Source organism: Bubalus kerabau, chromosome 8, assembly GCF_029407905.1.
Source record: "Bubalus kerabau isolate K-KA32 ecotype Philippines breed swamp buffalo chromosome 8, PCC_UOA_SB_1v2, whole genome shotgun sequence".
NCBI classification, from domain to species: Eukaryota; Metazoa; Chordata; class Mammalia; order Artiodactyla; family Bovidae; genus Bubalus; species Bubalus kerabau.
Window position 1 is genome coordinate 109,700,212 of NC_073631.1, and position 72,089 is coordinate 109,772,300.

The 72,089-nt window shown below is 44.8% G+C and overlaps 2 protein-coding genes across 2 annotated transcripts; one reads left to right on the forward strand and one right to left on the reverse strand.

Moving 5' to 3' along the window:
* The first annotated feature begins 4,877 nt into the window (after window positions 1-4,877).
* On the forward strand, window positions 4,878-5,818 carry LLCFC1 (LLLL and CFNLAS motif containing 1). The gene is given in 2 exon segments (XM_055589404.1): window positions 4,878-5,022; window positions 5,571-5,818. Coding segments are annotated over 2 exon segments (393 nt in total).
* Window positions 5,819-6,425: 607 nt separating this feature from the next.
* KEL (Kell metallo-endopeptidase (Kell blood group)) lies at window positions 6,426-31,105 on the reverse strand. Its single transcript, XM_055589405.1, has 17 exons — window positions 31,009-31,105; window positions 30,572-30,748; window positions 28,498-28,622; window positions 28,047-28,193; window positions 22,775-22,834; window positions 22,493-22,681; window positions 22,114-22,262; window positions 19,414-19,543; window positions 10,910-11,020; window positions 9,739-9,837; window positions 9,426-9,503; window positions 8,648-8,748; window positions 8,383-8,493; window positions 8,168-8,235; window positions 7,769-7,938; window positions 7,320-7,415; window positions 6,426-6,587 (listed from the first exon to the last, which is right to left on the reverse strand). The coding sequence occupies exons 1-17, from the start codon at window positions 31,103-31,105 to the stop codon at window positions 6,426-6,428; spliced, it is 2,070 nt and encodes a 689-aa protein (XP_055445380.1).
* Between the last annotated feature and the right edge of the window lie 40,984 nt (window positions 31,106-72,089).

The following is a 72,089-nucleotide window of genomic DNA, read 5'->3' on the forward strand; positions in this document are numbered from 1 at the left end:
GGAGCTCATTCCTATCAGTGAGCTAGGGCGGCTGAGACCGGGCCAGGGGAGGGGTGGGGCCCAGGAATCTGACCTGGGAGCCGGGATAGAGCCCAAAGGTGGGTCCTACAAGCCAGCTGAGCAATTACCTCAGATGCAGGAGAGTTGAGAAGCAAAGCCCTCCAGCTCTGCAGTCAGGCAGGTCTGGGTTTGAATCCTGGGTTTCTGTCCTTGCAGGTCAGTTAGGTGAGCTTTCTGTGCCTCAGTCTTCTCATCTGTAAAATTGGGGTGATACTTACATGCTCTCACAGCTGAGTCTGTAAAGCATAGTCAAAACAGCTCAAGGACAGTTGATTCTTCTTCCACAGAGGGGCTCAAAAGCCCCCAGAACTTCTTGCTCTGCCTAGTACCCCACAGCCCTGCAGCCAGCAGGTCTCTTGGCTGCCCCTCCTCCTGGAGAAGCCCAGGGCCTCCTCTTCCGTTCCAGTTCCTCCCTTCCAGGCAGAGGAGACCCCAGCGAGCCCTGAACGTCCACAGAGGCTGGGCAGCAGGGACTGAGTGGCGATGGAGGAAATCACAGGACTCCCTCCAGGAGTGAGTCAACAGGAGGAGCAGGAGTAAAGATAAGACAGTGTTAAATTATTTTATGATATAACAGTTTCCATTTTTCTTCCTGATTGTTTTCAAAGAGATATATTCAGATATATCTCCTGAACTGTAGTCATTCAAGAGATCCCCAAGTTCCCTGGGTGCAGGCTGAAGCGTCTCTCTCTCCTAAGTGAGAAGATGGAGCAGAGAGAGATGTGTGTGACGCCCCACGGCCGGTGGGAGACAAAACTGGAGCTGACTTGCCAGGTGGAACCTCAGGTCCAAGTCACCCATCAGACCTCACTGCTCCTTGGGAACCTTCTGCTTATAAAGATGAGAGGCGTGGGTGGAGATAGGCTGGGGACCCTCCGCCCTGGGGGTCTTCCGGGGCAGGGACCCCTCACTTCCTTTGCTGTAGGAAAGAGAGAACGCTTCTCTAGAGACTGAAGGATGGACAAAACCACCTTTCGAGAAGGATAAGAACTGAAAGGAAAATAAGTAAGGAAAAAAAGAGGAGGTGCCTGAGACAGCAGGAAGCATGGGCTCCCCCAGGGAGGGGGCAGATGCCGGTTGGGAATGGGGAGGGGTCACCTTGCGGAACATTTTTCTGCTTTGCTGGGGGTGGGGCAGTGTGGGGCTGTAATGATCTCCGAAGCCTTGAGACTTCCAGTCTAAGGAGATGGAGGGAGCGATAGGGGTGAGGTGGGGGTGTAGATATGCTGATAAGCAGGGCTGCAGAGGAAAGGAGCACCTGCCCAGTAATACTCAGCCTATAATGCTAGTGCTGGAGGGAGTGGGGGCGGGAGGGCCCGGTCCGAGCCGCACAGAGCAGGTGCGCAGGCTGGCACCAAGGGCACGGTCCTTGGGTGCCGGAGGAGGGAAGGCGCCCTCCACCTCTGGGTCTTCCCTTCCCACTTGCACACGCCTTTGTCTGTACTATTCTTTTCAGTGGAGGGGTGGAGAACAGGAACAAGCTTCCTGAAGGAGACCAAACTGTCCCCTCATCCCACCTGGCAGGCTGGAGATTTAGAAATGACTTCCTAATCTTTGGGCTTCTTTGGGCTTCCCTGGTGGTTCAGTTGGAGAAGGCAATGGCACCCCACTCCAGTACTCTTGCCTGGAAAATCCCATGGACGGAGGAGCCTGGTGGGCTGCAGTCCATGGGATCACGAAGAGTCGGACACGACTGCGCGACCTCACTTTCACTTTTCACTTTTATGCATTGGAGAAGAAAATGGCAACCCACTCCAGTGTTCTTGCCTGGAGAATCCCAGAGACGGGGGAGCCTGGTGGGCTGCCGTCTATGGGGTCGCACAGAGTCGGACACGACTGAAGCGACTTAGCAGCAGTAGCAGCAGGTTGTTCAACTGGTAAAGAATCTACCTGCAATGCAGGAGACCTAGGTTCGATCCCTGGGTTGGGAAGATGCCCTGGAGAAGGCAAAGGCTACCAACTCCAGTGTTCTGGCCTGGAGAATTCCATGGACTGTATAGTCCTGCTGCTGCTACTGCTGCTAAGTCACTTCAGTCGTGTCTGACTCTGTGCGACCCCATAGACGGCAGCCCACCAGGCTCCCCCGTCCCTGGGATTCTCCAGGCAAGAACACTGGAGTGGGTTGCCATTTCCTTCTCCGATGCATGAAAGCGAAAAGTGAAAGTGAAATCGCGCAGTCGTGTCCGACTCCTAGTGACCCCATGGACTGCAGCCCACCAGGCTCCTCCGTCCATGGGATTTTCCAGGCAAGAGTACTGGAGTGGGGTGCCATTGCCTTCTGCTCTGTATAGTCCATGGGGTCGCAAAGAGTCAGACACAACTGAGTGACTTTCACTTCACTTCCTTATCTTTGGGGAGCCCTCTCCTCTTCTCTCCTCTGGCTTCTCTCCCCAGTCCTCCATCCCCTTTGTCAGGTCCTGCATGGCCACCCTCTCCTCCCTTCTCTCATCAGTCTTCATCCTCTGGGAGCTTTCTGCAAACCAGGAGTGCTACAACCTCCCTCCTGCAGGCAGATGCTTCCTTGCATGATGGTGATGTGCCAGGGTCTCGTGAGAGTAGACAAGAGTTGGTCCAGGGCCCCTGATAAAACCTCACTGTTTTATCTCAGAGCCTGTTGGCATCAAAGGCACCAGACCTCTTATTCTGATATGATAAGGAGCAAAGTGTGAGTCACTCAGTTGTATCCGACTCTTTGCATCCCTATGGACTGTAGCCCGCCAAGCTCCTCTGTCCATGGAATTCTCCAGGCTATACATACTGGAGTGGGTAACCATTCCCTTCTCCAGGGGATCTTCCCAACCCAGGAATCAGACCTAGGTGTCCCGCATTGCAGGCGGATTCTTTACCATCTGAGTCACCAGGAGAGCCCAGAAAGGAGGACAGCATGTAAGCCTGGATTTCAATATTTGGTCATACACTCGCACCCTACCTGCCCACAGCTCTGTAGGGAAAGAATTTGAATACCATCTTTAAAAATATGAAGAAGAATTGTCATTGGATGGTGGAATTATTTGCCTTTTTTCCATAATTTTTAAATATACTTTTGTAATAAGAAAAAAAACATGAAGGGATTCCTGGTTTCCCATGAAGATTTATCTCCTAGGCACAGGGCATCAGGCAGGTGTCTGGTGAGGAAGTTAGAGTTGTGGTAGTCAGTGCCAGCCAGTTGGTCCTTTCGGCTCTAGCTGCTCCCCTAAGGCAGGCCCAACCACAACCACCTGCCCCATCCAAACTCACAGAGTTGGGGATGGCTTCTCAGTTAGCCAGGAACACAGAAGCTCCTCCCCCAAATAGCCAGGAGGAGGTTAGTGATTTCTTTCCAGGCAAGCAGCATTTCCTGGACCTGCAGGTCAAGGAGTGCAAGGGAGGGGTGAACAGGGTCACCCGCTTACTGAAACTTGCCTCTCCCATCGTCAGGTGACCTCCTGTACCGTTCCCCAGTCACCCTGTCACCGGGCTTGGATCACAGAAGTATACAGGAGGCTGTGTCGGCCGTCCAGGAAAGAGTCTCCCAGTAAGCCTATCGGCTGGCACGGGCGGCATCCTTCGGAAGGAGGCTCTGCCGGCCCTGCCGTTCGGCCATCTGCCCCCTTTGAGGAAGAGCGCAGATTTCTGGACGTGTCTCACCCCCGCATTTGATGGTTCATTCAGGTGTGCGTGTGTGGATGCCGGGAGTGATGTGAGCTCACGGTCCTGGCACCCGGCTGTCCCTCATGGCTTGTATCTGACTCTGGTTTTCCAGAGCTGGCCTTCATCCCGTCTCCCCAGCCCTCTGCTCCAGGAAGCAGATGTCAGCTAGCCCCAACCTATTACTGCCAACGGGTCTGTGCCCAGCAGGGTAACGGGCAGGGCGGGGACTGGGACGTGAAGGCAGGTTTCTTGAGATCCATTCCTTGGGATCCTCGCCTCTGCCATGCTGATTTTTCTGTGAAGACTCTCTTCTTCCCACCCTTGAGAGACTGAGTTTAGACACTGAGTCTTTAAGAGCTTTGTCTGAGTACAGAAGGATATGAAATGAGGCAAGACGCATTCGTCTGTCAGTACAAGAGGGCAAAGCTAGAACTAGTCCAGGGGAGGACAAGGAATGAGAGGGCGGTTCCACTTGGGTCCAGAGTACTCTGCTCTCACACCCAAAGCAGGTACCTACCTCCTCCTCCAATTAGGTCCTCCCTTGCCCTCATTTTGGATGGACTGAGTTTCACGCACAGCCCAGGACTTGAAGAGACTCATTTGGACATGGGTCTGGGCCTCAGTTCATGCAAGTTGCTTTCCTTTGAGAAAGGCCACACAGAGGAGGAGGGGGGAAGGTGTGATCTTTAAAACCTAAAGAATCAGCAAGAGCCCTACTCCGCACCTTATTTTCTGTGTGACCTTCGATGGGCAAGTCATTTCTCTTGTGAACCTCGGTTTCCTCATCTATATAATGGGTACGGTGATGCCATGACTTTGAGTCCTGGTTGCCACATGGATCTCATGACATAATGGCCTTGAAAGGACTGCACAGACTCTTCGGTCACTGCCGTGGTCCTCCACTGCTGAGGTCCACGGCGGTCCTCCCCGGAGCCTCTATTGTCCCCTGTGGACTACTCTCCATGCTCCTGCCTGCCAGTGGAACTCTCTAGGGAGCTGGGATGAGAGTTGAGCCCACGGCTGTGATGTCACAGAGCTCATGACATCAGAGGTCCTCTGGAAGGGAAGGGAGAAAACGGTGCTGGGAAGGGGGAAGGGCCGGGACAACGGACAGGGGAGGGAGGAGGCAGGGGAGCCAGCAGGGCACTGGGACGAGTGAAGACCAAGGGCAGCGGCTGGGCAGGCCCATGAGCTCCTTGGGCTCCCAGCTCTGCAGGGCAGCATTCCTGGGCGCCCTCCTGCTGCTGCTGCTGCGAGTCAAGGGGGTGAAGACACAGAGAGAGAGCCCAGGCCTAGATGAGAGGAGTCAGAAGGAGAAGACACCCTCTACAGGTAGGGGAAGAAGGAGGAGGACCCCTGGAGCTGGGGATCAGACCTCTGTGGAGCCAGATCACTTGTCAGGCTGGAGGGGAAGCTGAGCTAGGTTTGGATTATGAGCGATCGCCCCGGGCCCTGTTGTACTGCTGCAGTGGAGTGTCCTATAAAGGGTCTAGAGCCATGGTTCCTGGCCAGAGCCATGTTCTGGGCACTCTGGGGCCAGCTGATGTGCATGGGGCCTTGTGGAAATGGAAAGAGGGTCTTTGAAGTTCATCCTTCTCTAAGATGGCCCCTCACTCCCCAAATGAGGTAACACTTTGGAGGAGGCAGTTTGCATTGGCAGTGGGATATGCATGTCCTTGAGTGGGGACTATGATCGCATACAGACCAGAGAGACTGCACCCCACCCCCCACCAGGAGCATCACCTCTGTAGTCAAGGACAAGGGTGTGGGTCAAGGGGTACCCACGTTCCCCAACTCCTTCTCGTCTCCAGGGCAGTGCAGGGGCAGGGGGAGGGCAGTCAGAACCCCTCCTTTCATGCCGTCCCCTTGCCCCATTCCAGACCAAGATCGAGAACAGTTTGAAGAGCACTTCATGGCCTCATCAGTGGGCGAGATGTGGCAGGTGGTGGACATGGCCCAGCAGGAGGATGACAAGACCTCAGAGGTGGCGGCGATCCGTGACCACCTGTTTGACCTCGCCTTCTGCTTTAACCTGGCCAGCATCATGGTTTTTTTATGAGGGACATTGAGGCGGAGGTGGTGGCCTGGTTCCTGGATGAGGACCTGGACATCTACCTCCGCTTTATGATAGCTTACTGACCCTCTCCCCCAAGGGCTCCAGGGCGCTTCTCCCAAGGGAGAAGAACACGTGGCTTTCTGGCTCCCACCAGCGGCCCTCTCCCAGAGGTCGCAGCATCAGACAGAGCCCTTGCTGTCTGAGCATCATCCACGGCCACTGCCCACTTGCCTCCCCAGGCTTTGAGTGCCATCTTCAAGAGCTAAGACACCAGACCCCTGCCCTTCTCTCCCCTAGCCTCTCCTGGCTCTATTCAACAGACCAGGGGGAGGAGGCAGCAACAATGAAAGTAGTAATCAACACCTGTAAGCAGCTGGGGGCAGCTTCATTCTGTTTCTAAGCAGTCTGCTTAGTCACGAGACCTTTGGCCCACCAACCTTCAGCTCAGTGATTGCTGCTTTAGCTCACGTCCATGGAACTCTGCTTGGCCTGCTTTCGTTTTTTTCTGACTTCTAGGCACAAGGCATAGCAGGAAATTGTTCTTAGGAGACAGGCAGAAGCCAAGGGCCAGCTTTTATTTTTGGAATGGAAGGGCAGAGGAGGTGTTGCCCTGATTCCAGGGATGGGGCGCAGAGATGCCGATACACCTGTACTGAGATCTCATTGGGAACCGGCCAGGTTACCAGAGTTGGCAGCGGCTGGAGGGGTTCAGGAGGGCCCCCTGGGGACAGCGGAAGTGTCTGGTGAAGGCTGGACTGTCACTTAGGGGCCCGTGGACTCGAAGGGTAGGAGGGCTGTGAATGTCCTGAGGATCCTGGGTGCTGGGGTCCCTACACATCACCTGGGGAGAAAAAGAGGTCCACACGGGGTGAGGAGAACAGCAGAGCCTCAGATCAGCAGGACGCAGCAGACCTGGTGACCAGGTGATGACAAGGGAGCAGACAAAGAGAAAAGCGGGGACAGCAGTGCTCCAAGGGCCTCGGGGAGAAAGAAGATATTTGCCATTTGTAGGTCATTTAATCCGGCAGCAGGTATCTGGTGAGGGTGGAACTGTGTCATGATAACATCTAAAAGTGCCCTAGAGGCAGGTCTGTTGTGAGAACTCTGTGGGGGTCTTCAAGTGTCCTGGGGGACTGGGGACAGTGTCTTTTGAGGGAATACATGGCACTGGGCGGGGGGGGGGTATGTCAAGTGGGGACCCCACCTAGGGGCGGGGTCTCCAAGGAGGAATATGATCAGTGGATAGTCTGTTAAGACTCTTTTGGAAGGGGTCAGTATTTCTAGAAGAAATGAGAGAAGACAAAAGTTGGTCTCATCTCAAGGAGGAATTTAGGAATTTTTTTTTTTCCTCTTTTTTTTTGAAGGGAGTGCTAGACTCGGTAGAAGAATTTATAGTAGGATGAAGGATGGTCCCCTGGGCACATGTGTGAAAGGGCGACAGTGTGGATTTGTGCAGCAGAGGGTTGGGGACACTGGGGAGAGATGTTTCAGGCAGGAGAGATTCTCTGAGCAATAACAGGAGGGTATTTATCTGACGTGGATTAAGCCCTGGTGGGAGATGGTGGCGGCTTACCTGGGCATAGCTTCGGAAGAAGAGTTGCCGGGGGCTGAGGTCTAGGTTGGGCAGGATGGTTTCCCCACGGAACAGTACTAGCCTCTTTTTGTATGCCTGGATATGGGGGTGGGATGGAGAGTTGCCCTTAGGCTCCAGACCCGTAGCCAACTGGAAGTCTGATGCCCTATATACAATATCCAAAGCCAGCTCCTGATCCTTCCCAAGTTCAGCCCTGACACACTAATCTGAACCAGGAGAAGACATCTTTGCTGTAAGATCTATGGATAGCCTCGAAAAGAGGGCTTGTGGAGTGGGGGTGGGGAGTCCTCAAGTTGCCAGCTGTTCAGTAGGGATGTGAAGGGCAGAAAGCTTTGCCATGTTTGCATGAGGGATGGTGGAAGGAAACACTAGCGACAGGCTGTCTATTCTACTGGTAAAACTAGATCCCAGCCCTTGGGATGTGTTACCTTCAGTGCGATGGCCAGTGCCCCCGCGTCTGCAGCATCCTCCAGGAGCGTGTGGGAGACATCAAAGGAGGTTCCCTTGGGTGATGGTAAGGCAGCATAGAGGCGTTCCAGGCACAGCAACGCCTTCTGCAGGGCACGGGTGTCACAGGCTGGACAGCCCCCGGGGAGTACTGTTGAAAATGGGGCACGAGGAGGAAACTGTGAGGAGTGATGCCGGGGTGAAGACGTGGGGCTTCTGCAAACCACGCTGGCTCCTGGGAGAGCTGCAAAAGCTCCAGGACACACCCACCTGGAGCCCTGGCACAGCCTCCCTGCCTCCTCTGGGCCAACTTTGGGGACCTCACCTGCCTTCCTTTTGGCCCCACCTGCCAGTCCTCCCAGTGGCCCGCTGCTACTCACAGAGCTGGTCAAAGATGTGCAACAGCTCACGGGCCATAATGCTGCCAGCAGCGCCGAAGTTCACAGCTCTAGGGAGACAAGGGCTCATCTGACTCTCAGAGTCCTTCCAAGGTTTGGCCCCAGTTCTCCAACCACAAGTCCTGTCCATCATTCATCATAACACTGGTCCATGACTCTCAGGAGACTTCCTGCCCACCTCAGAGAATGGCCCATACCTGGGATAGCCAGGGTGGAAAAATGGGGGTTGAAGGAGTCCGGCTGGGAAGACCATCACGTGGTCAGGTATTGAATAGGAAGCCTTGAGGTCCCAGGGGAGCACCTGCCACCTGCGGGAAGAGCACACCCAAACTCCAGCTCCATCATTTACCCAACGTCCTTCCTGAAGGACTGCTGCTGCTCCCTCGAACCTCTGTGTCTTTCCTGGGAATTGTGGACAGCTGTCTCTGGGATGTGGTGTCTGTGTCTCCCTGGCTCTCATACCTGTGACTGGAGAAAGGCTGCAAGAACCCCTGGATGACTCTGGCTTGGCGGGAGCGGACGCAGCTCAGGAAGGTCTGGAGGAAGCTGGGTCCAAGTTGCACCTGGGAGGAGCCAGGACATGACTCAAATACATGGAGACAAATGCAGGCGCACACTGATACACCCTGACGTGGCTGTCTGAACCAGACAGATAAGCCCTGACTCAGAGACATCCCCACAACAGTGGAAAGCTGGCGCCAGGACACCACCGTGTGTTACTGCAAACCAGCTTCACGTATATCAGCACACACACACACACACTCAAGCAAATCACACAAATGCATGGGTGTGAGAGTGCACACAGACTCACCATTACCTGAAAAAGTTCTGTTCTTCTGCTGGCAAAACCTACTGTGTGGCTGTGTATGCTAAGTCGCTTCAGTCGTGTCTGACTCTTTGCGACCCCACAGACTATATAACCCACCAGGCTCCTCTGTCCATGGGATTCTCCAGGCAAGAATACTGGAGTGGGTTGCCACACCCTCCTCCAGGGGATCTTCCACACCCAGAGATCAAACCCGTGTCTCTTATGTCTCCTGCATTGGTAGGAAGGTTCTTTACCACTGAGCCACCAGGGAAGCCCCATTGTGTGGCTGCTCGCCCATCAAGCCCAGTCAGCACCAGGGCAGGGAAGGGGTGGGTTAGGGTCAACCAGGGAAAATGACTGTCTGCTACTCAGATAGCGCAGAGGATGAGGAAGCTGAGGATTAGAAAGGGCCTGGCAAGGGCGAGGACTCACATCGTCGTATTCCTGTCTGGCCGGGTCTGGCTTCAGGGCCCACTCAGAGGGCCCCATCTTCACCTGCAGTTGGGTAAGCTGGGAAGAGACATGAAGGTAGAGGACTCTAGTGACCTCACGTCTATCATAAGGACTTTCTCCTGCTCACTGCCCTGTCCCCTCCTCTGGTAGTGTCACCAGGATGTCCGTGGGGCACGTTGGTGGTTACACTTGCCTCGTGCCCTGAGCACCCTTTCCCAGTCACTGTGCTGTCCTGATCCCACCTCTGCTGACTCCCACTACACATCCCCATGCTGTCTCCTCCTGGCCTTACCCTGTCCTGGGCCTCTGCCCGGGTCTCTCTATCCATCCAGGGAACTGTATGAAGGTGAGAGATGAAGGTATCCTTGATGGTACTGAATAATTCCATGGCCTGCAGGCAGGAGGGCGCAGGGAGAAGAAAACAGGATCAGGATCAGTCTTAGTCCTGGGTCCTGCCCGCCAGCCCTTCAGGAAGGGGCCTTGGCCCTGAGGAGCTGCCCGGGGGAGGAAGACCTCAGAAAGAGGAAGTGGTATCTGCTAGGTGAGCAAAAACTCAGGGCACAGAGAGCTGTGGTGATGGAAAGGCAGTACCAAGCACAGAACAGGAAGGTGGGGATGGGTGACTCCTAACAGCTGACGGGGGAGATAGTTCCTGTCTGAGGGGAGACCTCAGCCTGCAGGGGAGACACCATCCTCTTGGCCAGGCAATCCATTCAGAAAGCTGGGGGAGGAAGAGGACCACCATCCCCTTCTCTGCTCTCTGCCCTCCTCAGCCATCTTCCTGAAGGCCTGCATTTCCTCTCCCCATCTTCCCAGCTTCGTCCGCTTCCCAACAAGCTAAAGCCGTCCCAGCCATGCACCCTGACTGTGGAGTTATCACTTTCTCCACCGTCTACCATCCTGTGTATTTCCTTTCTAGATGGAGGAAAATAGATGACAGCATCGGCAACCTGAGTTCAAACCTTGACTCCACTATTTGGGGTAGCTGTGTGGTCTTGGGCAAATCACTTCACCCCTCTGTGATACCAGGAATTAAAGCAGTGCCTGCAAATTGCTTGCAAGAGGACCACGCACATGGTAGCCTCTGCAAGGCATTCAGGAGTTACCATGGGTACTTCTTACAGTGATAGCATGCCATTCTTACATCGTTTCACAAGTTGTTCAAAAATCATAGACAGATAAGGAGTAGGCTTAGAGGTCACGGAGTTCAGTTTTCTCATTTTATGGTTGAAGAAACACATGAGCAGTAAAGCCGGGTGGCTTGTTCAGGTTGGTATGTGCCGCGCAGACTCTGTGTCTCAGAGCTAAACCATGCAGACTCTAGGGGTTCCGCATGTCCCTCTCTGGATTCTCTAACTGCCTGGTTCTCTGACCACGGAAACCATCAAGAAGGGCAAAGTCGAGAAGATGGGTTGGGTGGGAAGGGGTGGGAGGACGTCGGCTGAAGAGGAGCTCTCACGTACAGCACTATGGGTGCTGGGTCTGAAAGTCTCCTGGATGAACAAGGTGGCCAGTGTGGGCTCGAAGAAAGCTTCTGTCTTCTCCACGCACGTCATCCAGCGAGGGTGGACCGGCTGCAGAGACAAAGCTGGAATGAGCGGCTCCTGTCAAGGGTTCTTCCTCATCCACTTTTCCAGGCCAGTCTTGCCTAGACCCTCTCTCCCAGGGGACGTTCTCTTTTCTGGACTCTCTGGGTCTGTCTCCCTTTGGTCTATAAACCCTTTTGGTGACACACATGGGGAGTTTGCTTCTTAGCACAAAGGGGCTCAGAACTTCTCCAGCATTAGTCATGAGCCTGGGCTGGGCAAACTAACCTTGTTTACTGCCTAATGAATTTGAAAGCAAGGCCTCTGGGAAGCATCCTTCTGGATAACTAAAGGGCTCCTGGGAAGGACAGGACTAGATTCAACCCTAGTAGCTCAGACGGTAAAGCATCGGCCTGCAATGAAGAAGTCCCCTGGCTTGATCCTTGGGTCAGGAAGATCCCCTGGAGAAGGAAATGGCAACTCACTCCAGTATTCTTGCCTGGAGAATTTCATGGACAAAGGAGCCTGGTAGGTTACAGTCCATGGGGTCGCAACGAGTCAGATGCGACTGAGCGGCTAATACACTCACACAGAGCCAACCCTCTGACTTTGGCAGGTCTGCTTGCCACCTCGTCCCTGCCTACCACACACCCCTCCCACCATGTGCATGGCTCAGGGATCCCAGTGAAGACACCCCTCCTCCCAAGCTTCTTTACCTAAACTAGGAATTGAAGAAGGAAATTTTTCCCTGCCTCCTGCCTTCCTCCCCCACTCTGCAAATGGTAAGACCTTCTCTTATAAAGAAGAAAGTTATCAGAGCAAAATTGAGTTTTAGATACCATATTGCTTGGTAGGAGAAGAGGAAAAAAGAAAAGAGGAAATATATGCAATTCGGAGAGCTAAGGAGCTTTCTGCCAAATCAGGGTAAAGAATATAGGATGAGGGGCTTCCCTGGTGGTCCAGTGATTAAGAATCTCTGCCTTGCAATGCAGGGGATGGGCACGTGGGGTTTGATTCCTGGTTGAGGAACTAAAAGTCCACATGTCACAGAGCAATGAAGTCCATACCACAAATACCGAGCCCAATTGCTCTGGAGCCCACACCGTAACTAGAGAGTCCAAATGCCACAACTAGAGATCCCACATCATGCAATGAAGATCCCGTGCGCTGCAACTAAGATCTGACACAGTCAACTAAGTAAAACAAAATACATATTTTTTTAAAAAAAGAATATAGGATGAGATGATGGACACCTTCAAAGGTGGAGAAACAGATAGATAAGAACTCAAAGAGGACTTTGGCAATCAGGGTGGTTTTAAACAGCAGGGTGGAAAGAATAATGAACAAGAGAGAGATGCTGGTGTGGATGGCGTTGCAGAAATGACACAGGGCAGGTGAGAGACAAATTCAAGGAAGCGAGAGTAGGGAAAGCTGAGTGGGAACTTAGGAAAAACATATTAATATGCTAATTAGGGTCGAGTGGGATGAAGTCACTAGACTTCATTCCTGTTACTTCTTTACCCCCCGGGGCCTCCTGGCAGGAAAGTGACATAGGCTGCTACCCTACATTCTGGTCCTAAGGTTGGAGATTGCTTACGGGGCTTCCAATGGAAGAGGAAAGAGAAAGCAAAGCCACTACTGCTGTTGTTGAAGACACTCCTGGGCCTGCCTATTAGAATGGTTACCTTTTTGGAGGTTGCTCCAGACCCAGTTGCCCACGTCTCTGTGTTCCTGTCTGCCCCCTCGCCATGAGGTCTATTAAGGACCTTCTCCTGGTGAGTAGGGACTCAGAAACTTTTGATATTGTATTAGTTGATGCTCTGAAGCTCACAAACATGAAAAACAAATAGAAAGGCCCATGGGTCTGACAGCAATGCCGGGGACAGGGGCAGACTCTGCTTTGGCTTCATCTCCTGCAGCCTCCTGAGGACAAGCTCAGTTCTGAGACTGCTTCTCAGCAGACAGCTGAAGGCGATGGAGGGCTGCACCCAAGACAGCAGCGAGCACATGAGCCTTGAGCTTGATAATGTGGATCTGCCTGCCCTGTCTGCCCCTCCTGCTTCTTAAGTTGTTTCCTGATCCCTTTTGCCGATACTTGCCTTTAGCAGCCTTTGTCAGCTCCATGCCACAGCCCATAGCCTGGGCCATGGTAGACCCTGACTTGGTTCCTGAAGCATATGGAGACCACCTTGGACCACTCACTGCTGTCCTTGTGCCACTCTGCGACTCTTCTGGTCACAACTGTGCTGAGTCGTATGTTCTATATGCAGAAAAGTAACTTCCAGGATCTATAAATGAATGTTAAGTCTCAGGGGTGGAGGTTGACAGGTTATGTATTCATCTGCTGGGGGTTATCAGTATCTGAGTTGTCTCTCGAGACATGAGATGATAGACTATACCATATTAGTCATAGAGAAAGAAAAAAAATCACTGTTAAAATATAAAGGATGAAAGAAATACTTAAAATCCAAGATAATGAGGCTCAATAGATCAAGAAACAGAGAAAAAAATTGTAGGGATGTGAGTAGGGAAATGGATTGGGAGTTCGGGATTAGCAGATGAAAACTACTATATAGAGAGTGTATAAACAAGGTCCTACTGTATAGCATAGGGAACTATATTCAACATCTTGTGATAAGCCATAATGGAAAAGGATATGAAAAACAATATGTGTGTATGTATATGTATATATATATATATATATATGCACACAGAGCTGCTTGGGGGAACAGGGGAAATACTACCCAGAACGTGCTCTATAAATTTTATATATATATATAAAACTAAATCACTTTGCTGTACAGCAGAAATTAACAAACACTCTAAATCAACTCTACTTGAATAAAAAAAATTTAAAAAAAAGAAAGAAAAATATTTGCAGATAGAACCTTTGAACCATGAGTAATGACAAACATGACAGAAATCAAGAAAAACTCCAAGAGTCTGGAGGGAAGTGGATTTCTGTGCAATTTTCAGTAAGGGGAAAGTAGATTTTAGAGATTACAGGTGAGCCAGGAATCCTTAATGCGCATTTTGAAACACAATTCTAGAATGAATCATTAAACCGATTATTTTTGAACACCTGGAAAATAATGTGTAACTTCTGGGGCCCCTGGTGGCTTCACTGGTGACTCAGACAGTAAAGAATCTACTGGCAATGCAGGAGACCCAGGTTCAATCCCTGGATCTGGAAGATTACCTCGAAAAGGAAATGGCAACCCGCTTCAGTATTCAGGACACGACTGAGTGACTAACACTCTAAGGGCCAGTGTAGGATAACTGGGGATGAATAATGTCAAAATTATTTTCAAATGTCATCATTTTTAGGGGTAATCAACAAGGACCTGAGGGCTTCCCAGGTGGCTTAGTAGTAAAGAATCTGCCTGGCAATGCAGGAGTCACAGGAGATATGGATTCAACCCATGGGTTTGATCCATGGGTTGGGAAGATTCCCTGGAAGAGGAAATGGCAACTCACTCTAGTGTCTTTGCCTGGAGAATCCCGTGGACAGAGGAGCCTGGCGGGCCACAGTCCACAGGGTTGCAAAGAATCGGACACGATTGAGCAGCTGAGCAACAAGAACCTACTGTATAGAACAGGAAAGTGTGAACAGTGCTATGTGGCAGCCTGGATGGGAGGAGGGGTTTGGGGAGAATGGATACATGTGTATCTATGGCTGAGTCCCTTCACTGTTCACCCGGAACTATCACAGCATTGTTAATCAGCTATCACAGCATTGTTAATCAGCTATAGTTCAAAATAAAACAGTTTTTAAAAGTAATGTGACTATATGAATAAATATATATTTTAGCACTAAAAATAAATGTCATCATTTTTAAAGGGTCACTAAATTAGAATGAACAGTAGATCAAGAGTCACAAACTCAAATAGGAGCTGTGAGGTACCATAAATAACAGAAGCAGCCCAACATCAGAACCCCAGGACCAGAAGGGGTGATGGCAACCCCATATCCAGGCCTACTGGCTGCATCCCTGAGTTCCAGTCATTTGTTGCCCTGGGAGGAGGCTAACTCAGCACTCACGTTGAAAACAACAACCAAAAGGGCTGGAACTCTCTTTGTGTGTCAGCGCCTAATTTTTGAAAGTCAGCCATTCATGAAAAGTTTGTAAAAATCTTTAGAGTCCAATGAAACACACCCATGAGCCAGATTCATCCTCCAGGATCACAGTGGTTCTCCCTCTGCATAGACAATTCAGCATTTACTAAATGTGAATTACTATAATAACTTACACCCTCGCACTTCAATTACACAAGCTGTATGTAGGAGCCTAATGCCTGTTCCGCCTAGCTCACAGAGCTGCTTGGGATAACAGGGGAAATACCACACAGAACGCGCTCTGAAAACTCTCAAGTTCTACTCCATTCTGTTAGTGCTATCTTGATTTCAAGATACCATCTGGTACAACCATAAGTTATGTCCTTGTGAAATCGATGGAAAAATCCATGTTAAATAACAGTGTTGTTTGAGTGGATTCTGAACTGGCTGACCCAGAAGGGAATGCCAGTGATTACTGTCTCCAATTTAGTACGAGCTTCCCTGACTGCCCCACTGAACATTGTAACATGTCCACCCTGGGTATCTCTCTCCCTCTTTCCTTTTTTTATTTTTTCATAACACTTAATACCATCCCCTGGTGGCTAAAATGGTAAAGAATCTGTGTGCAATGCAGGAGACCTGAGTTTGAACCTTGAGTCGGGATACCTTGGAGAAGGGAATGGCTATCCTCTCCAGTATTCTTGCCTGGAGAATTTCATGTATGGAGGAGCCCAGAGGGCAAGTCTAAAGGGTCACAAAGAATGGGACGTGACCGAGCGACTAACACTTTCACTTTTTTTCCAATACCATCCAATGTATTTTATTTAGTTTATAGTCTTTCTGTCTCCATTAGAATAGAAGCATCTGAGGACAGAGATTTATATCTATTTTGTTCATGAAGAATCTGAAGAGTCTAGAGAAGTGTCTGGCATATAATAGGGACTCAATTAATATTTGTTGCATAAATGGATTACTGCCTACACTGGTCTTCAATAACCTGAATCAATACTCTTTCCTCTGCAGAATCTTACCAGTAATCTAGATGCAGACTCAGTAAATAAAACCACAAATGACTCAAGGCAGAAATCACAGATCACTGAAACAAGGGCTAAAATCCCCTGAGTAAACACACATGTTGGCGTGACTGTAAATAGTTTACCCTTAACAGACACAAATGTGAAGTTCTGCTTTTAATTTCCCAAACTCAGCTTCTCGAGTTTAATAAGAGAAAAACTTGGCTTAACAGCCATTTTCACTGACTACATATACCCAAAATTAATAAACAAAATATGGTCAGATGAGACCTGACAGTCCTTTTGAATAAGAGCATTACAAATTGGAATTCATTCAGAAGAACATGGTGAGACATCTGTAATTCATGACCATCAGATAGAAATACACATTTTGGTCCAATTAAGGCCAAAAGCTCCGTGGTGTCTTTGACTCCACTCCCCCTCTCACACCAAACATCCATCAGGAGACTGCTGCTTACCTACAGAATATGTTCTTTTAAAACATAAAACAGATAAATCCTTCTACAGGCCCCTGTTACATGAAGAGAAAAACCCAAGACCTTACAGTGACTGACCAGGGCCTGGTATAATCCCCTCCTGGGTCGCACAGAGTCGGACATGACTGAAGCGACTTAGCAGCAGCAGCAGCCCTCTCTGATTTCCTCCTCCCTCCATTACCTCCACCCCCCCTCCCCTACAATGCTTAGTCTCTTCAGTCGTGTCTGACTCTTTGCGACCCCATGAACTGTAACCTTCCAGGTTCCTCTGTCCATGGGATTCTCCAGGCAAGAATACTGGAGTGGGTTGCCATGCCCTCCTCCAGGGGATCTTTCTGACCTAGGGATTGAACCCATGTCTTCTGTATTGCAGGCAGATTCTTTACCCAACTGAGCCACCCAGGAAGCACTGATTTCCTCCCTATTCTTACTCTCTTTGCTCTCTCTGCTTCAGTTGCACTGATTTCCAGGCTGATTCTCAAACCCCTAGGCAAGCAGGACAGCCTTCCAGCAAGCCCTGTCACCTCTTCTCAGCCAGAGCCACCAAGAGGGTCCCTCACACTGCACCAAGCCTCAACTAGGCTTCCCTTGTCGCAATGAGATGACATTCTTTCCTTTCCCAGAAAACCCTTTCCTCTCCCTAGACACTGCTTCCTTACGGCCTACCTCCTGCTCAGCTATCTCACTGACCATTTAAACCCTGATCTCTCCATCTTGGAAATTCAGAGAGCATCTAAACAAGGCCTTTCTTAGAACACAGCTACACCCATTCATTTACTGAGCATATGATTGGTCTTATGTTAGAAGGACAGAGATGAATGGTTGCAACACAGCTCACATAGACCACTAAGCCAAAAAAATGTACTATCTTGATCTTTATAGAAAGAATTTGCCAAAGCATTTTTTGTTACCACCCACTATTTCTCAACCCTGCAGTTTGTTGTTAAAAATGTGACCTCACAGGTCAGGTAGACCTGTTTTGGAGTCTGTTTCTTCACTTATGAGGTGTTTGGTCTTGGGAAAGTTACTTGTCCTTTTGAGGACCTCAGAGCATTTCTGAGAGTAGTAAATAAAATAAGCACTGCCTGATATAGAGTAACTACTCAACATATTTCAGCTATTATTATTATGCATCATATTTGGTACCATTCCAGACCAGGGAAGGGGCTTCATCAAGTCACAGAACTATCTGTTGGTAGAGTCTGACTCAGCTTTTAAGTCCAAGGACAATTACACATCCTAAAAGCTTCCCTGGTGGCTCAGTGGTAAAGAGTTCACCTGTTGAATGCAGGTGATATGGGCTCCATCCCTGGGTCAGAAAGATCCCTTGGAGAAGGGAATGGCAACCCACTCCAGCATTCTTACATTGGAAATCCCATAGGCAGAGGAGCCTGGTGGGCTACAGTCCATGCTGTCACAAAAGAGTCGGACATGACTTAGTAACTAACCAACAGCAAATGCGGAGAGATAAGGATTATAAAATATATATATAAAGGATATATGTGTGTATAAAGGGTGATGACTTTAGAAATTTGTAAGCTTTCTAAATTTTTTAAATGTGAATGTCAACGTTGGCATTCTTACACCCTTCCAAAAGTACTACCAGGCCTCTGGAATTTACATGAACTTGTTTGTTGCCAGGGATTTTCTAGCAACCCCAACTACAAGGGCTTGGGGCTCTGTCTCATCTGAGTCAAGAGAAAGACTGGGCAGAAGGCTCTTGGGGACTACCCACCTGAGAGAATATCCTAGGGAATTTTTTTTTTGTTTTGTGTTTTGTGGGGTTTTTTGTTTGTTGCAAAGATTAAGCACACAGGTGCTGAAGCCAGAGTTCAAATCCTAGCTCTAATAACCTAGCAGCTATACCACCTTGAATGAGATCCTTAACTTTTGGGTCTCAGTTTACCTACCAATAAAACAGGGATGGCATGGTCTGCCCTCCTCGTGGAACTGCTGTGAGGATCAAATCAACTCCTACATTTAAAGGGCTTAGAAAAACGCTTAGCACAGTTTAAAGTCTCCATAGGCAATAACTACATTCCAGTCCCTGTGTTTACAATTCCCTTCTTCAAGTTCTATAGATAGTTCAGATTTGCCAAAGCCACAAATTCCTCCAAGGCAGAGAAATGATCCACAAATTACTAAAAAAAGAAACCCAGTGATGAACAAGACTGCCCTGAAGCGTCACAGAGGCTGGAGGGCATCTAATGTTCTAGATGCTTCCGCTTACACTGGGATGTGTCCACCTAGGATTTCAAAGTTCACAGTCCTGAGTACGGTCAGAGTGGACTTTGGTTAGTGGAGCACGTTTGGTACACAGCTCTGTGCTCTGATATATCAGAATCGGCACCACGAAGCCCACAGTGCAGCCAACAGACCCCAGGGATATGAAGGATGAGCTTTTGATGAAGCACATCTGGACACGGAACACTGGAATCACCTGGACAGATCGAAGGCTCCTGCCCACCACACCGCGTCTCACTCTAGGGAACCTCCTGCCCGTCACACTGCGTCTCACTCTAAGGAACCCTTTATGTCCAGCTCCTCAAGTCACAGTGCTCAGGATAACCCAGCAAATAGTTTAGGGGTCATGACAAAGGAAAAGCAGTTCTTGAGCAGCTTGGAGTTTTCTATCTAGATTTTAATACTCAGCAAAAAGGCCCTGGAGGTAGCCAGACATGTGCCCAAGGGTCCGTTCCCTGGCGTCCCAGCTCTCAGTGTAAGCGCTGAGGGCTTCTGCTGGAGGCCCAGATGTTGGGGGACATCTAGTTCCCACGCCCCTTCCTGAGGGAGCTGTGTCCACATGTGTCCCCCCAGATGGCAGATGCTCCGTTAGCGCCCCACTTGGGAGAATTCCTCCCCTGCTCTCCTCACCATGGGTGGGCGTCCTGTCAGTTCCCCCACTTTCTGGTTCAGCGATCTGTGTGCCTCTTGGAACTGACTGTCCAGGGCTGGAGAAAGTGTCTTCACCAGCCCGAAGATCACGTGGCTTTGCAGAAAGTCCCTGTGGAGAGAAAAGAGACCAACGATATACCCCCAGGCTCTGGGAAAGCCACCAGAAAACCCTCCCTCTGTATGTGTGTGTCGCCCAGTTGTGCCCGACTCTTTGTGACCCCCATGGACTGCAGCCCACCAGGCTCCTCTGTCCATGGGATTTTCCAGGCAAGGATACAGGAGTGGGTTGCCATTTCCTTCTCCAGGGGATCTTCCCGATCCAGGGATTGAACTTGGGTCTCCTGCACTGCAAGCAGATTCTTTACCATTTGAGCTATGAGGGAAACCTTATTTATAGAGAATAACTGCTCGACATGTGAACACGTCAAGAAGAGCTTTTCTTTTTTTCTTGTTTGCCCTAATTTAAAAACACTTCATTGCAAAAAAAATTCCAAAATGATTGGGATAGTAACATCAAAGCTCACAGCTCACAGATTACTTTAACCATTAAAATAATACTGAAAAAGGGTGAGATATCATGAGAATCACCCAAATGTAACTCAGAGACATGAAGCGAGAAAATGCTATTGGAAAAATGGTGCCCCCAGACTCGCTTGACACAGGGTTGCCACAAACCTTTAATTTGTTTAAAAAAAAAAAAAAAAAGCAAAAGCAGTATCTACAAAGTGAAATACAGCAAAGCAAAATTAGATGAGCTCTGCCTGTAATACGTTATCAACCATAGTCGCCATATTACATTGGATTGGCCAGAAGGTTTGTTCAGGTTTTTCCATGGGTTGTTGTTCAGTTGCTCAGCCGTGTCAAACTCTTTGTGACGCCATGGACTGCAGCACACCAGGCTTCCCTGTCCATCACTATCTCCCAGAGTTTGCTCAAAGTCATGTCCACTGAATGAATGATGCCATCCAACCATCTCATCCTCTGTCGCCCCCTTCTCCTCCTGCCCTCAATCTTTCCCATAATATCTTATAGGAAAACCAGAACAAACTTTTTGATCTACCCAATACACTTGAACTGTGGTGTTGGAGAAGACTCTTGAGAGTCCCTTGGACTGCAAGGAGATCCAACCAGTCCATTCTGAAGGAGATCAGCACTGGGATTTCTTTGGAAGGAATGATGCTAAAGCTGAAACTCCTGTACTTTGACCACCTCATGCGAAGAGTTGACTCATTGGAAAAGACTCTGATGCTGGGAGGGATTGGGGGCAGGAGGAAAAGGGGACGACAGAGGATGAGATGGCTGGATGGCATCACTGACTCGATGGACGTGAGTTTGAGTAAACTCTGGGAGTTGGTGATGGACAGGGAGGCCTGGTGTGCTGCAATTCATGGGGTCGCAGAGAGTCAGACACGACTGAGCGACTGAAGTGAACTGAATACACTGGATCTTGAGAGTGTTCATCTTATAACTGAAAGTTGGCACCCTTTCACCAACCTTTCTCTATTTCTCCACCTTTCAGCCTCTGGCAACCACTGTTCAAAACTTGTGTCTGTTTTAAAAAGAGTTTTTCTATCCTGGTGGTTCAGATGATTAAGAATTCACCTGTAATGCAGGAGACCTGGGTTTGATCCCTGGGTCAGGAAGATCCTCTGGAGCAGGAAATGGCTACCCACCCCAGTATTCTTGCCTGGAGAATCCCATGGACAGAGGAGCTGGTGGGCTACAGTCCATGGGGTCACAAAGAGTTAGACATGACTGAATGACTAGCACTAACACTTGCTTGCTGTGGTTTGGTTTGGCGGTGGAGAATGACGGAAGAAAGAACCAAATGAAGAGGGAGACCTCTGAAGTCACAGTGGGGAGAAGGCTGGAGTTCAATTTAACAAAGCAGATTCAAATACTTCCACAACCAAGACAACTCAGCTCCTCTTAAGAGGCATCTTCTAAGAACACCAAAGCTGGGACCCAGGGCTTTTCTCTGCCCTGCTGGCAACTTCCTCACTGGGTTTGACTTTTATCCTTACAGACCTGTTCGCACCCACGTGAATGATTGTTTGCTTCCCTCTGAAGGAGCTTCTAGATGTTGTTGCCACTGAGTTACTATGAAGAAGGGCTTTGAGTCCAAGGTCCCAGGAGGAAGCCACTGTATCCAAGGGGTGGCCACACAGTCTCAGGGCCAGGAGTGAGCCCAACACGGAGCCTCACCCTGCCTCTCCTGACCTTCAGGGTCCATCAAGACCTTCCTGATCTTTCCCACAAGGAGCCCAGAATCCTCGAATACAGTTGGGGAGCAGCCTTTCCCCAGATTTCCCAGCCTTCATCTCCTCCACCAACTCCTCCATGTGCCTCCTTCTCCCGCCCACACCCCTCAGGGGCTGACAAGACACAAATGCCACAACTGTCCTCTGCTCCATTCAGCACACCCTGTGTCTCGTTGGTTACCTGGATCCCTTGTTTCATGTGCGTTTTCCCTACCCATGCCCTCCAAGCCCCTCTTCCTATTTCCTCTATGCCCTCCTAGGCTGTCCATCCCACCCTCTCCCTGCCCTCACATGGCCCTGGATCGCTCCCATCTTCCTGCAAGGCCCTTACTAGCCTGCCTTCTCCAGTGTCCTGTGTCTCTGAGACCTCCAGGTCCTCAGACCTTCTTTCTATCAGCACCCCCGACGTGGGGCAAACCTGTGCTTCAACAGGTCCTTCTCAAGCAGTTGTGACATGTTTTTCAAATACTCCAGGTCATGGACTGCGACGCGATAAGAGGGGCTCAGGGACATCGGTGCGAACGTTGCTTGCAAGCAGGACAACCAGTCGATGGCAGGGGCCTCTCTCTTAAAGGAGAGAGACAGAGGTTGAGGGGGGACCAGAAAAGAGATGGGGGTTCCCCTCTCTTGGGATAGAGAGGGATTGGAAAGCGGGGTGGTTGGGGAAAGGATGGAGTCAGGAAAGTTAGGGGGTGGACTAAGAATTAAGGAAGTGAGGAGAAAGAAGACATGAAGATCAAAAAAGTTTGGGAGCAAGACCTTCATGCCCATCTTCCCCAGCCCTTGGCTCGAGGCACCTGCAACTGGTCAATCGTGATCATCTCGAAGACCTTGCCCTGGGCCTGCTGCTGCTCCCCAGGCCTCAGGAACAGGTTCAGCTGTGAGTTAATGAAGAGGGAATAGGAGGCGTCGTTTCCCACTTTGGTTGGGTCTCCTCCCAGCAAGGTTACCAGGCGATTCAGGTAATTCAGGTATTCCCGCAGGATCTGGGGGAAAGGCAACCTCAGTCACAGCCACCATTGACCCCTGCCTTTCTCCAGCGTCAGAGGTCAGGACCTTGGTCTGCGGCACCATCTTACCTGGGCATAGTTCGGCTCCTGTTTTTGCTTGAGGAGAACGTCAAGCTCTGGCTGGTCTATCTGGACACAAGAGAGGCTGAGAGAAGTGGGGAATGTGGAGGAAGGAGAGGCCAGGTGTGGGGCTATGGGGATGGACTCAGGAAACGGACTGTGGGGGGCCAAGAGGAGGAGCGGGAAAGGCAAAAAAGAGAGAGACTGGGGCTAAGGGACAAGGGGAAAAGTACCAACATGCAAATGTGCAAAGAAGGCATTTCAACTAGTTTGGGGGTGCTCAGCAAGAGAGAAGCATAATGACCCTTGTCCTGTAGGGAACTGTTGCCTATGCCAGAGCCAGGTCTAGGATAAATGGTATGAGATGCCCATATCGGGTGCAAATAGCCAGGACATGGAAGGAAGCTAAATGTCCATGGACAGAGGAATGGATAAAGAAGAAGTGGTACATATATGCAATGGAATATTACTCAGCCACGAAAAAGGAATGGAATGGGGTCATCTGTAGTGATGTAGATGGACCTAGAGTCTGTCATACAGAGTGAAGTAAATCAGAAAGAAAAAAATATATATCATCTATGAACACATATATATGGAATCTAGAAAACTGTTACAGATGAATCTGTTTTCAGGGCAGGAACAGAGATGCAGACGTAGAGAATGGACAAGTGGATACTGACGGGGTGGGGGAAGGGGAGGATGGGACATATGGAGAGACTGGCATTGACATAAATACACTACCATGCGGAACACAGATAGCTATTGGGCACCTGCTGCACACCACAGAGAGCTCACCTCATGGGATGGGGGCCGTGGGAGGGAGGCTCAAGGGGGAGGGGACATATGTATACATTCAGCTGATTCACTTTTTTGTAAAGAAATTAATGCAACATTGTGAAGCAATTATGCTCCATAAAAAAAGAGAGGTACTGAAAACTCAGTAATCAAGATCAATCATATTTTTATTGAAATTTTAAAAATCTAAATTAATGCTTTAAAAAAACCCAAAATGTAATAGTAAAATGTTGCTCATCATGCATTTCCCCATAAAATCCACAATGTATTTTTTTATCATTTTTTAAAATCATAGATATCTCCCCAAAAGTCTGCAATTGAGTTTTGATCCATTTTGGGAAGGAAAAAAAAATTTTTTTTTAATTTACAGTGAACAAAAAAGTGATATTTTGTTCATCATGGGTTTTTGCATTGATTTTGACATTTAAAAAATATTTATTGAAATACTATTTGATTAGTGAGTCTTTGGTACCCTCTTAAGTTCTGCACCCCAGGAAAATAGCCCACTCCCCTCGTGTGCTCACCCTAGTTCTGGCACTGGTGTGTCCTTATCTCTGTCCTGAAGGGTTTTTCTCCCATGTTTTTGGCTTGTCTTATCTGACTTCAATCCCCTACTTCTACCTGGAGCTATAAACTTTTCTGCTATCTTGAAAAAAGCTTTCACTTGACTCTTCTGTCACATTTCATGTCCAAACTTTAAAAAACTAAAAGTCATCTATGCGTCTACTTCAACTTCCCTCCTTCCTAACTCCATACAAGCTGAATCCATTTTCATGATTGTTTTGATGTTATGTCTAGAAAATCAAAGCAGCCAATTCTAAAGGAAATCAACCCTGCATATTTCACTGGAAGGACTAGGGCTGAAGCTGAAGCTCTAATACTCTGGCCACCTGATGGGAAGAGCCGACTCATTGGAAAAGTCCCTGATGCTGGGAAAGATTGAGGGCAGGAGAAGAAGGGGGCAACAGAAGATGAGACGGTTGGATGGCGTCATTGACTCGATGGACATGAGTTTAAGCAAACTCTGGAAGATGGGAAAGGACAGGGAAGCCTGGTGTGCTGCAGTTCATGGGGTTGCAGAGAGTCAGATGAGACTTAGGGACTGAACAACAACCAATAGAAGGTTTCCAGTGGTGTCTCCTCATTCCTTACTTTTCTGAGCTCAGAAGTCTCTGGAATCAAAGATAACTCCTTCCTCCTGAACTGGCCTCTCCCCTGTTCTTTGTGACTCAGTGGAACTGGTTTGACTCCCACTTCCTGGCCCTTCTTCCTCCTCTCTGGCCGCACCTCATTGGAGTGTCCCTCTTCAAGTCATTTTCTCCACCTGCATTTCCCCTCAGAGACCATCTAGTTTCAAGGCAACAGGAGCCACCCTCCTTCCATGCACACCAAACCAACTCTGTGGGGTCCTTTTCTAATTTCTCCACTTCTTTTATTGATATTCAGTCTGTCACCAGGTCCTCTTGAATCACCATGGACCATCACCACTAGGATGAAGTTGTCTACGTCCTCCTGGCCCCAATTTCCATTTCTGTCATAATCATCTCCATTTGGAATTAAGGTTGCTCAACTAGGTTCCTCAGCACCTACAGGCTGACCTCAAAAACCACTGACTCTACCTGGGCGTTATGTAAAACCATCACATTTGAAAAGCCTCCATAGCTCTCTCTTTCCGCTGCCCCCCGCCCCCCCTTATCATGTCAAAAGTTATCACCTCAGTCTGATGATGTAGGCTGGGAATAGTCAGGCTCAACCTCATGTCTTCAGTTTCACTTTTGCCTCCCACTGCACCCCAACCCACCCCAAATCCTCTACTCAAGAGACCAGCCTCCTCGCTGACCCACAGAGGGGTCACACTGTTCCTGGCTCCTCCCTAATCTCAGGACTTCCCTACAGCCCTTTTAAGTCCCTTTAGCTTCACTGTCACATAGGTGAATCAACCAGGCTTCAGAGCTCAGTCCAGTTCTCCCCTCCGAGCTTCTCCTTAACCATTTCAGATCTTAACTAATTTCCCAAGGCTGCACCAGTTACACTCCTCAGCACACCCTGAGAGCTGAACTTGAGAATACCTCACAAGGATTATCAGTTCTTGTATATTCATGCTCATGTAGTTTTGCAGAATTTTGGAAAGTAAGGGCCAAATATATAGCATCACACTGCATCCCACAATACCGATGCCTCCAAGGTTTTATTAACCCATTCAACAAGCATCTGGCATGGGCCTCTAGCTGCCTGGCCCTGTGCCAGGTTCTGAGGACCAGCGATGAATAAAGTGTGAGCCTGTCCTTAAGAGGCTTAGTCTTCAAAACAGGGTTCAAGGCTGAGAGCACGTGAAATGAGAGAACAGAGAGGCCCACCTCCATTGCAGCCAGGGGGAGGGGGAGGACATCCTGGAAGGGATAGTTGTCAAAACCAAAATGCAAAAAATAGGAATTTTCCAGGCTAAGTGTGCAAATTGAGGAGTGGTGTTGCATGGCAAAGGAAGCCATGTACACAAAGAACTGAGAACTATCCTTGGAGCTTTAAGTGCACAAGCTTACCTTGGGGCATAAGGAGGAGATAAGGCTGGAGGAGTTTGTAAGAGGGAGGCTTGCAAGGCTTCCTTAAGGATTAAGAACTGGATCCTGAAGACCCAGTGAGCCATTTAAGGCATTTAAACAGAGACAATAGCATAATTAGCTCTTGGTTTAAAAAGCTCCCTCTGGGGAAACTGAAAAGTAAATAAGAGAAGAGCAGTACAGGCCACAGGGGGAACGAGTCCAGTGTTCCAGCGATGATTCAGATAAGCAACAAGGAAGACCAGAAAGACGGTCTTCCCAGAACTCCCCTAATCTCACCTCAAGTCCCTGGTTCTAACATTAATGTCCCTAAAGATAACGGTGCAGTCACTCACCTAGAGCCAGACATCCTGAAATGTGAAGTCAGGTAGGCCTTAGAAAGCATTACTATCAACAAAGCTAGTGGAGATGATGGAAATCCAGCTGAGCTATTTAAAATCCTAAAAGATGAGGCCATTAAAGTGCTGCCCTCAACGTGTCAGCAAATTTGGAAAACTCAGAAGCAGCCACAGGACTGGAAAAGGTCAGTTTTCATTCCAATCCCAAAGAAGGTCAATGTCAAAGAATGTTCAAACTACTGTACAATTGCTCTTATTTCACATGATAGCTAGGTAATTCTCAAAATCCTTCAAGCTAGGCTTGAACAGTATGAGAACTGAGAACTTCCAGGTGTACAAGCTGGATTTAGAAAAGGCAGAGAAATCAGACATGAAATTTCCAACATTCGTTGGATCAATGAGAAAGCAAGAGAATTCCAGAAAAACATCTGCTTCATTGACTATGGTAAACTCTTTGACTGTGTGTATCACAATAAACTGTGGAAAATTCTCAGAGATGGGAAAACCAGATCATCTAACCTATCTCCTGAGAAACCTGTATGCAAGTCAAGAAGCAACAGTTAGAACCTTACATGGAACAACTGATTGGTTCAAAATTTGGAAAGGAATATGTCAAGGCTATATATTGTCACCCTGCTCATTTAACTTATGTGCAAAGTACATCATGCGAAATGCTGGACTGGATGAATCACAGGCTGAAATCAAGATTGCCAGGAGAAATATCAATAACCTCAGATATGCAGATGATACCACTCTAATAGCAGAAAGTGAAGAGGAACTAAAGAGCATCTTGGTGACGGTAAAGGAGGAGAGTAAAAAAGCTGGCTTAAAAATCAATATTCAATAAACTAAGATCATGGCATCTGGCCTCATCACTTCATGGGATATAGAAAGGGGAAAAGTGGAAATAGTGACTGGTTTTATTTTCTTGGGCTCTGAAATCACTGTGGACAGTGACTACAGCCACAAAATTAAAAGACACTTGCTCCTTGGAAGAAAAGCTCTGCCAAACCAAAAGGAGAGACATCACTTTGCCAAAAAAGGTCCATATAGTCAAAGCTATGGTTTTTCCAGTGGTCACGTATGGATGTGAGAGTTGGACCATAAAGAAGGCCGAATGCCGAAGAATTGACACTTTTGAATTGCAGTGCTGACGATTCTTGAGAGTCCCCTTGGACACCAAGGAGATCAATCCTGTCAATCCCAAAGAAAATCAACCCTGAATATTCATTGGAAGGATGGTGTTGAAACTGAAGCTCTGATATTTTGACCACCTGATGGGAAAAGCTGACTCACTGGAAAAGACCCTGATGGTGGGAAAGATTGAAGGCAGCAGAAGTGGATGACAGAGGATGAAATGGTTGGATGGCATCACTGACTCAATGGACATGAGTTTGAGCAAACTCCAGGAGATAGTGAAGGACAGGGAAGCTTGGCGTGCTGCAGTCCATGGGGTCTCCAAGAGTCAGACAAGACATAGCGACTGAACCATAACAACAACAAAGTTAGGTCGCTTTCCTGAATCACACATTTTTTTGGTCTAAGAACAAATTTGAGGCAGGTCTGCATTTTTGCCAGCACATCCCTCACCTGGATGACTGGCAGGTATGGAGGGGTGGGAAGAGGTTTCAAATAGGCTCTGAAGAATGGGAAGTGACCATACTGACTCATCAGAAGGCTCAGAGTTTGGTTAAAATCTAACGGAGTCCAGTTACCGAAGATCGACCAGCCGCCAAGCTGGAAGAAAAGAAACAGTGCTCAGCACAGGGATATAGTCTCTCAGAGCACATCCCTCACCACCATTGCTACATCCTGACTTCTACCCTGAGTCCCCTGCCCCTTCTAGGGCTCCAGCTTTGTCCCCCTTTTCCTACCCTCAGCCAAGGTCTTGATATGTCCACAGATCATTGCCATGTCCACCTCCCTCCCAAACTCCTAGGAAAGAGATCCATCCTCTATGGGGAATAAAAAATGGCAGCCCTGAGCACACACTGGTCTTGTGTGCTTTCTGCATCCAGAAAAGTAGATGCGCCAGTCTCACCTCCTCAATAACCTGTCTGAAGGGACTGGCCCCTGCTGCCTCAATGGCACTCATGTTCATGCAGGAGTTGTAGAATTCAAAGGCTTTCTCCTCCCCAGGGGCCAGGCGCCAGGAACCTGGGGTTTCTAGAAAGGAAGTGGGGGAGAATTAAAGGAGTGAGGCAGCTTGGAAACAAGCAGGGAAGGTGGGAGATGGAAAGGTTATAAGAAAAGAAGGGAGGATTCCCAGGGAAAAGGAGGGAAGGGGAGGAACCCAGGCATGAGGATGAGGGGAACAACTTCTTTTTTTTCTTTTTTGATCTGCTGGGCTCATGAGGTATGTAGGCTTCTTTAGTTGCCCTGTGGCATGTGGAATCTTAGTTCCCCAACAAGGGATTGAACCCACGTTTCCTGCCTTGAGAGGCAGATTCTTTACCACTGTACCACCAGGCAAGTCATGAGCTGGATCAATTTGCTGGAAGAATAAGAACATGGAGAAGACAAAGAGGAAGATAAAGGAAAGGTGAGGAAATTCCCTGGTAAGGACTCTGCATTCTCACTGCCAAGGGCCCAGGTTCAATCCTTGGTTTGGGGGGTGGGTGTGAGTAAGATAGATCTCATACTCCACAAGACGAGTGGAATGGCTACCATAAAAAAAAAGAAAAAGAAAAAAAGGAAAGTAAATGTAAGAAGGGCAATAAAGAGGAAGAGACAAGGGTGTAGGGGGAAGAGATGGAATAACTGGAGTATGGAAAAAGCAGAAGAGTAGAAACGAGAGGTAAGAGGGAGATGAACGAAGGAATTAGAAAAATTGGGGAAATCAGAGAACTTTCAAGGGATTGGAGCAGAAGAGTATGAGGAAGGGTTTGGCAAAGCCAAGAAACCAGTGCGGGCTCCCCTAGCCCAGACTCTCCCCTCTCTCTGATCCCAGGAAACAAACACACACATGACAATTACCCAAACACACACCACTGGAACCCTCCACCCTCTCCTGTCTAACCCCACTCACCCAGGCCCCCTGATATCTTTTTGTTCTATTGTGGGCCACAGAATCTGTCTGAAGGGTACATTTTCTTTTTATCTCTGTACCGTACCTGAAAGCCTGGCCCTCTGCTATGCAGGGAATACCCACCTCCACTCCTTTCCATCAAAAGAAGGAGGGCAAAGGGATACATTTATTTCTTCTAAATTCCGACTGATACTGTCAACAGGATCTCTGGGCTCCCTGATAGAGAAAATGCATCTCTTTGGTTGCACTCTCATTCCTCAGTCCTCGTCACTGTCCACCGACATCCTGGGATCACCTTCCTACTTCCTGGGTGGCCCGGGTTCCTGCCTCACAGTTCGCCTCTCGGTTCTTTTCAACAGAACCACCATCTACAGAAATCCTCCTACCTCCAGGGTTTTTAACTTGGTCCTCCCCTTCCTCCAGCATGTCTTTTGTGTCCTTCTATATTTCTTCCCTTACACACAACCAGATAAAGCCCCTCCATCACTTCTCACCCACTCTGTCACTTCTTTCCTCCCACCATCATCTCCAATCACCCATCTCTGGCACCCCAGTTTCAGCTTCCTTCCAGTTCAACTGGCACGCCATGGTCTAAGGTTTCATGGAGGACAGGAGATAACAGTGAGAGCGGGGATCTGGGGAATGATGAGAGTGAGAGGGTAACACCCACAAGAGAGCATTAGGGGACAAGAAGGATTCGAAGGCTGGAAAATGAGGGCGATGGAGAGAAAGATTAAAGTGCAATAGGTGTTGAGGAGATGCCAGTGTGGGAAGACATCGGGCACAAGGTAGAGACTGAAAATTTAAGGGAGATAACACAGATATCTGTGGATGGATGGGAAAGGTGAGGGGATAGGGACCAGGTAAAGAAATGAGGATGAGAGGGACCAGAAGAGATGGAAGAGAGGCAGGACCTGCCGTGAAATGTATGGCGATGGAGAAGCAAACTTGGCAGTTCCCTAGGAGCCAGTGGAGCATGGTACAAGCTGGCTGTTCCCCAGCCACACAGGCTTGGGAGGGACAGTCATGATCATTCCAGGCTCTGTGGCACCTACAGCAAGAGAACCTTCCATCCTGATTCCCTTACCCAGGATTCTTCGAACTCGTCGCTTGTTCTCCTCTGCAAGAGCCTGAAAAGGACTGCCAGTCATGTTGATGTTTCCACAGGCGAAGCTAAAGAAATCAGTGCAGGGGGCCACACTGGTGTTCCCAGAGGCCAAGTAGAGATCCAGGAGGTCCTGACACACGGATGTCTTGCAAGGGGCTGTGGGGTAAAGCTCAGAGCTGCGAAAGAGGAAGCGATGAGGACTCCCCGAAAGGGGCGAAGCAAAGAAGTGTCTGGTTAGGGAAAGGGACAGGGACCCTGAGGAGGAGGAAATGGTCTGACTGATGGGCAGGAGAGGGATTCACGGGGCATGAGGCTGGGAACCCAGGGCCTCCAGGGGTCAGGATGTGTGGTGGGTCTTGGGAGGATGGATGGGTGGATGGAGAGTGGGCTGTGAGGGGATCTAGGATCTCGCTTACAAGGACCACAGCCCTGGAACACATAGCCCCAAAGCAGCAGAGAAAGACCAAGGATTATACTGAAGAGCAGAAGGGTCCTTAGCACCCGCAAGGTCATTTGCCACCATCCATCCTGTGCGGTGTGCAGCTCCTCTTCTGGAGATCTCTGTGCCAAGAACCGGGAAATAAAAAACACACAATGGAGAGAATTGGGATGGGGGAGGGAGGGGGAAAGGAAGAAGAAGGAACAGCTAGTTGGTGTTGGGGCCCCGTGGTACAGAGATAATGTCCCTTATTCTTCCGAACCCAGTCTATTTTGGACCCCTGGGAGCTGGAAGGATTGTCAGAGCTCTGCCCCACTAGTTGGTGCTGGGACCCCCTGGTACAGAGATAATGTCCCTTATCCTCCCAAACCCAGCCTTCTTTGGACCCCTGGGAGCTGGAAGGGCTGTCAGAACGCTGCCCTGTGCACTTACCTCCCGTCTCCTGCGTGTCCCCGATCCACTCGCTTGCTCAGTCCACATGGCTCTCCCCACCGACTCTTTGTGTCCACCTTCCTGAACTGGATGTGGAGGAGGCAGGACAGAGAAGCTGGTTCAGGAAGGGGGTACATCACAGAGAGTTATATCAGGTCATTTTGAGACCTCCTCTTGCCCACCTAACCCCTTACCTGTGCTCCCCGCCCCCCCTCCCCGCCACACACACACATACATGTATGTTCATCCCAGGGCAGTGCTCCTAGGTGGGCTTCAGAATGAACCTCTCTTCCTGAGGTTCCCCCCCTCCTCGGTCTCCCATCACCTGCCTCTCCTCCCCAGTTCCTACTCTCCAAGTCCCACATTCCTCCTCTCTGGAGGGGGACAGAGAATGCACACACACACACACATACACACACACCAGCTGGCTCCACCTCCCACCCTAGGCATCTGACTCCCAAAGGGAATGGCCTTCTCCAGGGGACTTGCCGTCTGTCTGGCCGTCTCTCTTGCTCTCAGAATGCGTCCTGCTTCTGCTCTAGGTGCTGAGTCTGAGGACGAGGATTCAGGAAATAACCTCGCTCTGACCCCCACCCCAGTTCCTTTTTTCTAAAGAAAGGGCACATGTGCCACCCGCAGTCCCTGTCCCCACACACATGCTACTGGCCTCTGGGTGGAGCCTGTTTATCGGTCTGGAGACACCCCAGCCTCTCCTGGCTCCTTTATCTCAGCCTCTCAGGGGAGGCAAAGGGAGGCAGTCTCCATTCCCCAAGCAATCCTGCCCTGGGTGGCTCCTCTTGCCTTGCTCTATGCCTCTGCTCACAGACTTTCTTTATTTCTGGAATATTCTTTCTTCTCTCCTTTCTAATATGATGGAAACATCTTGAGCCTTTTAATTCTCAGATCAAACGTCCCCTCCCGTGGGAGGTCTTCCAGCTCCATGCCCATTCCCTCTGTTCCCAAGCATGCTTAATGGCTTCCCTGGGAGCATCACAGCCCTGCAGGTTGCAGGCAGAACAGTCCAGGAAAGAGAACAACAAGCTAGGAGACCCTAATCTGCTCATTCCTAGCTCTGTGACTGTGAATGACCACTTAAACTCTCAGGCAGGTAAGTTTCACCATTTGGAAAATGAGGAATGATATTTCCCTTTGAGTACCTCACCTGGTCTCACACCTTCCACAAAGAATGAAGTGTGGACAAAGAATGTTGCCTGTCATATTGGTAAGCAAAGGATGCTTCAGCCATCAAGCCATCAGCCACTGCAGCTGCCCCAACGGTGCATGCTGAGAGGATTCAGGACAGAGGAAAAACAGGATACCGGCCCTAGATAGTACAGTACATATCAAAGGAATAATGTCAATAAGTCCTGACGACTGCATCTTCCCATACATAGACAAGCATTAAAGTCATGAACTTGAGATGTATGGTTTTTTCTTTAATTAGCAGTAATCTTTTGATGGGCTTCCCAGGTAGCTCAGTGGTAAAGAATCCACCTGCAATGCAGGAGACCTAGTTTCGATCCCTGGGTCAGGAAGATCCACTGGAGAAAGAATGGCTACCCACTCCAGTATTCTTGTCTGGAGGATTCCATGGACAGAGGAGCCTGGCGAGCTACAGTCCATAAGGTCACAATGAGTCAGGCACAACTGGGTGACTAAGATACTTTTGATATTCTACTACCTTTTATGTTGTTGCTGTTTTTGCAACAACTCTTATATAACCTGGCTCCTCCATTACGTCTTTGGAACAGTCCCTCAGAGCTATCTAAGAGGCTGTACCCTGGACTTAAGTCCGCATTAAGTCCACCCGATAAAACTTAATTCTCAACTTTCAAGGTGTGCATTTTTTTTTTCCAATTGAGAGAGGCATGACTAACCCTCTTATGCTATTACTCAGTTGCCTTGTATGGCAACCCACTCCAATATTCTTGCCTGGAGAATCCCACGCACAGAGGAGCCTGGTGGGCTACAGTCCATAGGGTTGCAAATAGTCTGATATGACCGAAGTTACTTTGCAAACTTGTGTATCATCTCTCTATTGATTACAAACTCTTTGGTAACAGGAACAAGGTTCCTTTCTCTTTCACAGCCTCATAAGATATTTTGTAAACACTTTTAGGAATGAACTGAATTCTAAGCCAAAAATTCTCTTTCCCACATCATACTGAGTCCTCACCTGGGGTCTTAGCACATTTCTGAAAGAAAGTATTTCACCATCATTCTTTGTTTCTCCATCTCAGGCAAAATGGGATTCACTAGGAGAGTCACACTAATGATACCTCAGCAGTATTTCCTGGCCAGTACTGTGTTATGGTGTATTTGTTGGAATGTGGGTAAGGACGGTCGGCTCCATGGCTGGAGATGAGGAATAAAGCTCCTATGTTGACGGACACCAGATTGTGAAGCATCATGAAAGTTTTGAAGAAAAGTCACAACTTCAACGTCAGAAAAAAAGGGACCAAAGGCTTTTGAGGAAGAGTATGACATGATGAAAATAATCCCTACAAATGGCTGGTGCTGGGGTTCTGGATTGATAAAAGACAAGAGACACAATGCTGGTTCTATGGAACAGGAGTGATATAGAGAGGCCCAGCCCTGGGTGAGGGCAGAGGGGAGAACACATGGAGAGAAAACATTTACAGAGGAAAACAAAGTCATGGAAACCAATTGAATGGGGGTGGGGTGGGGTGGGGTGGGAGTCAGCGGATAGCAGCCATGTATGAGCTTCCCCGTTTTTTTCCTGAATGTCTAAGAGAACAGTGATCCACTGAGTTGATTCTTAAAATAACATTGTCTATATTAGGGGGCTTCCCAGCTGGCTCAGTGGTGAAGAATTAGCCTGCCAATGCAAGGAGACGCAAGAGATGCAGGTTCAATCCCTGGGTTGGGAAGATCCCCTGGAGGAGGAAATTGCAACCCACAGCTGTACGCTTGCCTGGAAAATCCCATAGACAGAGGAGCCTGGCTGGCTATTAGAGTCCATGGGTTCACAGTCAGACAACTGAATGCCTGAGCACAGCTGTAGAACAGTCATGCCAGCAGGTTAAGGATTGAGAACCAAACGATGACTCAGGACTTTGAGAGGTTTTGGTCTGTTTAGATACAAATCCACCATGCTTTCTCTGTTCCCTTCCCTTCCCCCAAAGTCCAATTCTCTACAGATGGACTTCTAGCTTCTTTCACACCTACCCCCCCTCCCTGATCCTTTTCCACCAACCAAGTCCTCCGGGCTGCAGTTTCTCTAGGAAATGATAAGAAGGACAATTCAGATTAGATAAGAGCAAGCTGAGGCACAAGCATGCCCTATAACCAGCCCTGTAAACAGCCACTTAGGCTCCAGGCCAACCTCAGAGATAAGACTGACAGGCCAGCCCTCCCCATCCCGCGGCCTTAGTGAAGGCGGAGAAGCCTCTGTTCTGGCTGCCGCCTCTGGAGCCTAAAGCACCTTATCTTCCACCTTGCATCATCATCAGCATCCACGCCTCCCTGGCCACACCCAGTCACTCCACACCCCCGGCTGAACTCCAAGGCAAGGCAGCTCCAGCTCACAACCAATGCAAGGCCCAGAGAGCAGACGCTCACATATCTTCACTGATGCTGCCTCCGGATTGCTTTCATGGTTCTGTGCATTTCAATCCCAGGATCTTTTGTTTGATACCATAATGATGTCAAAAATCAGAGCAGCCACATTCAGAACACAGTTTTTACTGAGCACTTCCTACCATTTCAGTTCAGTTCAGTTGCTCAGTCGTGTCCAACTCTTCGCAACCCCATGAATCTCAGCACTCCAGGCCACCCTGTCCATCACCAACTCCCGGAGTTCACTCAGACTCACGTCCATCGAGTCAGTGATGCCATCCAGCCATCTCATCCTCTGTCGTCCCCTTCTCCTCTTGCCCCCAATCCCTCCCAGCATCAGAGTCTTTTCCAATGAGTCAACTCTTCACATGAGATGGCCAAAGTACTGGAGTTTCAGCTTCAGCATCATTCCTTCCAAAGAAATTCCAGGGCTGATTTTCTTCAGAATGGACTGGTTGGATCTCCTTGCAGTCCAAGGGACTCTCAAGAGTCTTCTCCAACACCACAGTTCAAAAGCATCAATTCTTCAGCGCTCAGCCTTCTTCACAGTCCAACCCTCACATCCATACATGACCACAGGAAAAACCATAGCCTTGACTAGATGAACCTTTGTTGGCAAAGTAATGTCTCTGCTTTTCAATATGCTATCTAGGTTGGTCATAACTTTTCTTTCAAGGAGTAAGCGTCTTTTAATTTCCTACCGTTTAGGGGCTACAATAACTGCTTTGTTTCCATATATGTTCCCATTCAGTCTTCGAAGTAATTCCATGAGGGAGATAAGATCTTTTTTCCCCTCCCATCTTGTAGGTGAAAAAACTGAGCTACATGGAAGTACAGTAAACTTTGGTCAGTTCAGTTCAGTCGCTCAGTTGTGTCCAACTCTTTGTGACCTCATGGACTGCAGCATACCAGGCCTCCCTGCCCATCACCACTCCCAGAGTTTACTCAAACCCATGTCCATTGAATTGGTGATGCCATCCAACCATCTCATCCTCTGTCGTCTCCTTCTCCTCCTGCCCTCAATCTTTCCAAACATCAGGGTCTTTTCAAATGAGTCAGTTCTTCACATCAGGTGGCCAAAATATTGGAGATTCAGCTTCAGCGACTTAGCATGCATGCATGCATTGGAGAAGGAAATGGCAACCCACTCCAGTATTCTTGCCTGGAGAATCCCAGGGACAGAGGAGCCTGGTGGGCTGCCGTCTATGGGGTCACACAGAGTCGGACACGACTGAAGCAACTTAGCAGCAGCAGCAGCTTCAGCATCAGTCCGTCCAATGAATATTCAGGACTGATTTCCCTTAGGATGGACTGGTTGGCTCTCCTTGCAGTCCAAGGGACTCTCAAGACTTCTCCAACACCACAGTTCAAAAGCATCAATTCTTCAGTGCTCAGCTTTCTTTATAGTCCAACTCTCACATCCATATATAACTAATGGAAAAACCAGGGCCTTGACTAGACGGACCTTTGCTGACAAAGTAATGTCTACTGTCTAGGTTGTTCATAACTTTTCTTCCAAGGAGTAAGTGTCTTTTAATTCCATGGCTTCAGTCACCATCTGCAGTGATTTTGGAGCCCAGAAAAATAAAGTCTGCCACTGTTTCCATTGTTTCCCCATCTATCTCCCATGAAGTGTTGGGACCAGATGCCACGATCTGAGTTTTCTGAATGTTGAGTTTTAAGCCAACTTTTTCACTCTCCTCTTTCACTTTCATCAGGAGACTCTTTAATTCTCCACTTTCTGCCATAAGGGTGTTATCATCTGCATATCTGAAGTTATTGATATTTCTCCTGGAAATCTTGATTCCAGCTTGTGCTTCATCCAGCCCAGTGTTTCTCATGGTGTACTCCGCATATAAGTTAAATAATCAGGGTGACAATATACAGCCTTGACGTACTCCTTTTCCTGTTTGGAACCAGTCTGTTGTTCCATGTCCAGTTCTAACTATTGCTTCCTGACCTGCATACAGATTTCTCAAGAGGCAGGTCAGGTAGTATGGTATTCCCATCTCTTTCAGAATTTTCCACAGTTGGTTGTGATCCACAGAGTCAAAAGCTTTGACATAGTCAATAAAGCAGAAATGGATGTTTTTCTGGAACTCTCTTGCTTTTTCAATAATCCAGCAGATGCTGGCAATTTGATCTCTGGTTCCTCTGCCTTTTCTAAAACCAGCTTGAACATCTGGAAGTTCACAGTTCATGTATTGCTGAAGCCTGGCTTGGAGAATTTTGAGCATTACTTTACTAGCATGTTAGATGAGTGTAATTATGTGGTAGTTTGAGCATTCTTTGGTATTGCCTTTCTTTGGGATTGGAATGAAAATTGACCTTTTCCAGTCCTGTGGCCACTGCTGAGTTTTCCAAATTTGCTGGCATATTGAGTGCAGCACTTTCACAACACCATCTTTTAGGATTTGAAATAGCTCAATTGGATTCCATCACCTCCACTAGCTTTGCTTGTAGTGATGCTTCTTAAGGCCCACTTGACTTCACATTCCAGGATATCTGGCTTTAGGTGAGTAATCACACCATCGTAATTATCTGGGTCATGAAGATCTTTTTTGTATAGTTCTTCTGTGTATTCTTGCCACCTCTTCTTAATATCTTCTGCTTCTGTTAGGTCCATACTACTTCTGTCCATTATTGAGCCCATCTTTGCATGAAATGTTCCCTTGGTATGTCTAATTTTCTTGAAGAGATCTCTAGTCTTTCCCATTCTGTTGTTTTCCTCTATTTCTTTGCATTGATCACTGAGGAACGTCTTTTATCTCTCCTTGCTATTCTTCGGAACTCTGCATTCAAATGGATATATCTTTCCTTTTCTCCTTTGCTTTTGGCTTCCCTTCTTTTCACAGCTATTTGTCAGGCCTCCTCAGTTAGCCATTTTGCTTTTTTGTATTTATTTTTCTTGGGGGTGATCTTGATCCCTGTCTCCTGTGCAATGCCACAAACCTCCATCCATAGTTCATCTGGCACTCTGTCTATCAGATCTAGTCCCTTAAATCTATTTCTCACTTCCACTGTATAATCGTAAGGGACCTACTGACCAGGGGAGTTCAGCTTTCAGTGTCCTATCTTTTTGCCTTTTCATACTGTTCATGGGGTCTCAAGGCAAGAATACTGAAGTGGTTTGCCATTCCCTTACCCAGTACAATAAACTTACCCAGAGTTATAAAGTCAATAATTATCAGAGCTGGGAATGGAACCAAAGCCTAAACAATTAAATCTCTTCATCACTAAGATTTAGTGTTTGGAAATCTCTTCCTAGTCGGTTTTTTGTCTAAACTCTTTGAACTATCTATCATTGCTGACCAACTTTATTCTGTGGCTGCCTTGAGGGGTGTTATTCTCCAAACACTCAAACATCTAATCTCCCATTTGGAAATACATGGTCTTTGTTGTGTGTCCGCAATCAGCCACCATCCACAATGGTTAAGGGATCAAAATCAAGAATGCGCCATTTGACTACACATGATGGAACTCTCAGGTGTATCCATCAGTGGCAATTATCTTCTAAGACTGCTTGATTTTGGCACTAACAACTAAGAAGCTACCTCCTAAGGGGCAATAAACCTGTTTCTGAATGAGCCAGAGAAAGCCTTGATGTTATAGGCAATGCCGAAGAGTTTGATAAGACAAGGAAGAAACACATTCCTGGGTCAGTTTGGAGCATTTTGAACTGCTCTTTCAAAAAAAAGCCATTATTGAGGGTTGAGGATCACATTTGGTAAAGAAGAATTTATGGCTTTTAAAACAATTTAAGTGGCAAGTAGATGGAATGCGCTTACTATTCTAATTTATTTACATATATTTTCTTTTATAGGTATGATTAGAATACATACGGAGAAGGCAATGGCAACCCACTCAAGTACTCTTGCCTGGAAAATCCCATGGACGGAGGAGCCTGGTAGGCCACAGTCCATGGGGTCGCGAAGAGTCGGACACGACTGAGCGACTTCACTTTCACTTTTCACTTTCATGCATTGGAGAAGGAAATAGCAACCCCTCCAGTGTTCTTGCCTGGAGAATCCCAGGGATGGGGGAGCCTGGTGGGCTGCCGTCTATGGGATCGCAGAGTCGGACAAGACTGAAGTGACTTAGCAGCAGTAGCAGCAGAATACATAGCTTCCCTGATAGCTCAGTTGGTAAAGAATCCACCTGCAATGCAGGAGACCCCCGTTCAGTTCCTGGGTCAGGAAGATCTGCTGGAGAAGGGATAGGCTACCCACTCCAATATTCTTCAGCTTCCCTCGTGGCTCAGCTGGTAAAGACTCTGCCTCCAATGCAGGAGACCTGGGTTTGATCTCTGGGTTGGGACGATTCCCCAGCAAAGAGAACAGCTACTTACTCCAGTATTCTGGCCTGGAGAATTCCATGGACTCTATAGTCCATGGTGTTGCAAAGAGTAGGACATGACTGAGCAACTTTCACTTTCGCTTTTCACTTTAGAATACATAATCCCTATTCAAATAAAATAGTAAATCAACCAAAATATATTTAACAGTAATAGTTTGGTTGGTATTGAATATGGCAAAAACTTGAAGGTAACAACCCAAAGCCTGAAGTTTGTTACGTGTAAGTTGACACATCTCAAAAGGGGGATCCTCATCCTCACTTTTCTTGGTATCTACTCCAAGCTGCCACTCTCTTCAGGCTTCCCAGTGGCACTAGTGGTAAAGAACCCACCTCCCAGTGCAGGAGACAAAAGAGATGCAAGTTCGATCCCTGGGTCAGGAAGATCCCCTTGAGAAGGAAATGGCAACCCATACCAGTATCCTTGCCTGGAGAATCCCATGGACAGAGGAGCCTGGTAGGCTACAGTCCATGGGTTCACAAAGAGTCGGACATGACTGAAGTGACTTAGCATGTGTGCACCACTCTCTTCTTTGCAATTCAACAGATGTCCAGGGCAATACTCTGGATGTAGGAGACTCTAATCAACACAGGTTTCAATTCAATATATATGTCCTCAAAAAGAATTTGCATAAGATCTTGCTAAGTCTACTGTCTTAGTCAACTAATGCCATAATAATGCCTGATAACAAATCATGCAAAATTCAGTGGTTGCAAAAACAAGCATTTGTTCTCATGATCAAAGATCTACTGTGTCTCCACTGATGTAAACCATGTTCATCTGTGCTTTGGGCTGCATTTGGGATGGGCCTGGATCTAGGCTATATGTTTATGTAAGTCTGCTGCATATGTGTTTCTTCCAGGGCCCAGGCTGAAGGGGCAGAAGCTAAGCAAGCCATGTTTTCCCATAAAGAATCACCAGAGTGCAAGGTTCAAGCCAAACCACACAAGCAATTAAGACTCAGGCATCCCGGGTGGGTGGCTCAGTGGTAAAGAATCTGCCTGCAATGCAGGAGATGCGGCTCAATCCCTAGGTTGGGAAGATTGCAGGGATCTTGGAGAAGAAAATGGCAACCCACTCCAGTATTCTTGCCTGAGAAATCCCAAGGACAGTGGAGCCTGGTGGGCTACAGTCCATGCAGGTTGCAACACACGACTTAATGACTAAACAACAACAACAATTAAGAATCAGTTTTTATCATGTTTATCAGGGTTCCTTTGGTCAAAGTTAATCATATGGCCAAAGTCAACATCAACAGACCAGGAGGGAGAACACTTTGCACATAGGAGGGGAAGAATAATTAATATCAGCTAAATAATAGTCCAAACCATTGCACCTGCTTTATTGAAAACCTCACATACTTTCTAGCTGGTGTGAGAGGGTTTGGTTCACCTGTGTGGTAGCAGAAATATTAACACCTAAGTGAAACCAGCAAAAACTATCCAGGAAAGAAATGGCAGGAATCTAAATGGGCTAGCCTTCTACGTGAGAAAGCCTACAGACATAAATGGTGGCTCTTGTTCTGCCCTCAGGCACTGAAGGTCATCTCAGGACACATGGTGATGTGGCATTCCTTCATCCATGAAACCTTACGCCAGCATCACTCATGCAAACGCCACCCTACTTCCACAGAAAAAAACTTCTTCAAAACTTCCCAATTTAATTTAGACCTGGATCACTTAATTTCTTTCTGGTTCTCCGCTGACTCTCGGCTCTGTCCCCTCTTTTAGGTCTAGCACACATCCTTCACCGCTGATTCCTGAACTTGATTTGCTGTTGTTGTTCAGTCACTAAGTTATATCTAACTGTGTGACCCCACGGATGTAGCACTCCAGGCTTCCCTGTCCTTCTCTATCTCCCAGAGTTTGCTCAAATTCATGTCCATTGAGTCGGTGATGCTATCTAACCATCTCATTCTCTCTCTGTCATCCCCTCCTCCTGCCCTCAATCTTTCCCAGCATCAGGGTCTTTTCCAATGAGTTGGCTTTTCACATCAGGTGGGTCAAGTGTTGGAGTTCCAGCTTCACCATTGATCCTTTCAATGAGTATTCAGGGTTGACTGAGCTTGATTATGCAGATTTAAACTTGTACAAACTGTGAGAATTTGGGCTTACATTCATGCCTTGGATCTTCAGTTGCCAGCAGAATCAGGAAAGGTCCTATAGTCTACTCCACACCCAGACAGCTTTATTCTCAGTCTGCAGCCCTGGTTGGATAATACCCCAGGTGGACCATAAATGAGGATTACAGATGGTGGAGATCCTTTGGAAAACATGAGTAGAAAAACTCCAAAATTGAGGCCAAGTCATCAGTAAGCTGTGTTGAGTTCAAGAACTAGAGATGGAATGAAGCTGCCAGGGGTTGGCAAGGAAACTAGGCTCCAGAAGAAGGTATCCTGACAGGTGGTTCTTGGTTTTTGTAACTCCTTTTTTGTGATGCAAGTGCCTGAGTTAACATTGCCTAGGTGTCCATTTCAAGTGGTGTCCACTTCAAAGCCAACTACCACCAACCATAGATGAAGGGCTAGGCCGACTCCCCTACTGAGGATGCTTTGTATTAGAGATCCTGGTTGATTTCAGTAACTGACCATTTGGGCTACTTGTTTTATTCCTCTTCCCATGCTTTAAATTCTCCCTCTTATGTTTTAAATTCACCAAATAAAGAGCAAGCCAGAACAAGGAACAAGCCCCCGCCCTTGGCCCAAATAAAAGCAGAACCCCAATTTCCTGCATTCTCTCTCTTCCTAATCTCAACCTCACTGTGTGGCCCCATGTGTGCTATGTAATTTCCAGGTTTTGTAAGTAATAAACCTTTATTTTGTTCAGAGCTTCCTGGTAGTTGTTGCTAAAAGGTATCTCACCATCACAGTAAGCACCACAAGACCTGGTTTAACCACATTAGTTATTGATAGGCTGGGACAACATAAAACAGTGTCTAACTTTAGAGCCTGGGAAAATTTGCATAGATAGCAGTCAGCTGTGTATGGTGTCTTTGGTGTCCAAACAATCCCCTTTGTCTGGCCGGATGCCCTGACTTGGTTCCCACTGCAACCCCACTTCCAGTTTTTTTGTTTTTTTATTGATACATAACTGACATATAGTACTCTCTTAAGTTTAGGATGTATAATATAATGATTTGACTGACATATGTCATGAAATGATTATCACAATAAGTTTAGTAAATATGCATCATCTCATATAGATATGTCAACCGGAAAAAGATACACACAACCTAAAAGTTGAGAGTTTGGTTTTATTCAGCAGAAATGTTAGGACTTGGGCCCGGGAGACAGTATCTTAGGTGACCCTGAGAGAGCTGACTCTGAGGAAGCAAGGGAGGAGCCAGGCTATATATAAGTTTGCAGCAAGGGACAGGTAATCTGAATATTGAAAGGTTAAGTAAGAAAACCTAAATCTCTCACACGAAGAGATTCAACGATCTTCTATATCTGGGAAGATGCAAGTGTCCAGGCTTGGTGAAATCATTCTTTCATATGCATCTAGCTATCTGGGGCCAATCCTGCTTTCTTTATTGTTCACTTCCTAATTCCTTGTTTACTGTAAAAGATGGCTGATGTGGCAGATTGGCTGAGACTCGCATCCTCCCAACTCTCAGCACTTATTGGAGAGGAAGTAGCTGATGGCTTCCAAAGTAGCTGGCTTCTTTTAACCTGGGTTCAGAAATTTACATTTTGAAAAGGCTTCTTTACTGGTAGACCATAGAGCAGAAAATGTTTCATGTCACAGATACAGAATTAAAACAACAGGAAACTACAGTATACCGCATGGAACTTTGCTCAATGTTATGTGGCAGCCTGGACAGGAGGGGAGTTTGGGGGAGAACAGATACATTTATACCTATGGCTGAGTCCCTCCTCTGTTCACTCGAAACTATCACATTATTAATCAGCTATACCCCAATACAAAATAAAAAGTTTTTAAAAAATAAATAAAAGGAAAAGAAAAAATACAGAAATTGGAAACAAAGTTTTGCCTTGCGAGGTGAACTGTTTGGATTTTTTATTCTCCTAACAATTTTTATATATAATATGCAGCAGTGTTAATTATATTTCTCATAGTGTATATTCCATCTTTAGTACTTATCTACCTTATAACTGGAAGTTTGTACCTTTCAACTACTTTCATCCAATTTCTCCTCCCCTACCTCAGCCTCTGGTAACCAGAAATTCAATCTCTTTTTAAATTAGTTAGTTTGTTTGTTTTTGAAGTATAATTGACCTGCAACACTATGTTAGCTCCTTTTCTACACAACATAGTAATTCAATATTTCTGTGCATTCCAAAATGATCACCATGATAAGTCTAGTTACCACCTGTCACCACACAAAGACATTACCTAGGTGTTAACTATATTCCCTACACTGCACATTTCATACCGTGACTCATGCTAGAAGTTTGTGTGTTTTAATCTCCCTCACCCACTTTTTTTCTTCCTCCCAACCCCTCTTCTCTGGTAAGCACCTGTTTGTTCTCTGTATCTGTAACTCTGTTTCTGTTTTGTTAAGTTTGTTCCATTAGTTTTGTTTTTTAGAGTCTGCATGTAGATGACATCATACAGTATGTGCCTTTCTCTCTTTGACTTATTTCACTCAGCATAATACCCTCCATCCATGTTGTCACAAGTGGCAATATTTCACTCTTTTTTATGGCTGTTTTGTTGCTGTTTAGTCCCTAAGTTGTATCTGACTTTTTTGCAACCCCATGGACTGTAGCCCAGCAGGCTCCTCTGTCCATGGCATTTCCCAGGTAAGAATACAGGAGTAGGTTGCTTTTCCAGTGGATCTTCCTGACCCAGGGATCAAAACCATGTCTCCTGTATTGCAGGCGATTCTTTACCACTGACCCACCAGGGAAGCCCTTTTAATGGCTGAGTAATACCCAATTGTGTGTGTGTGTGTATTGAGATATATGTGTATATATACATATATATGTCTATATACAGCTACAGCTACATATGTGCATGTGTATGCTGCATCTTTTTTTTTTTTTTACTGACACCTTATTCTTAAGTTAGAGCATCTGCTACCAATATCATTTACTAGCTGTTGATTAACTGTTTTGTCACCCAAAAGGGGAAGTTTACTCTGAATTGAAATTGAGAATCACAGTCATATCTCCAACCTGGGAAGCTATTCCCTTTACTCTTTCTCTTCCTTTGTTTCTCCCAAAATTCAGTTAATCCCTTTACCTCTATTGAAACACATACAGGCACACACACGGAACATCATCTAAAAAATATCATTTCCTGGATTGTAGTTTTCTGTTTCCTTTATTTTTAAAGATCTGCCTTTAGCTGGAACTGTTGACAGACTGTTTAGATCTTCTCTCCCTTTTTCCTTCCCAGCAGCAGGGCAGAGAGGTTGACATCTCAATATGTCACATCTCTCCTGTGGTCTAACCTCCCCCATCTCCCTGTTTATCTTGCTTCTATCATTCTGCACCTGATAGCCTTAGTAAATACATTCAGTGTATTTTGCAATGGAAATGATGTGGTCTAGTGTAAAGCAGGAATTTTAGCTCTAGACATGCAGGAGTTGATTTGAATCTGGGTTCTACCAGTTACAGTCATGCAATCTTGGGAAAATCTCTTAATGAATCCGTATCTCTAATTCCTGTAAATCATCTTACCTTCCATGACTGGGGCTGGATCTGTCATGGGAAGGAAGGAGAAGGCGGAAGCTGAAGCTCCAATACTTTGGCCACCTGATGTGAAGAACTGACTCATTTGAAAAGACCCTGTTGCTGGGACAGATTGAGGGCAGGAAGAGATGGGGGTGACAGAGGATGAGATGGTTGGATGGCATCACTGAATAAAATGGATGTGAGTTTGAGCAAATTCCAGGAGATAGTGCAGGACAAGGGAACCTAGTATGCTGCAGTCCATGAAGTCACGAAGAGCTGGACAGGACTTAGCAGTTGAACAACAACAACACCTTTCATGACAGATTACCATAGGACTAAATAAAGAAAGGTGTGTTTTGTACACTGCCTTGCAAATTGTAGACCAACAACAAATGACTGGTATCACCACTTGTATGTGTTTGTTTATACCATTTCAGAGTTTCCAAGAGCAATGCAATAGTATCAGATCATCTGTGCAGTAAAGGATAGAAGATTCTGAACCTGCTTGTTCCACTTCTGGTTTGTCTCAGATCCTGATGGAATATCAGACAAGGCTAAGAATTTGCTGAGAGCTTGAAGGCATTAGAGAATGTTTTCTCTAAAAAGGGTTTGGGGACACTGTGGGTTTTTCCTTGCCTCGCCGTGAATCATGTTTGCCACTTACTTTGAGCCAAATATGGAGATAAAAGAGAATGATTTGAAGAACTTGAAATGTCAGGAAGTAGCAAATGACTTGTGCCTGAACATTATAAAGACAAAAGAATTTGTCTGGATACCTGTACAGCAAAGAACACTGCCGTGGACACAGGCACACTGTTACAGACTCAGGGCACCATCTGTGCTCTGTGGATCCCGTGGAAAGGAGCTGGCCAGGAGCTGATATGAAATGTGCATAATGCAGGGCTTCCTGCCAGAAGAGGGCCCACCCAGAAGGAAGAGGATGGACAGGCACCTTTGGAATTAAAAATAAAGGCAAAATTATGAAAGGCAGGAAGCTCAGTTGGTAAAGAATCCGCATGCAATGCAGGAGACCCCAGTACAATTCCTGGGTTGGGAAGATCCACTGGGGAAGGGATAGGCTACCCACTCCATTATTCTGGGGCTTCTCAGGTGACTCAGCTGGTAAAGAGACCACATGAAATGTGGGAGACCTGGGTTCAATCCCTGGGTTGGGAAGACCTCCTGGAGAAGGGAAAGGCTGCCCACTCCAGTATTCTGGCCTGGAGAATTTCATAGACTGTATAGTCCATGGAGTCGCAAAGATTTGGACACGACTGAGCTACTTTCTCTTAGACTTACTTCCTTAAGCCGGGGGAAGTGTAATTCAGTTTGGATGATTTGAGGCAGATGTTTTTAGTGAAAATAATTCTGAAAAGCCCACAAAGGAATCCATAAGAGAGACAGCTTGGGATATCGGCCTCATCCAGAGGGCTCTAGCCCCAGATGAAAAGTGAACCCTTATTCCAAAAAAAAAAAAAGTGAACCCTTTTCCATCCCTTACTTCTCCTTCCTTCCCAAGCATCAGCCTGCAAGTAAGCAAAGCTGCAGTTGCAAGTTAGAAAGAAGACAGGCAGAGAGACCATAACCTGACCATGACCTGCATTTGCCACTGTAGCCATGAAGCTCGAGGCAAGTGCAAACTTGGGAAGGGGAAAAATTTTGAAAGCAACAACTGTCCAAAGTTTTGGGGGTAGACAAGAATGCACCAGTTATTAGCTAAAAATAACTGGAGAGCTTCTTATTACCTAAAGTAACTGAAAAGCTACTGGACTTCCCCAGGATTTTACCCAGAAGTGAAAATTTTCACTCAGTTGTTATGAAAAGGCTAAATAGGGCAGGTTTTATGGGAACAGTTGTAAGAGATAATAAAGGCAATTGGTCTTGGGCCTTGAGGACTCTAGTTCCTTTATTAAACCAACTGCATTAAAAAACAAAACAAAACAAAACAAAAAAATCAATTGCATTAACTGCATGATCAAGGACAAGGAAATTGACTTTTCTTATCATGTGAAGAATGAGAGAACTATACAGGAGAAGGCAATTGCACCCCACTCCAGTACTCTTGCCTGGAAGATCCCATGGGCGGAGGAGCCTGTTAGGCTGCAATCATGGGGTTGCTAAGAGTCGGACACGGCTGAGCGACTTCACTTTCACTTTTCACTCTCATGCATTGGAAAAGGAAATGGCAACCCACTCCAGTGGTCTTGCCTGGAGAATCCCAGGGACAGGGGAGCCTGGTGGGCTGCTGTCTATGGGGTCGCACAGAGTCGGACACGACTGAAGTGACTTAGCATAGCATAGCATAGCATATACTTATACATGAAAAGTGAAAGTGAAAGTCACTCAGTCGTGGCCAACTCTTTGTGACCCCATGGACTATACAGTTCATGGAATTCTCCAGGCCAGAATACTGGAGTGGGTAGCCTTTCCCTTCTCCAGGGGATCTTCCCAACCCAGGGGTGGAACCCAGGTCTCCCGCATTGCAGGCGGATTCTTTACCAGCTGAGCTACCAGGGAAGCACACATTTATGCATTGATCTATCTTAATAATATGAATGCTATAAAGCATTTAGCATGGACTGGTCCTATTTAATGCTCAGTGAGTATTCTGTTTTGCTTAAAGGATTGGTTAACAATGATTTTCCCACTTGGAACAACAGAAAATAGGAGAATGGAACACATTATGTGGTCTTCTTTTGTGAAGCTTAAAAAAAAATCCACAAGAAATATGATCAATTGGCTCGTTCAGAAATATACCAGTTATTTGTTGTTCCATAAACAATGTCCAAATTTGGTACCTTAAAAAAATGTATTGTCTCTCCATTCTTTGGCTTGGTAAATTAGGTACAGTTAGAGTGTCAGCTATGTTCATTTATGTGTTTGGTTTCAAATGGCAGCTCAAGGCTGCCTTGTCCAGGATGGTCTCACTCACCTATTTGGTGGTTGGCTGGGGTTGTTGACCAAGGCATCTTTAATCTTCTCCATGGGACCCCTCTAGAGGCCCCATGGCAACTGGATTCCAAGAAAACTAGAGGGGAAGCTGCGAATCTCCAGAGACCTAGGCTTAAAATTCATATATCACTTCTGCCGTATTCTCTTGGACGATGCAAGTTCAATGCCTGCCCGGACTCAAGGAATAGAAAAGTAAACCCCACCAGCTGAGGAGAGGACCTGTAGCTGGATTTGAGGCTATGGGCTTCCTAGGTGGTTGAGTGATAAAGAATCCACCTGCCCAAGGCAGGAGCCACAGGAGACACAGGTTCTATCTCTGGGTTGGGCGATCCCCTGGAGGAGGAAAGGACAACCCACTGAAGTATTCTTGCCTAGAAAATTCCATGGATAGAGGAGCCTGCCAGGCTACAGTCCATGGGGTCCCAAAGAGTCAGACACAACTGAGCACTGGAACGACATGCCACAGGGAAAACAAAGAACAGCCTTCCCCATGAGGCGATACATGATGAAGAGATCACTGAATTAGGGATCAAAAAACCTGGTTTTCAATCTTATATTTCTTATAAACCAGCTGTGTGATTTTTACCTAAATTTCCACAACTGTAAAATCTAATACTCAAAGTTTGTGAGTCTAGGTTTCTATTTTAGTCTCTCTTTCTTCCTTCTCTGGAGGTCTTAGAAGTCTCTATAGATACAAGGTCAGAGCAGCATCAGCAGCTTATGGGAACTGTTTATATTTTCCCCTTAAAAATAAGCAGAAACCAGAGAAGGAACAAGTTAGGCTCTCCCACCCCGACTCTTGGAAGTTCTGGCCAAAGGTTATCCAAGCAGAAGTGTCATGTGGTAGCTATTTGAAATCTTCCTTAGAAGATATTTGGCATTTTCCCATTGCTTATCTCCTCCTCCTGCTTTTTTTGGTCTTTCCTTCCAGTCTGCTGTCTGGAAGTGACATGCTTCATGGATAGTAGGAATAAGTTTCACACTTGAGACACAGCAAATCGGTGAACTAGAAGGAATCCAGTGTCTGGGTGGCTGTGGACTTTGTGGAGATGACAATCCATACCAGCCCTGAACTGCATCCCTACAGACTTATTTTTTAATATTGAATATTGGTTTATTTGGGGCTTCCCAGGTGACGCTAGTGGTAAAGAACCCGCCTGCCAATGCAGGAGGCATAGGAGACATTGGTTTGATATCCCTGGGCCTGGAAGATCCCCTGGAGGAGGACATGGCAACCCTCTCCAGTATTCTTGCCTGGAGAATCCCAAGGACAGAGGAGCCTGGTGGGCTACGGGTCTGTAGGGTTGAAAAGAATCGGACATGACTAAAGCAACTTAGCACACCCACATGGGTTTATTTATATCTTTTTTTTTTTTTTACTTTACTTTAAAAATTGTTTAGGGACTTCTCTGGTGACTCAGTGGAGAAGAATCTACCTGCCAATGCAGGAGATACCGGTTCAGTCCCTGATCCAGGAAGATCCCACATGTTGTGGAGCAACTAAGCCCATGCACCACAACTACTGAGCCTGTACTCTAGAACCCAGGGCTGCAAATACCGAAGCCCGCCTGCCCTAGAGCCTGTGCTCCACAATGAGAAGCCCGCACATGGCAACTAGAATGTAGCCCCTGCTCGCCACAGTGGGAGAAAAACCCATGCAGCAACAAAGACCCAGCACAGCTATAGATAAATACATAAAAATTTAAAAACCTGTCAAAATTTTAAAGAAATATGTTGAAATCGCCAAAGTAGTTGATAATTTTGAAAAATGCTCCATTATCGTTGCTGCTGTTTTTTAACTTCAGTTAACAAAATAATCCATTTCCATTTCACAACTACTGAAAAACACAACTTGTTTGTTCGTCTTCCACAGCTCTTTGTTCCCATGGGTCCTCACAATCTGTCTTCATACTGCCCACTGGAAACATTTATAATATGACATCCACTTTCTATTTGCATCCTTCACCCTACACACTTTTATATGTGAGAAAATTACTGTTTTATTTAGATTACTGTTTTTTTTTTTCCTATCTATCTCTCAGAGTTGACTTTAGTCCTACTAATAACCAAATGTCACTAACCAAGCAAAATGATGTTTGGGCAGTATCTACCTACCCAAGTTTGTTAGCTACAGGTGACCATGTTGTGAACTGCACAATGCTAAGGAATGCGAGGTATATGGAATAGAATGGTTTTTCATATCATTGTGTCACAAGGCAACTCTATACTTAACAACTAACATAATGTGAAAGAGGAAGTAGATCTCATATCGCCGTGTTATTCCCATACGGCTTCATGGTTCACCAAGAGACCTTGGTGTCCTTGTTCAAACTTGGCATTATTTTTATAAGAGCCTTTAATACTTGGAGTCCTCCCAGGAAAACAGAAACCACTCTAGATATTCCAAACAGGAAATGTGACACATGTAAATGGATGCACAGATGATGCAAGAGTTGAGAAGTCAAATGGAGGGAGGGAGGGGAGAGACAACCCAAAAATTAACATCAAGAAGTTGCTACGATCCTTTAGGCCTGGAGAACAAAAGGATGAAAGCTACCAGAGATTTGGAGTTGGGGCTGCCCAGCAAAGATGAAGTCATGTTGGATCTGCTCAGCAAGCTTGGACAGTAGAAGAAAGAGCAGTCCGGTGGGAGCTATAACCACAGAGGAGATACAACTGGCACTGGAGGTGCTACCTGAAGCACAATGAGAAGGGTAAACACCCTGGCTTTAACTCCACCTCCACCCTCTTCCTCTTGGCTGAATTTCCCTAAAATTCACAGAGGAGGGAGCCTTAGGAAACTTAGATCCTTATGATACAGAGAATGACAGAAGACGTCAGGTAACTGATCTGCAAACAGAATCAAGTGATTTGAAGGGTATTTGGCTTTGCAAGGCACTGGGCACATGCGTTGTTGCTTCAAGGCCCAGATAATCCACGTTGACTCACAGCTGGGAAGAAAATCCTATTTTCTCTTATGCAGATCTCATGAGTATCTTGAGATTTACATGTTTTTCATCATCTAGAAACAGCGTCCTTTGGATGAACATGGTTATTCCTTTGATACTCTGCAATCTACAGATTAGATACAATCTCTATCAAAATTCCAATGACATTTTCTTTTACAGAAATAGAAAAAGCAATCCCAAATTTCACATGGAACTACAAAAGACCCAGAGTATCAAAGTGATCTTGAGAAATAAAAACTAAACTAGAGGCATCATGCTTCCTGACTTCAAAATATATTCAAAACATCATGGCACTCCATCGATGGACAAGTGGAATTTCGAATTAAAAATGCAATAACATTTACATCAGTACTGCCCCCCCCCCCCCGCCACATAAATACATAGGTATAAATAGAACAAAATATGTACAAGATCTATATAAGGGAAACTACAAAACTTTGATGAATAAAATCAGAGAAGAACTAAATAAATGAAAAAGCATTCCATTTTCATGGAGAGGAAAACTCAGCATTGTCAAGATGTAAGTTCTTTCCAAGTGATCTATAAATTCAGTGCAATCTCAATTAAAATCCCAGCAAGTTATTTGTGGATTGACAAATTGATTTTAAATTTATATGGAGAAGCAAAATACTCACCATCATAATATTGAAGGAAAAGAATAAAGTTAAAGGATTGACACAGTTCAAGACTTAGTATATAGCTACAATAATTAAGACAGTGTGGTATTGGTGAAAGAATAGACAAATAAATCAATGGAACAGAATAGACAGCCCAGAAAAAGACCTACATAAATACAGCCAATTGATGTTTGATGAAGGAGCAAAGGCAAGAGAATGTAGCAAGAGACTCTTTTTAAAAAAATTTTGTATTTTATATTGAAATATAGTTGATTGATTAACAACTTTATGTTACTTTCAGGTATACAGCAAAGTGATTCAGCTATACATACACAAGTATCTATTCTTTTCAAATTCTTTTCCCATTTAGGTTATTACAGAATATTGAGCAGAGTTCCCTGTGCTATATAGTAGAGTCTTTTCAACAAATCATGATAAAACTAGTAGATATCCAAATGCAAAAGAACAAAAAAAGAATCTAGACACAGACCTTATACTCTTCACAAATGTTAGCACCAAATTGATCACAGACCTAAATATCGAATTTAAAGCTATAAAACTCCTAGAAGATAACATAGGAGAAAACCTAGATGACCTAGACTATGGCCTTGCAAAAGCTTTTTAGCTAAAACACCAAAGGCATGCATGATCCATGAAAGAAGTAGTTGACTAAGCCAGAGTTCATTAAAATTTAAAACTTCTGTTCTGTGCAAGACAATGTCAATGGGATGGAAAGATAGGCCACAGACTAGGAGTAAATACTTGCCAAAGACACATCCAACAAAGAACTGTTATCCAAAATGTACAAATAATGCTTAAGAAAACAAGCAACCCGATCAAAATATGGTTCCAAAATCTTAAAAGACACTTCACCAAAGAATATATACAAATGGCAAACAAGGATTTGAAAAGATACTTCACATTACATATCATCCAGTTCAGTTCAGTTCAGTCGCTCAGTCATGTCTGACTCTTTGCGACCCCATGAATTGCAGCACGCCAGGCCTCCCTGTCCATCACCAACTCCCAGAGTTCACCCAAACTCATGTGCGTCGAATCAGTGATGCCATCCAGCCATCTCATCCTCTGTCGTCCCCTTCTCCTCCTGCCCCCAATCCTTCCCATAATCATGGTCTTTTCAAATGAGTCAACTCTTCGCATGAGGTGGCCAAAGTATTGGAGTTCCGGCTTCAGCATCAGTCCTTCCAATGAACACCCAGGACTTGTTTCCTTTAGGATGGACTTTATTGACTACATGTCATTGCTGCTGCTGCTGCTGAGTCATTTCAGTTGTGTCCAACTCTGTGTGACCCCATAGATGGCAGCCCACCAGGCTCCCCCGTCCCTGGGATTCTCCAGGCAAGAACACTGGAGTGGGTTGCCATTTCCTTCTCCAATGCATGAAGTGAAAAGTGAAAGTGAAGTCACTCAGTTGTGTCTGACTCTTAGCGACCCCATGGACTGCAGCCTACCAGGATCCTCCGTCCATGGGATTTTCCAGGCATTAGGGCAATACAAATTGAAACAACAGTGAGATACCACCACATACCTAGTAGAATGGCCCAAATCCAGAACACTGACAAGACTGAATGCTCGTGAGGACGCCAAGCAGCAGGAACTCTCATTCACTGCTGGTTTGAAGGGCCCTTTGGAAGACAGTTTGGCAGTTTCTTACAAAACTAAACATACTCTTACTATATGATCCAGCAATTGTGCTCCTTGGTATTTACTCAGGAGTTGAAAAATTTTGTGGTTGTTCAGTTGCTAAGTCGTGTCGGACTCTTTGTGACTCCATGGACTGCAGCATACCAGACTCCTCTGTCCTTCACTACCTCCCGGCTTTGGCTCAAATTTATGTCCATTGAGTCAGTGAAACTTATGTCTACACAAAAGCCTGCACAACATATGTTTATAACAGTTCTATTCATAATTGACAAAGCATGGAAGCAGCCAAGATGTTCTTCAGTAGGAGAATGGATTAAAAAGCTGTAGTGTATCCAGTCAATGGAATATTATTCAGTGTCAAAAAGAAATGAGCTAGCAAGTCATGAAAAACTTCAATATATACTACTAAGTGAAAGAAGTCAATCTGAAAAGGCTTCCCTCTGTATGATTCCAACTATGTGATATTATGGACAAGGCAAAACTATGGAGATGGTAAAAGGATCGGTGGTTGCCAGGAATTTCAGGAGAGGAAGGTAGGATTAATAAGTGGAACAAAGAGAAATTTGGAGACAGTGAAACAACCCTGATGAATACATGTCATTATAATATCGTCCAAACACATAGAATATACAGTGAGTGAACTCTTGTAAACTGCAGATTTTGGGTGATTGTGATGTGTCAATGTAGATTAACCAATGGTAACATATCACTCTGGTAGGGGATGTCAAAAACGGAGAAGCTTTACTTGGATGGGGTAGGGAACTGTGAGAAATCTCTGTACTGTAGTTTCAATTTTGCTGCGAACTTAAAACTAAAACTGCTCTAACAAAATACAATCTAAAAAAAAAAAAAAAGTATGATACTGGCATAATAAAGACAGACATGCAGACTAATGGGCTAGAATAGGCAAGCCAGAAATTAACCCACACATATATAGTCAACTGATCATAGACAATGGAGTCTAAAATCCACAATGGGAAAAAGATAGTATCTTCAATAAATGGGATATCCACAAGCAAAAAAAAAAAAATGAAATTAGATCTTTACCTTAAACCACACACAAAAATCAATGTAAAATAAGTTAAAATTTTAATTTCAGATCTTACACCCGAAACTGTGAAACTTTTGGAAGAAAATATAGGTTAGAAGCTTCTTGACATTAGTCTCAGCAGATTTCATGGACATTTCACCAAAAACACAGATAATAAAAGCAAAAATAAGTAAATGGGACTACATCAGCCTTAAATGCTTCTGCACAGCAATAGAAAGAATTGACAAGATGAAAAGACAACCTATAGAATGGGTGAAAATATTTCCAAAGTGGAAGTGTTAGCTGCTCAGTTGTGTTCAACCTTCTGCAACCCCATGGACTGTAGCCCAGCAGGATCCTCTGTCCATAGGATTTTCTAGGCAAGTATACTGGAGTGGGTTTCCATTCCCTTCTCCAGGGGATCTTCCCAACCCTGGGATTGAACCTGGGTCTCCTGCATTACATGTGGATTCTTTATGGTCTGAGCCACCAGGGTATATCAGATAAAGGGTTAATATGCAAAATATGTAAGGAACTCATGTGACTCATTACCAAGGAAATAAATAATTTCATTAAAAATGGGCAGAGGAATGGAATAGACATTTTTCCAAAGAAGGCACACAAAAGGACATCAGATATGTGAGAAGTCATTCTACAACAGCAATCATCAGAGAAAAGAAAGTCAAAATCACAGTGAGATATCATCTCACACCTGTTAGAATGGCTACTACCAAAAAGACAGACCAAATCCATGGCTCCTGCATTGGCAGCCAGATTCTTTACCACTGAGCCATCTGGGAAGCCCATAAATATATACATAGTATATATTAATGTGGTAAAATATGTGGAATACTATTCTGCTGTAAGAAATAAGATAATTCTGCCATTTGTGAGAACATGCATAGACACTGAGGGTATTATGCCAAGTGCAGTAAGTCAGAGAAATACAAATATTATACGATACCACTTGCATGTGGATACTAAAAACAGTTGAACACATAGAGACAGAGATTAGAATGGTGGTTGCCAGTGACAAAGGGTGGCAAAAATGGGTTGATGTTGGTCAAATGGTAAAAACTTCCAGTTATAATATGAATAAATGTGGGGGATCTATTATGGTAACTATAGTTTACAAAACTGTATTAAATATTTGAAAGTTGTTGAGAGTAGATTTAAATATCCTTTGTTTGTTGTTGTTTTAGTTGCTAAGTCATGGAGTGGGTTGCCATTTCCTTCTCCAAGGGAATCTTCTGGACCCAAGGACTGAACTCACGGCTCCTGCATTGCAGGCAGATTCTTTACCATCTGAACCACCAGGAAAGTCATCTACACATGACACACACACACACACACATTTTAAAACTTCTCAAAGCTCAACCTTAAAAAGATAAACAACCCAGTTAGCAGATGGGCAATATATGTAGTGGAACTGGGCTTCTCAGGTAGTGCTGCTGCTGCTGCTTAGTCTCTTCAGTCGTGTCCGACTCTGTGCGACCCCATAGATGGCAGCCCACCAGCCTCCCCTGTCCCTGGAATTCTCCAGGCAAGAATACTGGAGTGGGTTGCCATTTTCCTCTCCAATGCGTGAAGGTGAAAAGTGAAGGTGAAGTCGCTCAGTCCTGACTCTGAGCGACCCCAAGGACTGCAGCCTACCGGGCTCCTCCGTCCATTGGATTTTTCCAGGCAAGAGTACTGGAGTGGGGTGCCATCGCCAGGTAGTGCTAGTTGTAAAGAACCTGCCAATGTAGGAGATGTAAGAGGTGGGGGTTTGATCCCTGGGTCAGGAAGATCCCCTGGAGGATGCTGTAACAACCCACTCCAGTACTCTTGCCTGGAGAATCCCATGGATGGAGGAGCCTGAAAGGCTACAGTCCATAGGATCGCAGAGTCAGACATGACTAAAGCAACTTAGCACACACATAGTGGAACTATATGTAACTTTGTTCTGTATTTTCCTGTAAGTCTCCTGTAAATGTGTTATCATACTTTCATAATTTGAAACAAAAGAAAGAAAAAATTAATTAATTTAAAAAAGGAAAATGGGCAGTAGAAATGGAAAGGTATTTCTTCAAAGAGGATATAAGGATGACAAACAGATCAAAAGATGTTCAATATCATTAGTCATTTGAGAAATGCAAATTAAAACTTAAATGAGATATCAGTACTACATATCAGAGTGGCTAAAACATATAGCAACAAGCAAATTCTAGTGAGCATGAAGAGAAATTATATCACTCATACGTTACCCATGAATGTAAGATGGTATAGCAATTCTAGAAAGCAGTTGGTAGTTTGTAAAAAAACTAAATATGCAACTCCTAAATGACACACCAATTGTACTCCTGGGCATGGATCTCAGAGAAATAAAAGTTTATATTCACATAAAACCTGTATACAAATACTTGTGGCTCATTATTCATAATAGATAAACTGGAAACAACTCAGATGTCCTTCAGTGGGTGGATGATGAAACAAACTATAGTAACCCACATCATGGAAATTTTATCAACAATGAAAAGCAACAAACTACTGATACATACAACATGCTGGATCAATCTCCAAAGAATTATGCTTAGTGGAAAAAGTCAATCCCAAGATATTACATACTATATCATTCCATTTACATAACACACGTTACACGCCAAAACTATAGAAAAGAAGAGCAAATTAGCAGTTGCCAGGGGTTAAGGAGGGTAGACATAGTATGGAAGTGAGCACAGCTGTGAAAGTGGAACGTGAAGACGAGAGAGCTCATCAAGAAAATTAGAGATACCAAGGGAGCATTTCATGCAAATATGGACACAATAAAGAACAGAAAGTGTGTGGACCTAACAGAAGCAGAAGATATTAGGAAGAGGTGGCATGAATACACAGAACTATACAAAAAAGATCTCCATGACCCAGACAACCACGATGCTGTGATCACTCACCTAGAGCCAGATATTTCGGAATTCAAAATCAAGTGGGCCTTAGGAAGCGTCACTGTGAACAAAGCTAGTGGAGGTGATGGAATTCCAGTTGAGCTATTTCAGATCCTGAAAGATGATGCTGTGAAAGTGCTGTAATAGCATGCCAGCAAATTTGGAAAACTCAGCAGTGGCCACAGGACTGGAAAAGGTCAGTTTTCATTTCAATCCCAAAGAAAGGTAATGCCAAAGAATGCTCAAACTACCACACAATACCACTCATCTCACACGCTAGCAAAGTAATGCTAAAATTCTCCAAACCAGGCTTCAGCAATACATGAACTGTGAACTTTCAGATCTTCAAACTGGATTTAGAAAAGACAGAGGAACCAGAGATCAAATTGCCAACATCCATTGGATCATCGAAAAAGCAAGGGAGTTCCAGAAAAACATCTACTTCTGCTTTATTGACTACGCCAAAGCCTTTGACTGTGTGGCTCACAGAAAACTGTGGGAAATCCTTAAAGAGATAAGTATACCAGACCACCTGACCTGCCTCCTGAGAAATCTGTACGCAGGTCAAGAAGCAGTAGTTAGAACTGGACATGGAACAACAGACTGGTTTCAAATTGGAAAAGGAGTACATCAAAGCTGTATATTGTCACCCTGTTTATTTAACTTATATGCAGAGTACATCATGAGAAATGCTGGACTGGATGAAGCACAAGCTGGAATCAAGATTTCTGGGAGAAATATCAATAACCTCAGATATGCAGATGACACCACCCTTATGGCAGAAAGTGAAGAAGAACTTAAGACTCTCTTGATGAAAGTGAAAGAGGAGAGTGAAAAAGTTGGCTTAAAACTCAACATTCAGAAAACTAAGATCATGGCATCTGGCCCCATCACTTCATGGCAAATAGATGGGGAAACAATAGAAACAGTGAGAGACTTTATTTTGGGGGCTCCAAAATCACTGCAGATGGTGACTGCAGCCATGAAATTAAAAGACACTTATTCCTTGGAAGAAAAGTTATGACCAACCTAGACAACATATTAAAAAGCAAAGATATTACTTTATCAACAAAAGTCCGTCTTGTCAAAGCTATGGCTTTTCCAGTAGTCATATATGGATGTGAGGGCTGGACTATAAAGAAAGCTGAGTGCCGAAGAATTGATACTTTTGAACTGTGGTGTTGGAGAAGAGTCTTAAGAGTCCCTTGGACTGCAAGGAGCTCAAACCTGTCAATCTTAATGGAAATCAGTCCTGAATATTCATTGGTAGGACTGATGCTGAAGCTGAAACTCCAATGCTTTGGCCATCAGTGAAGAACTGATTCATTGGAAAGAATCAGTACTGATTCATGTTGGGAAAGATTGAAGGCAGGAGGAAAAGGGGACAACAGAGAATGAGATGGTTAGATGGCATCACTGACTCAATGAACATGAGTTTGAGCAAGCTCTGGGAGTTGGTGATGGACAGTAAAGCCTGGCGTGCTGCAGTCCATGGGGTTGCAAAGAGTCAGATATAACTGATCGATTAAACTGACCTGAACTGTGGTGATGGATGTGTTATATATGTTGATTGTATCAATGTCATACCAACATCAATCTCCTGGGTGTGAAATTTTATTACAGTTTTGCAAGATATTACCATTGTGGGAAACTAAGTAAAGGGTACATGAATTTCTCTATACTATTCATACCACTACTTGTGAATCTTGAGATATCTTAAAATATAAAATTTAATTTTAAGATGATTGCCAAGTTGCAAGATAGGTCCAAAGTTGTCCCATAGAACAAACTGGATAATGAAGCAATTTGATTCCTTATTACAAGCAACAGAATTTATCCTAGATCATTTAGTCAGAAAGAAAATCTATTCAAAGCTATTGCAATATCAGAGATAAGCAGAGTCAGAGTCTATGCAGCAAAAACGCTAGGATCACCATGCTCTGGCCAAAGTACCCCCTCCTGCCATCACTGCTGCCAGGACCCTGTGGTCACCATGAGCGATGCTGGGGACAGACAGCAGAAACTCTACACAGCATTTGCCCCAAATTGATCCACACTCTGCACTCTTTCTCCTGTTATTTATTTTGCCACTAATATCTGGTACGGGTGTCTCTGCTGGGCCTGACTGCAGGAGAGTCTCGGGGAGCATGACCTCGGTACTACCCAAGAGAAGAGGGGTTTATAATATGGGAAACTCTCCCCGAATAGTAAGGTGTTCAAAAGATACTTGTCAGACCCAAACATGGCAAATGTCTACCCCAGTCATAACACCATGTTCTGCCAAAAAGGGATCATTTACTTTTTGAAAATTTAAAGAAAATTTTCAAATTCTATTGAACAGGGTAGGTGGAGGAAGGAAGCTACATATTGTCCCTTTCATTTCTTTTTATTCCTTATATCTTGATTCAGTGTTGATATATTGTATTTTTATTAACAAGTCATTCATTTCACTGACCTTTTCGATTGATTTCAGTGTGCCTAACATTTCTTAGTTTCAACATTTCTTCCATTGCTACAGATTCTCTTTACTTCTAATTTTATTTTTTATTTCAGTTCTTTTTTATTACAAAATTCAAGTTCATTGGAGCCAGTTTGAAAATCAAAAAAAGCCCTAAGAAAGAAGACAAAAATCATTTGAAATTTAGCATCCAGTAATAACTTCAATGAATTCCTCAATACCTATTCTACTCATATCCCATGATAAGTGCAGTTTAGGGGAAATTGACTCTACCACCATACTATTTGACCTAAAGCAATCAGAATGATTTCACACACACACACAGACACACGCACTCCAAAGTCCCACCAAGGTGATTATTTCAGTTCTAATCAAACAGTTGGAGACGGCAATGGCACCCCACTCCAGTACTCTTGCCTGGAAAATCCCATGGATGGAGGAGCCTAGTAGGCTGCAGTCCATGGAGTCGCTAAGAGTGAGACACAACTGAGCGACTTCACTTTCACTTTTCACTTTCATGCATTGGAGAAGGAAATGGCAACCCACTCCAGTGTTCTTGCCTGGAGAATCCCAGGGACGGGGGAGCCTGGTGGGCTGCCATCTATGGGGTCGCACAGAGTCGGACACGACTGAAGTGACTTAGCAGCAGCAATCAAACAGTGCTGGACATTCTTCTGGCCACAGATTGGTTCAAGAGTGAGCATATGACCTAAGTTGGTCCAGTTTTAGGTTTTCTTCCTTCTACTACCATCCAGGTCTGACTAGTGTAATGCAGAAAACACATAGCCCCAGAGCTGTAGGAAGCCCATATGAAAATAGAGCTTATATTCAGGGGATGGAGTTAAAAGTAGAGAAATAAAAAGTGTCCTCATCCCACCATTTGACCAGATTCTCATAAGTCTACTCCCAGGTGGTTTTTACTTCTCAACAAAATAAGATTTTCAGCTTTGTCATATGACAACAAGAAAATGTGTATTTTGCCTCCATCGCTGCTTTAGATCTACTTGTGTGATTGATTATCTTGGTAAGGGCTCTTCAGGACAACTCTTTCCTGGCGACTGGAGTTGCCCAACCAAATGCTATTCTGACATAAAATTATCTTACTTTGCTTTCCAGATTGTCCTCTACATTTTCTAAAGCCTGTGGTCCATAAATATAGAACTGACGGATATAGCTTGATTTTAGTACAGCAGCTTGGCTTTTGGTGCCAATGCTATGTTTGAAATGCAAGAGTGTTGCTGGATTTTTACAGTCTATATTTAAAAGACTAGTGAGTTAAACTGTGCTTGGAATGCTTAGCCACTCTTGATAAGGGTCATAACTACACCCTGTGGTTCTCCTGAAAAGAGGTGATCCAGAGGCTACCTGTCTGTGGATATTTGAAGCCACAGTGGGACAGGCACCTCTGTGCAGGCTACTACTCCTGAGCTTCCTGAGGTTCGTGAAACATACAGCCAACTTCCTGGAGGGTGTGCAGACCATCAGGATGATGACCCCCAAACTTCTCTCCCAGCACTTCCATATATTGTCTGTCCCTGGAGTACTGAGAAGTCATAAAATAATTCTCTCATTCTTTCTTTGATCTAAGTTTCTCCCCTAAAATGTGGGTTAAAGCTGGCACACTTGTTGACACCTTGAGATGCACTTAGAGAAATATACCCATTCTAGGTCTACCTCAATCAGTTCAGTCGCTCAGTCATGTCTGACTCTTTGCGAGCCCATGGACTGTAGCACACCAGGCTTCCTTGGCCATCACTGACTTTCGGAGCTCGCTCAAACTCATGCCCATCGAGTCAGTGATGCCATCCAGCCATCTCATCCTCTGTCATCCCCTTCACCTCCTACCTTCAATCTTTCCCAACATCAGGGTCTTTTCCAATGAGTCAGGGTCTTTTCCTTCTTCGCATCAGGTGGCCAAAGTATTGGAGTTTCATCTTCAGCATCAGTCCTTCCAATGACTATTCAGGACTAATTTCCTTTAGGGTGGACTGGTTGGATCTCCTTGCAGTTCAAGGGACTCTCAAGAGTCTTCTCCAACACCACGGTTCAAAGGCATCAATTCTTCGGCACTCAGCTTTCTTTACAGTCCAACTCTCACATCCATACATAACTACTGGAAAAATCATACCTTTGACTAGATGGACCTTTGCCTGCAAAGTAATGTCTCTGCTTTTTAATATGCTGTCTAGGTTGGTTATGGCTTTTCTTCCAAGGAGTAAGTGTCTTTTTATTTCATGGCTGCAGTCACCATCTGCAGTGATTTTGGAGCCCCCCAAAATAAAGTCTCTCACTATTTCCATTGTTTCCCCATCTATTTGCCATGAAGTGACCTAGGAACTAGAAAATCTAAGCCAATGACCTTCAACTCCAAGTCTCTTATTTATGGATTGCAGGGAGCACTTCCAGGCCTTGCCTATATTTCTAGCAGGTATTCATTACTACACTTGTTTTCAACTGAGGTCATAGCTTCTTAATTTTGTGTAAAAACTCTAACCTCTAGAGTGTGTTGAAACTACTGTGCTCATTTCACCAGCTGCTGACCATGACACATGGAGGCTTCCCACAGCTGCAGACCATATACTACCTTCTAGATTTCCATGCCACCCTTCTGCCTGTTTTTGAAAATTGCTGTTTCTAGATTTTTTTTTTTAAGTATTAAAGATGGGGCAGAGGCAGGGTGTGTGCAATGCTATGGCACCCAGAGGGACAGCCAGCCAGACAATAAACAATATACAAGTAAATACTGCAATTGTAGGTAGTTATAACTGTTATTACTGTTTTTGGTAGCTATAACTGTGAGAAAAAATAAAGCAGGAAAAGGGATTGGAGAGAGATGGGGGGTGATGATGAAGTTCCATTTTTTGATAATGTGTTCTGGCATTAGATTGAAGGAGTCAGTCAGCTTGTGCAACTGGAAGGAAGACTTAGAATTTTCCTTTATGTCTGATGGGAAGACATTGGAAAGTTTTTTAAAGAGTCACCCAGTCTCCAGGGGGAGGTGGTGCTGAATAGAAACAGGAGGCTGTTAGAATCATTGCAAACTCCAGGCAAGAGATGATGAAGATATGGATTAAAGTCATAGCAATGGAGGTGGTAAGAAGCAGCTGAAATCTAGATATATTCTAAGACAGTGCCAACAAGATGAATTGATGGATTCCATGTGCAATGAAATGAGAGAGAGAGAGAGAGATGTATCAAGCATAATGCCTAAGTCTGATACCAGAATAGCTGGATGAATCGTGGTGTCATTTCCTAAGGGAAAGAGCATTGAGAGAGGAACAAACTGTGAGTGGGTGCCTGGAGAAAGATATTAGGCGTAGAAGTTGAGATGTTGAGTAGGGAATTAAATATAAACATCTAGAGATCTACGGAAAAGTCAAAGATAGAGATAACACATTGGAAATTTGAATTTTAAAAGACTACCTTTAATGCCAAGAGACTAGAAGACATCACACAGGGATCGATCTAAGAGATGAGAGCACGGGCCTCTCCAATACTTGCTGACCAGAAAGAGAAGAAGCCAACAAAGAAGATTAATTGGGGGGGGAATGTTATGATTCTTCATCTGTGTGTGCTTGTGCCCTCGTGTGTGTGTGTGCTTTGGTATTTTTAATAGGTAGATGTTGGAACAATCTAAGCGATGGGACAGGAGATGTGTGGGCATCTATCCAGATTTCTTTATGCACTAGAATTAGTCTATGTCTTAATTTATCAGAAGTTTATTAATTTTCCCCTCTTCAAATAGCTAGTTCTTAATTTTATAAATAATTTACACCAATTATTTTCCATGTTATTCATTTATACTTTTACATTATTTTTCTATCTTGCTTTAAATGGAAACTTCATTCTGTTCTAGAATTTTACCATATCATGGTTTTTCCCTTAATATCTCTTTTTAAACATTTCTTCTTATTAAAGACCTTTAAATGAGTACATTTTCTTCTAAACACTGTTCTGGCCACATCCCAGCACATTTTGATATACAGAATAATATGTTTATTATTACTTTAAAATAGTTTTTATTGCATTCTTAATTTCTTTCCTAAGCCAATTACTACTTACTAAAAGTATTTTTTAGTATGCCAAGAAATTAAACAATTTGTTAATATTTTTATTATTCATTTCTTCTTCAAATGGATTATGGTTAGAGAATTTCTTAGCAAAATTCCCTCTGTTAGGAGGTTGGTGGCTGATATTTTAAAAATACATCTATGGCTTGTTTACAGTTTTTTTGGTGACAGTATATAGAAGTGTATTCTGCATTTTCTCATCTAATTTCATAAGCATTTATTTAAATTGCCTGAATAATTGGACCCTCTACATCTTTAATATTTTCATTTATTATTTTATAATGTTGGTATTGTCCATCTCTTCCTTTCCTGTCTCTAAGAATCACCATCCTGTAAGGTAATCCTAACCAATAAGATTACATACAGGTGTTTGTACTATGAGAGTTTGCGAGGAGTGCTCCTAACAGAGCTTCCTGGGTCATCACTTTCCTACTGTGACCTCTACAATGACCAATACCATAGAACTTCTGTGTCTATTTCTGTCTGTGATCCTCCCCCCACTAGGACTGCTGTTCCCTGGGAAGCTTGATCCTGCTCCCTGAACCCTCAGCTCTCAATGAATAGATGAGCCAATTACCATTATGTGTCCCTGGTTACTACCTGGTGCTAACATGTCCTGCATTTGAGGCCCCATTTGGGACCTTCTCAAAGTGCTGAACTCTGCTTCCCCCAAATCTATGTTTGCCTGGGGATCTACCCACCTTGGAAAGTCACTAGGTTGTGATGTCTAATTCTCGCTGCCTTCTGCTGCCACATCTAACATGTGGAGCTTCTAGCATGCCTGCTACTGAACTTGCCAGTCACCTGTGTCCTGACACTTTGCACTCTGACCGTACTGAGTACTGACTGAATATAAAATACAATTCAAATGCATTGTTTCATCACCCTCTCTGCCTCTTATCCTTCTCCATCAGAAGGCAGACAGACTGAAAACCACAATCACAGAAAACTAACCAATCTGATCACATGGACCACAGCCTTGCCTCACTCAATGAAACTATGAGCCATGCTGTGTAGGGCCACTCAAGACAGATGGGTCATGGTGGAGAGTTCTGAAAAAAATGTGGTCCACTGGAGAAGGGAATGGCAAACCACTTTAATATTCTTGTCTTGAGAACCCCATGAACAGTATGAAAGGCAAAAAGATAGGACACTGAAAATGAACCCCCCTGGTCAGTAGATGCCCAATATGCTACTGGAGATCAGTGGAAAAATAACTCCAGAAAGAATGAAAAGATGGAGCCCAAAGCAAAAACAACACCCAGTTGTGGATGTGACTGGTGATGGAAGTAAAGTCTGATGCTGTAAAGAGCAATATTACATAGGAACCTGGAATGTTAGGTCCATGAATCAAGGCAAATTGGAAGTCATCAAACAGGAGATGGCAAGAGTGAACATCGACATTCTAGGAATCAGCGAACTAAAATGGACTGGAATGAGTGAATTTAACTCAGATGACCTTTATATCTACTACTGTGGACAAGAATCCCTTAGAAGAAATGGAGTAGCTCCATAGTCAACAAAAGAGTTCAAAATGCAGTACTTGGATGCAGTCTCAAAAACGACAGAATGATCTCTGTTTCCAAGGCAAACCATTCAATATCACAGTAACCCAAGTCTATGCCTGGACCAGTAATGCTGAAGAAGCTGAAGTTGAATGGTTCTATGAAGACCTACAAGACCTTCTAGAACTAATACCCCAAAAGAGATGTCCTTTTCATTATAGGGCCCTGGAATGCAAAAATGGAAAGTCAAGAGATACCAGGAGTAATGGGCAAATTTGGCCTTGGCGTACAAAACGAAGTATGTCAAAGGTTAACAGAGTTTTGCCAAGAGAACCCACTGGTCATAGCAAACACCCTCTTCCAACAACACAAGAGAAGACTACAAATGGACATCACCAGATGGTCAACACCAAAATCAGACTGATTATATTCTTTGTGGCCAAAGACAGAGAAACTCTATACAGTCAGCAAAAACAAGACCAGGAGTGGACTGTGACTCAGATCATGAACTCCTTATTGCCAAATTCAGACTTAAATTGAAGTAGGGAAAACCACTAGACCATTCAGGTATGACCTAAATTAAATCCCTTACAATTATACAGTGGAAGTGACAAATAGATTCAAGGGATTAGATCTGATAGAGTGCCTGAAGAACTATGGACAGAGGTTCATGACATTGTACAAGAAGCAGTGATCAAGACCATCTCCCAGAAAGAGAAATGCAAAAAGGCAAAATGGTTGTCTAAGGAGGCCTTACAAATAGCTGTGAAAAGAAGAGAAGTGAAAGGCAAAGGAGAAAAGAAAAGACATATTCATCTGAGTGCAGAGTTCCAAAGAATAGCAAGGAGAGATAAGAAAGCCTTTCTCCGTGATCAGTGCAATGAAATAGAGGAAAATAAGAAAAGACTGGAGATCTCATCAAGAAAATTAGAGAAACCAAGGGAACATTTCATGCAAGATGGGCTCAATAAAGGACAGAAATAGTACGGGCCTAACAGAAGCAGAAGATATTAAGAAGAGGTGGCAAGAATACACAAAATACTATACAAAAAAGATCTTCATGACCCAGATAATCACAATGGTGTGATCACTCTCCTAGAGCCAGGCATCCTGGAATGCGAAGTCAAGTGTCCTTAGGAAACATCATTATGAACAAAGCTAGTGGAGGTGATGGAATTCCAGTTGAGCTATTTCAAATCCTGAAAGTTGATGCTGTGAAAGTGCTGCACTCAATATGCCAGCAAATTTGGAAAACTCAGCAGTGGCCACAAGACTGGAAAAGGTCAGTTTTCATTTCAATCCCAAAGAAAGGCAATGCCAAAGAATGCTCAAACTATCACACAATTGCACTCATCTCACACGCTAGCAAAGTAATGCTCAAAATTCTCCAAGCCAGGCTTCAACAGTACGTGAACCATGAACTTCCAGATGTTCAAGCTGAATTTAGAAAAGACAGAGGAACCAGAGATCAAATTGCCAACATCCGCTGGATCATGGAAAAAGCAAGAGAGTTACAGAAAAACACCTACTTCTGCTTTATTGACTATGCCAAAGCCTTTGACTGTGGATCACGGCAAACTGTGGAAAATTCTGAAAGAAATGGGTATACCAGACCACCTGACCTGCCTCCTGAGAAATCTGTATGCAGGTCTTCTTGTTCTAGCAATAGTTAGAACTTGACATGGAACAATAGACTGCTTTCAAATAGGGAAAGGAATACACGGAGGCTGTATATTGTTGCCCTGTTTATTTAATTTATATGCAGAGTACCACATGAGAAATGCTGGACTGGATGAAGCACAAGCTGGAGTCAAGATTTCCAGGAGAAATATCAATAACCTCAGATATGCAGATGACACCACCCTTATGGCAGAAAATGAAGGGCTAAAGAGCCTCTTGATGAAAGTAAAAGAGGAGAGTGAAAAAGTTGGCTTAAAGCTCAACATTCAGAAAACTAAGATCATGGCATCTGGTCCCATCACTTCATGGCAAATAGATGGGGAAACAGTGGCTGATTTTATTTTTCTGGGCTCCAAAATGACTGCAGATGGTGATTGCAGCCAAGAAATTAAAAGACACTTACTCCTTGGAAGGAAAGTTATGACCAACCTAGACAGCATATTAAAAAGCAGAGACATTACTTTGTCAACAAAGGTCTGTCTAGTCAAGGCTGTGGTTTTTCCAGTGGTCATATATGGATGTGAGAGTTGGACTATAAAGAAAGCTGAGTGCCGAAGAATTGATTTTTTGAACTGTGGTGTTGGAGAAGACTCTTGAGAGTCCCTTGGACTGCAAGGAGATCAAACCAGTCCATCCTAAAGGAGATCAGTCCTGGGTGTTCATTGGTAGAACTGCTTTTGAAGCTGAAACTCCAATACTTTGGCCACCTGCTGGGAAGAGCTGACTCATTTGAAAAGACCCTGATGCTGGGAAAGATTGAGGGCAGGAGGAGAAGGGGACGACAGAGGATGAGATGGTTGGATGGCATCACCGACTCAATGGACATGGGTTTGGGAGGCCATGGGTCCGGGAGTTGGTGATGGACAGGGAGGCCTGGTGTGCTGCGGTTCATGGGGTCACAAAGAGTCAGACACGACTGAGCGACTGAACTGAACTGAGTGTATATGTTTCCATGCTACTCTCTCAATACATCCCAGTCTCAAGTTTTTAAATTAAATTCTGCACATTATATATAGAACAGTTGATGGGGTGATAGCATTTATTCCTCGAAATTGGCAAGCCTTTTTTTGAAGGGGGATCCACTTGTAAGTTTGAGGGGTCCAGTTAGTCTGATAAGGAAGCTGAGCTGGATTGGAGGTATTTTGCTACCTTTAGTGAAACTGTGCTGGAGAAGACTCTTGAGAGCCCCTTGGCCTGCAAGGAGATCAAACCAGTCAATCCTAAAGGAAATCAACCCTGAATATTTATTGGAAGGACTGATGTTGAAGCTGAAGTGCCAGTAAAAGATTCTGATGCTGGGAAAGAGTGAGGGCATGAGGTGAAGAGGGTGATAGAGAATGAGATGTTTGGACGGCATCACCAACTCAATGGACATGAGTTTGAGCAAACTCTGGGAGACAGTGCAGGACAGGGAAGCCTGGAATGCTTCAGTCCATGAGGTTGCAAAGAGTTGGATGCAACTTAGCAACTGAACAACAACATGTTTTAAAGCTTACATTGACTGAATGTAAAATTGTTAAAATGTTCTCTTTTTATTGTGCCTTTTCACTATGTATTCAGTGACTATTATGATTAAAAATTTATGCATTGTCTTCTAGTATATTGAATGCCATTTACACTTTTTCTATAAATTAGTAGTGAGGTCTTAGTCCATTTTCTATTTCTAAACTTTATAAATTGGCTTTGCTTTTAAATATAGAATGAGACTTTTCTTGAAAAGTGAATTTTATCTTTTTGAAAATTAGTAGTTAAGCCAGAAATCCACTCTACTAAATTGTTTTTCTCCCTTCTCTACTTGTCATTTTGTTTTGCTTTAACAATTATGCCTTTTTATACATAGACTGCATTTACATGTACTATTTTCTAAAATGGGTTGAAGATAGCTTTATTTAATTCAATTCTAAAAGGTTAAACAACAAAAACATTCTTATCTCTATTCACATTAAACACCAGAAACAGGAACTTTGGACTCCATTCTCTGACACGAAGCTTTGCACTAACTGTGCCATGTCTAAATGTGTGTTTTGCTTATTCCCTTTTTTGATCTCATACATTCTTTAAAGCTCAGCATTATAGCAATCACCTAGCAGTTGTTTTCAACTTAGTTTTTTCACACAGTAAGCTGCTGAAAATAGCTTTTAAATTTATTTATAGATGAGATATGTGGTCAGATCTCTCCCCGGTCTTTGAACCTGTGAATATTCATTCTACTATTTTTCATCAAATGATTGATTACTCAACTAGAAAAATGTTCTTTGGGGAAACAGATATTCTTTAAGAATATACAGATACTCTCCTATTCCAGAATTTTATGATTTAGATTCTAAAAGTTATAGTTATCCAAATCTGTAGACTTGTGAATATTATCAGCTCCTTTCAAGATTTACATAGTGGTAAAGAACCCACCCACCAATGCAGGAAACATAAGAGATGTGGGTTTGATCCCTGGGTTGGGAAGATCCCTGGGAGTAGGAAATAGCAGCCCACTCTAGTATTCTTGCCTGGGAAATACCGTGGTCAGAGGAGCCTGGTGGGCTACAGTCCATGGGGTCGCAAAGAGTCGGACATGGCTGAAGCAACTTAGCATTACTACACTGTCAATGAAATGAAATTGGAAGCAAATAAATGTATTAGTGTGCCCATTCTTTTTTTGTTTTGTTTTGCTTTAGTTAAATGGTATGTTTTTGGTTGTGAAGGACAGAAAATCAGCTTGAACTAACTTAATCAAAAAGGAAAAAATTTCCCCCATGTAACAGTAAGAAGGAATGCAAAGCAGTAGTTATAGCTGGATTACTTTGCTCTCCATCTTTCTTCATGGGTTCTTTCTAATATTGGCTCCGTGATCTTGTGCGGCCTGGCCTCCTTCACATGGGTAGTTACAGTTCCAAGGATGCATGTCTCTTAATTCTCACTGTCAAAGAAGGAGTGATTCTCCTCCTCCAAGTCCAGTTTGAAAAGTGATGAAAAAGAGCTGTGATTGGTCTTGCCAGGGTCAGCTAGATACCTATATGATTAATTATAATTGGGGTGAGGTGGTTGCTTACATGATTGACTCAGTTTGGATTAGATACCTGCCTTTTGGACTGACTATTATGTTTGTGGGGAGCTTGAAGTTGGAAAGAAAATTGCATATTTTTTAAGCCAAATGTTTGCAAAAGGGAAAGAAACATTTACCAAGAGAAAGAGGTGCTGCCTCAGAGAAAGGAGAGAGGAGTTTTAGGCAGACTAAACAATCCTATTCATGATAATAACTTCTACTGATTTAAAGGAGAAGTTATTATCCTGGAGAAGACTCTTGAGAGTCCTTTGGACTGCAAGGAGATCAAACCAGTCAATTCTAAAGGAAATCAAACCTGAATATTCTTTGGAAGGATTGATGTTGAAGCTGAAGCTCCAATACTTTGGCCACCTAATGTGAAGAGTCGATTCATTGGAAAAGACCCTAATGCTGGGAAAGATTGAGGGAAGGAGGAGAAGGGGATGACAGAAGATGAGATGGTTGGATGGCATCTTTGACTCAGTGGACATGAATTTGAGCAAACTCTGGGAGATAGTGAAGGACAGGGAAGCCTGGTATGCTGCAGTTCATGGGGTCGCAAAGAGTCAGACATGACTGGGTGACTGAACAACAATAACTGATTTAAAACCACCTATTCAGGAATTCTTTTTAAAGCCAAGACATATTATTATACACCATTCTCAAGCTCAGTTGCTTTTATTACTTCATCCTACTACAATTATAGTTTGGGTTTAATTTCCTAATCTATTCCATCAAATGAACTTTTAAGAGTTAACAACATCCTTCTTTCTAAACACTTAAAAATAATTTTTAAAAATCAAATAGTATTGCTATGGGTAAAATAAAATACAGTTTCTGGTATGTTGCCCATTCTCCCAAATCTCCAATCAACTGATGTAACAGTGTGGTATGTATCTAAGTTTTTTCCCATTCATATCCTAACACACAAGTGTATGGGCACACACACACACAATACACACACAGAGATGTACCTTTTTAACATACTACTGTTTTACATAATATTCTGCAACTTATCTTTTGATTTTAAAGTGCTTAGTTTTATACATCAGTGTAAATACAGTATTCCCTGTTTAATGACTACATGGAATTTTATTGTATAATTTTATTGTATATATTGTATTGTATATTGCAATACAATTTTATTGTATTCCATATTGAAAGTTATTGCAAAGCATAACTTGTTTAAAGCCCCTTTTCAGTTAGTAGCCGAGTTATCCTAGATTCATTATTCCAAAGCAAAGGATATGTATGTTTCCAACAAGGGCACACATATCCTTGTGACCATATGTCTGCACCCTTGTTTAAGTATATCTAAAAGAGCAATTCTTAGAAATGGATAGTTAGGTCAAAGAGTATGCCAGTAATATTCTTAATCACCCTATGATAGTTAATAATTATGTTTCTGCTTCTTATCTCTAACCTGCCCCGGTTTCATGACTGCTACAACTCCTCTCATATCTTTCCTCAGAGGTTTCCATTGCGTACACTTTTTCATGATTTTTGAAGTCATTCCATTACAAAGAAGTTAGAATTTCTTCTGGGCTCTTACATATTATGCAGCTGTTTTACTGTGCTAGACTATTGTTCTTGCCTCATTTTTGCATGAAAGTGAAAGTTGCTCAATCATGTCCAATTCCCTGCTACCCCATGGACTTTAAGGTCCATGGAATTCTCCAGGCCAGAATGCTGCAGTGGGTAGCCATTCTCTTCTCCAGAGGATCTTCCTAACCCAGGGATCACACCCAGGTCTCCCACAATGCAGGTGGATTCTTTACCAGCTGAGCCACCAGGGAAGCCCATCCACTGTGAATTTTAGATATTGATGCTTTCAAGGGTTGAGAATTTCTGTTAGAATTTTCTTGTGTTCATTATAAAAAGGAATCTCTGACCAGTTATTATGCCTTTCTGATGACAGAATAAGCATTTTTAAATAATATACTCCAAACACTATTAATATGAAATCTACCATCTCATTTTCCAAAGAGCCTAACTTTTAAACTCTTTATTGTCAAAAGCTTTTCTATTTCACTTAAACTGCAGGTATGAAAACCAGTCTCAGCAGATCCTGCTAAGAGTACCTGAATGTGATTTGGTCTCTCATGACCACCGTTAGAAGCTCATCATCACAAAGATTTGATCTCCAAA

Coding starts and splice junctions, on each gene's coding strand:
- KEL (XM_055589405.1), bottom strand. CDS start 31,105: ATGACCTTGCGGGTGCTAAGGACCCTTCTGCTCTTCAGTATAATCCTT. Junction 28,194..28,497: donor TCAGACAGGTTATTGAGGAG/GTGAGACTGGCG, acceptor CTTTTCTTCCAG/CTTGGCGGCTGGTCGATCTT. Junction 7,416..7,768: donor CACTGGCCATCGCACTGAAG/GTAACACATCCC, acceptor CCCCATATCCAG/GCATACAAAAAGAGGCTAGT.